Raw genomic sequence first — 67,534 nt, forward strand, 5'->3', positions numbered from 1 at the left:
TGGATTTCTCTCAACAAGTGCAACAAATCTTTATGGTCTTGGAAATTATTTATACAATTTGTTTGAGCAACGTCGTTTTCTACCTCTTGAAATTAGTGGTAACTGGAGATGAAAAGACACACGTGGCAGATTGTAACGTGCTTTGAAGATAGAGGTATTAAGTTCGAACCATGATTAAGGCATGTTTGCCCCATCACATCCATGTTATCAATTGGTCAATCATTCTCATCGCCACGAATTAACCAAGAGGCAAAAAGGCAACGTAATATATCCTAAATAGAAAAAAATACAGAAAAGGGGCAAGGAAATGCACATATCGTGCCGAGTCGAGGTTGTGTGTTGCAAGACGGAAATGTGTAACAATTATCGCAAGAGCAAGTTCAATTATATTAGGGCAGAACCATATATCACACAATACAGGTGAAATTGTTGTAGGTTGACGTGAACTGTTAATCTGCCTAAACTCTTAAAATACTCTAATATCAGGTTTTTTGTTCCACTTATTATTTCAATTTTGAGGGTCTTCATGACCGAGTGCTTTGCATACTGCTCTATGAAACCGGAGACCCTATGTTCGATTGATTGATTTGCTTTATTTTACTTTGCTTCTTGTGCCACTTTTGGCTAAGTTACAAATATGAAGGAGGCCTCCCCGATGGCGCAGTGGTAGCATCGTCGCCTTGTGAACAAGGGTTCCCGGGTTCATTACCCGGTGGAGGCACATAGTGGTTCGGATCTCACTTTAAACTGTGGGTCCAGTCCCGATTAGCCTTACTGTGCATAAAGTGGACTTCAAACACAAACTCAATCAAATATGGGGATTAGTGACGATATGATGAAATTGATGAATCGACACTCACAAATCCATGCCCAGGCCAGGCTTCGAATGCGGGACGCCTGGCGTCGTAGCGTGACGTAATAACCACTCTGCCACTGGGGCCGGAATCTATTTTCGAAGCGTGGGTAATATTTAAGAGCTTTTTGTGTTCCTTCATTTTTTCTGGTCACTCCAACATTTGTCCTTATCGTTGAAAGTAAACAAGAGGAATATAATATGGTCGTAAAAATAGCAAAGTTACCACATATGCCTGTCACGTGCCGAAAGAAATGGCCTTCCGACCTTCTTTGTTCGTTTTCTTTTTATATTTGTTTTAGAGCTAATGATAAAAGAGAGAAAAGAAACGAAAAAATGAACAACCTATTTTCATTCATGAAGGAAATAAATCGCCAGCTCAGAACCTGATTTCTTGAAAGCTCAAAATGGACAACAAATATTTCTTCCGAGGCCGAATGACCACAGAAAGAAACGCTGTGCTAATTTCTTGATGACTCATGGTTAGCATTGCTCTTCTGTGTGGTGTTCACGACTTACAACTCTGCAGCTCTTCCTTATCTTGCATAGAGTTTCGGCATTGACGCTGGAGTGTTTCAAACTCAATATCGGTTTTTGTTTGTTGCTTCCAATCTAACTGAGAGGAGGGAGATCTTTTTTTAAAGTTCGCCAGTGAACATTCAAAGAGAACTGTCCTGCATTCAATGCTATTTGCAGTTTCTGTAAGAAGAAAGGACATTTCTTGGCTGCATGTTTCGAAAGAAATAAACAATGGAAGGAACCTGCAGTCAATTTATCTAGTATTTATAAAGGAAATTGTGAAATGAGAAACAGTAATTTGGATACCAAATGTAATGGTTATGGAGAATGCAATTCTCAACTTAGCTTATTCTCTGTGCAAGAAGATAATGCATATACTTTTTTAACTACAAACACGCAACAAATGTACAATAAAAAAGCAAACGAATCTATTTCTAATTTGCAACACGCATCTGATCAGATTTCATTGAGAAATGAACGTGTACCTTTGTACATTGATATTATAATACAAGACCAATCGTTAGAAGCTATTGTCGATTCTGGTAGTTTTGCTAATTTCATTTCCAAAGATTTGTTAACTAATATTATGGGCAACTTCACACTGAGTCCGTTATTAAATTCATATACTTCGATATCAGGTGAAAGATTGTGTTTATTAGGCCAATTAAGCTTAAAACTTTACTATCATGGCAAAATGTGCATGATGCCTTTTGTTGTTGGCGATAATATCAATACAAATATATTAATTGGTAGAGTTGGAATGAACATATTATTTGGTGATTGGCGCAGCAAACTTCTAAATGAGTTTCCTGAAACTTATTATGTTCAAAAGGAAGATTCTACACATGCATGCTTAGGTCTTGAATCAAAAGATTCGCTACCAGATGCTTGTTCGAAAAATCAGCGTTCATGCATAATTGATACTCCAAAGGTACATCAGCAAAGGATTGATGATATAGGTGAATGTTCACGAACATCAAATGTGCAAGGGCAAAATAGCAAAGCCATGATTATGAACAAACGTAAAGCCGACGTACATAATTCAAGTAATGTAAAACAAATGAACATTGAAGACTGTCGTTCACAATTACTGACATCTTTTGCAGAATTGTTTAATGAGGATATTAGTACACCCATTAAAGATTTCAAGGTATCAACAATACCTTTACAGAAGAATGCTAGGCCTGTGTTCAGGAAAGCGTACAGAATAGCATATTCATTACGAGATCAAATAAAAGAAGAAATAGATAATATGTGTAAGCAGAATATTATAGCTCCTATAGAACATTCAGAATGGGCTAGTACTATTGTGCCAGTTAAGAAATCAAATAATTCTATACGTATCTGTGTAGACTACTCAAAGACGGTCAATTTTCAAACCGATGGTTTAGTGTATCCTCTACCAGATTTTCCTGATATTTTACAAAAAGTTAAAATAGGAAAGTACTACACCAGGCTTGATTTACGTTCAGCATTTTTACAAGTTAGTTTGCATCCAGACTCAGAAAACATATTATGTTTAAATTATGATTCTCACTTGTACAGAATGCAACGTTTGCCATTTGGTACAAATGTTTTGTCTCAGCTTTTCCAACAGGTAATTGATTCAATTTTAACAGGATTGGAAAGAGTTGCAGCATTTATTGATGATGTTATCATTTCCGGAGATAGTCTACAAGAAAGTTTCCTAAGAACAAAACAAGTTCTGGAACGCTTTAAAGATTATAATGTTAAAGTCAATTTAAGTAAATCTGAATTCCTAGTGCAAGAAGTGAATTACTTAGGAAGACGTTTCACGGCAAATGGAATCACACCAACTGAAAAGCATGTGCGTGCTATTTTAGAAAGTCCAGAGCCAAATGATAAGGTTCAACTACAAAGTTGTTTAGGGATGGTTGCATTTCAAAGCCGTTTTCTACACAACTTGTCATCTACAATACCACACCTATATCGACTTCTGAGGAAAGGCGAAAAATGGTTGTTGTCTAATCAATGTGTATCGGAATTTAAGGCTGTTAAAGATAAGATTGTTCAGACACCTGCTATAATTCCTTTCGATCCTTCAAAAGAAATAATCCTAGAAACGGATAGTTCTTGCTACGGTGTTGGAGGACGATTAGGGCACAAGATAAATGGCGAACATCGAACAGTGGCGTGTTTTTCAGCTACACTTTCACCTGCTCAGAGGAATTACTGTCAGGGAGAAAGAGAGGCAATAGCCATTGTTTCGTCTGTTAAGCATTTTTATTTATAGCTGGTAGGTCAAAAATTTACAATATACACTGATTCAACGACTGCGAAATCATTGCTTGATTCGAATACACCAGTGCCAATGCAACACAATGCACGTTGGCAGAGGTGGAAAATATTCATGGCATCTCTGAATTATGAAATAGTGTATTCTAAGAAGGTTCCAATAGCAGACGCTTTGTCAAGATTACCACTTCCTGAAGAATTGCAATCAGATTTGGTTTTAACAGCGTATGCAGATCTAGAACAAAAGTTACAACCGTTACGCATTTCTGAGATCAAGGAGCATACAAAAAGCGATAGTTTGTTGTCTAAAATAACAATTTACGTTAAGAATGGTTGGCCAAGAGGAATTGATCCACAAATCAATGAGGAAGCAGTAGCTTTATGGAAGAAACGTCTGGAACTGTCAACAGAAGATGGATTGTTGATGTGGGGAAATAGAATTGTATTGCCAGAGACACTGCGATGCAAGTTTCTGACTCAAATTCATGGCCTGCACAGTGGCGTAGTGAGATTAAAACAGATTTGCAGAGATTTAGTTTGGTGGCCTAAAATGACTTCTGACATTGAAAGTTTTGTTGCAAAATGTGATGCTTGTCAGACGAATGCAAGAGCTCCAGCAAAACGACAATTTACATCATGGACACCGACATCACAACCCATGGAACGTGTACATATCGATCATTTCTATTTCAATGGTTATTTATTCCTCTTGTGTGTTGATGCTCACACGAAGTTTTTGAATGTTTGGCAATGTTCTAATTTAACGGCTCAGGAAGCAATTAGACATTTAAAAAGCCAATTTTACATACTTTGTTCTCCAAAAGAGTTAGTATCAGATAATGGACAACCCTTTACAAGTGAACAATTTAAGATATTCTGCCAAAGGTTGGGCATTGAACTAAAGCATTCCTGCCCATATAAACCTTCGGGAAACGGGTTGGCTGAGAGAACAGTCAATACCGTGAAAAGGTATCTAACCCTCATAGGAGATTTTCCAAAAGGGGATGTTAGAAAATTAAATACTGAAGTAGAATCACTACTGCGTACAGTAATACACTGGCATAACAACACTTCATTGCCATCAACTGGAACATCTCCAAGTTCATTAATGTTTTCTTACAACACTGCAAGTAATATAATCATTAAAGATGACACTAAAAATGTTCATTATGAATGTGAGAAATTTTCAATTGGATGTAAAGTATATTATTACTGCCCAGAAAGAAAGATATATCGGAAAGGAGAGATTATTGAAAGATGCAGTTTTGCTGTGTATAAAGTTAGAGATGTAGAAAGTGGCAGATACAGAAATGTACACTATTCATTTTTAAAGATTCTTCATGAAACGGGAGGAGATTCAAATCAGTCAGAAATACCCAAGGAATATGACGATAGTCCATATCATGCATATTTATATCCTCCGATTAAAAATGAAATACATCGACAGGTACTAAGCGACAGTGAAGAACACAATGCTCACAGTTCGTCTCCGAAGCAAGAAAGTAGCTCATATTCGAAGCAAGCGAGCAGACTTGGCAGGAACAAGTTCGTCTTCGAAGGGAGGAAGTGATTTTGTAAGAAGGAAATCTCAAAGAGTAAGAAGGCCAAGAGCGTTTTACCCCTCTTAAGTTTGTTTTCTCTAGAAGGGGAGAAGATTGATATATATTATAAAATACATTATTGTATGTGGTGAACTAGCAGTTATGGCCAATGTATATAGTCTGTGCATAGCAACGATTATGCATATTGTTTATGTGTCTTATGGATGATTTAAGTTTTAATCATGTAATCCACCTTGTTACAAGTTTTAATATATTAATTATGAAGTTCCAATCTTGAGATAATTATTTCTGTTTATGTCATAAATATTAGGACATAACACATACCAAATTTTGTCCATCTCTACCCATGCGTAAACGATGAAAATTTTTCCCATTGTGGAAAGGATATTTTATAACTGACAGAAAATTGGGATACATTTAAAATTGGAGCGATTGTAGACGGACTATTGAAGTTTCAATGTTACATCTAAACGTGGAGGTTATTGGGTGTTTTGTTGTATACGGTTGTCAAATAAATAATTTACATCCTTTATTTCAAGTTTGGGTTTTAAATATACGTTTGATTCGAGAGAAATAATATGTCTTGGTCTTGTATTTGTATTATCTCTTATTTCACGTCGTTTTTGTGGATAATTGAAACTATGAGGATGAGTGACGATCAGTTTGAAAAAGAACACACTCGAAGAACACCCATTCCCATTCGGGATTAAAACCCAGTATAAACATATTGAAATCTTCCGTGCATCAAATGAAGAAAGTGTATTTTACAAAGTGTGCTTACAATAGATCTGCCACATCAGTAAAATAGGTCACATTTTTTATGTAAATATATAATGGTACCTTTCAATTATGAATACTCCTGCTCTGTTCACCGTGCACATAAGAATGTTAGTACTGATAATAGATGTAAATCAGAAACAAAAACTTCTAACGTTCTTTTAAAATCCATATATAACTTTCTATCGAATATAGCACAGACACATTTAAAGATTCTAGTCACAGGAAAACGGTCCTTCATTTGTAAATTAACCTAAATTATTTATATTATGACATATACAAATAGTAAGGGATTTTTAAAAATAAAGTGATAATTAAATGCTTTGCAAAATTTTAATTAATAGATAGTGTATAGTTTATTGTGTTTTGAATTAACATTACAGAATACAAAATTTCTTTCAAAATCATTTATGTACATATTCAATGAAAACTTTACACTTTCAGAACCTACCGCAAGACTTTCAATGTTCACCGTTAAAATTTTACCGGCTTTTCGTTCAGCGAAGGTTGCTTTATGTTTTCCCCTCTTCGTGCTGGAGATAGAATGAGAAGGCAACTTAGCATCGGTAACAACTTGAAATTTTAAACACAGACATATTTGCATACAGTTTATATGTATGCATAGGGCTATAGTACAGAATTGGGATAATAAAAAAAGGAATTTTAGATTTTAGTTTGAATATTTTATTTTCCATAAAGGTGGATAATTATTATAATTTCTATTTGTAGCAATTTCTGAGTATTGGCTTCTGAATATTGGGTTTGATTCTTGAGTGGAATAGAGATGTGGAAAATGGAAAACATGTGTGTGTTTCATCAATTTGATCATTCACAGTTCAATGTAAATCACAAGGTATCATATTTCTAGTTTAATACTTTTGAAGATATACTAATCTTTTTTTTTTAAAAAAAAATAGATTTCGATTATTTTATTTGCCTCAGCCTAATAGAAATAATTTATTGTTCTAATATGTGCAAGATATTCAACATCTGATTTTTTATATTCTCAATTGTTATTTTTATTTTATGTATAATACGTACGTAACTTTGTAACAGGTTAAAGTTCCTAATTGGCAAAATATATTAAAATGAATATACTATTTCATTATTTATGTAGTATAGTAGTTGCTATATTTATTCAATATTTGGAACCAAGGAGTCATTTTTAAGCATCTGCAAGTAAGAGCTACCTTTTCGAATAAAGGTAATGGTACTTCATATTACCTTTACAGTTTTTGTTTCATATTTTCACGTGGAAGGAAATTTTCTCACTCAGCCTATTGGCTTCGCGTGGCAAACATTTCTTTCAAGAATTGGAGTTTAAATTTATACCTAAAAAATTAAGTATGCAGAATATGAAAATGTAACCAAGGGGGATAATCGGGAAATGGCATAATCGAACCCAGAAGCTTGTTAAAGTGAAAAGTTTATGAATATGAATTCTGGGGAACGATGAGGACACAGAACAGAAGTTGTTGTGACATAAGACGTCATTTGGAAGTGTGCCAACCTTTGTGGTTGGAGGAAAAGATAGAAGCGTGTTATTTCAAATATGTTGGATATATACTTGATGCACATCTGGTAAAATAAGAGTAAAATTGAAATAGTGGGGAAGAATATGATAGACTGGATAGAAAACCGAAGCAGGATATTTAGTTAGAAGTGTCTGTTTTCACCCCTGATGGCCCGAAGCAGAAAAAAATGTATTACAATACTCAAAAGAAGCAAACAGCAAGATAAAACAGAAACGAAGAAGTGTTTATCATAACATTTAAATTCATGCATATGGATGAACCTTTTTGAATATACCGCTAAGAGCTACAGAGGAGAGAATACATTCATAAAGCAATACTGAGAATTGCGTATCTATTTTAAACCATACCTTGTAAATAGGCAACCTACATCACACAGTTATAGCATTTCGTGCACCGAAGGGTATCTGTTACAGTGACGAATGACAATTCCATAAGATTCTTAAGAACTCATAGGCGGTTACATGGGCCTGTGGAGAACATTTTTAAAATGATGGCCAAAATTGAAAAGTTGTATCCTTAAAAGGAATATATTACGTCATCATTACGTGTAATCAGAATAAAGAAGGGTGTTAATGAAGAAAGGAAAAGATCTGGAAAAAATTACAGAGAATGAGAGAAAGTGGAAATCGAGAGAAATAAAGTAGCTGATTCAGAGCGAATACAAATAAGAAAAAGAAAAGAAATAATGAACGGAGAGACAACGAGAGGAAAAACAAAAAAAGAAGCAAGACGAGAGAGAGAAGTCAAACTCAATAAAAAGAACGAGATTGAGAGAACTGCGAGCATGTGAGTATGACAGAGAGAGGGGGAATGATAGAAAGAGAAGGGGTAGGAGAAAGAAGGAAATAGAGAGAGAAAAGAAAAAGGAAAGGGAGAGATAGAGAGCAAAGAAGAAGAAAGGAGAGAGCAAACAAGGAGAAAAGTGAGAGCAAAGAAGAAGAAAAGTGAGAGCAAAGAAGAAGAAAAGGGAGAGCAAAGAAGAAGAAGAAAAGAGAGAGAGCAAAGAAAAGCAAAAGAGAGATATAGAGAAAATAAGAAGAAAAGAGATAGAGAGAAAAGAATAATAAAAGATAGAGAGTAAAGGAGAAGGAAAGAGGAAGAGAGCAAAGAAGAAGAAAAGAGAGAGGGAGCAAAGAAGAAGGAAAGAGAGGGAGAGAAAGAGAGAAAAAAGCAAAGAAGAAGGGGAACAAGATGAAAGCATTGAAAAAGCGATCAAGAAGTGAGGAAATATAGACCAATGAAAGAGATGGTATGATTGAGACCAGAAGCCCGAAAGCTGTAAAGAAGACACAAGGAAAATAGAAAGAAAGAGAAAGAATAAGTTACAAATTGAAGGGAGAAGGGAAGAATATGTATACAATGTATTACTTATTGTACCAGACCAGGTAATCAAGTGATGGGTGGATGAATTGAATGGTAAAGCGCATCTTCTGAAATTTATTTTCTAGCCCTCAGGAACAATTGGGTTCTTTACAATTGCTCCCTTCGAATCAATGTACACTAATATCACAATGTACTCCAAGCTGAACATAAACTATACTGTAGTCATGGCCTTTAGCATAAATTCTTATGGTTTAGACTACTTGACTTTTGTAGTGTGTTTCGGATTACATATCTGACAGGATTAGATGATGGATTGAAGTGCAACATTCACTTTTCTCTATACTCTATCCCAGGAATATTTGGAGCAAGGCTGTGCATAGCGGCAGGGTTGGCAGAGCGAAGCAGTGCACGCTACTGCGAAGGCTGGTAACTGCAGTCGCTTCCCCCTTCATGCAATCCCGTTCCCTCTCATGTGTTCATTGGTAGAGCCGCCTCTTGCACGGATACTTGCTTTCGTTCGCTTGCTCCAGAGAGCACTGAGTATAGTATTATTTTTTTATTGTAACTGTGACAGGAATAATGTTTTAAACAATTTAAAAACATAACAATTTGTGACATTAATAGTCACAAGCAGACAAAATATATAATACAGTGATTATCATTTCAGATGAATCAGTGAGGTAAAGGAGTTGACGTAGGTGATCAGCAGGGAGTATCGTCTCCATGGGAATGTTAGACAAATGCCAATATACAACTGTCATGGGTTTTAAAGGAGATGAAGGCGACTATGAGGGTGAGATCAAATACTTCACAAGACGTGGGGGAAGAAGGTTATGGTCTTCGTAGCAATCCCGGCGTGTTGCAAATTGTTTCGAACGGCCGTTGCTACAGTGAAGATGGTTCTATCGCCCAAGAATTGCTGCTGATTATTGTCGACCACTGCGTATCCAGGAAGACCTCCTCCTGAGGCGAATCCCGTCTGCTGCAGCTGGCCAGCCTGGAGGAAGGGCTGGCGGGAGACGGCCTGAGGTTGGCCCAGGTTCACTCCGTACTGAAATGCCTGTGGAAAAAAGAAAACAAATTATATTAGATATCGTCGTCAACTATTGAGGAAGTGATTGTGCATTGTCGTGTCACATCCTCGTGAAATTTCTTTGGAACTACACTTACTAACATGTTTTTATAACTGCTAGTAGTGGTTGTATTTGTAGAGTCTGTAGTAGTAACTCAGATATATTTTAACTAACTCTAGCCTCCTTAAACCAGAAGGTTCATGGCTGGATCAACACAAGCCTTCCATCTGTCCCTATCCTGAAAAAAATCAATCCAATCTTTTCCATCCTTATCGATTTCCTTCAGGTCCATCTCAACGTTATCCCTCCATCTTCATCTTGGCCTTCCTACAGGTCTCTTACAATCAGGTTTCCCAACAAGAATCATGTAAACTGTTCTTTCCTCTCCCATTCGTCCACATGTCTTGCCCACCCAAGTCTTCTTGATTTAATTATTCTGATAATATCTGGACAAATTGTGCAGTTCTACATTATGTACCATCTGCACTCACCTGTCTTCTAATCTCTTGTATTTCCTAAGGATTTTATTTTCAAATACTCCTAATATTTGTTCCTCTCTTAATGTAAGGGACCACGTTTCACATTCATATAATACTACAGGCAAAATTGGCTCAGATATACAAGGTGTCTCAAAAGTAATACCGCCAACTGACACAGGTGAAAGTACACGATGAAAGAAACAAAAAAGTCTCAGTAAACATGGGTCTGCAAACGAGCCGTTTTCAAGATAATTGCAAATGTGTGATTACAAGCCGCCACTAACTTCATTGTTTGTAAACGTCATCCTAGTTGGTAAAATGCTAATAATGTGAGCGAATGTGTGGGTACAAGCCGTCAATGACTTCAGTGTTTGTAAACGTCGTCCTAGTTGGTAAAATACCAATAATACAGTATGAAAAATCAGGAGATCTCATTGCTTTATTCAACATTCTACTTACTTTCATAAGGAATACAGCACTACTTTACTAGTACGTATGCTCTACCTTACAATTGCTGTACACTCGTACCTATTAAAGGAGGTGTTCAATGTGTCGTCCTTGCATCTGGATGCAATACTCTACGCGATTCTGCATTGAGTTTCGAATTCTTTCGAACACCCCGGATCATTTCGGAATTGGTCACAGCATGTATAATTCTCTGTACTGATTGTATCCATCCTGTTTGATTACAACGCCACCTCTCGGAAATGTTCTGTTTTGTAAACAAAGAGCAAACCTCAGAACGCGCAAAAAGTAAAGCACCCTGTGTTTACAACATGCAATCAGTGACAGCTTCTAACCACACATTCGCACACATTATTAGCATTTTATCAACTAGGACGACGTTTACAAACAATGAAGTCAGCGGCGGCTTGTAACCACACATACGCGATTATCTAGAAAACGGCTCATTTGCAGACCCATGTTTACTGAGACTTTTTTTGCTTCTATTATCGTGTACTTTCACCTGTGTCAGTTTGCGATATTACTTATGAGACACCCTGTATTTTAATAATATAATGTAATTAAAAACGCGTAGTGCAACAGCCCGCGAGGGCCAGGACCTACCTACCGACTGATGGCCTCACTCCCACCTAACGAGTGTGGCAAATCATCCAACCGGTTACGGGGTGACGTGTGGTCAGCACGACAAACCCCTAGTCTTTGTTGTATGTTTTCATGGCCGGGTTACGCTACTCATTCGTAGCTCCCCAATTTCCTCACGATGGTGGGTGGCTACCGGTCCCATACAGAGGCCAAAATCTCAGGAGAAAAGTTGTTACGCTTCCCCTAGGAACCTCGAACCTCTGCGCGTCCCGCAGCCAGAGCCCAAAGCATGACACCTTACACCGCACGGTCACTGGATTTTTTAACTTAGAAATCACTATTTTTTGCTTCGCCAGTAAAAGTCTTAAAATTAAACCAATAGGTATTACGTAAGTTCAGCTAATATTCATTGTATGAGGAACATAATGAGTTTTCTAGATATTCCAGAGTAGGGCCCGAAATCACAATCAGTATTTTTACTACATGACAGTGGAGGTTTTAGATCTTAGCCCTGTCTCACTACGGCCTCATGTGTAGGGTTCTACTCCTTGAAAGTTGCCGTCTTGTCAAGTCTCCACGTCGTGTAATATCTTTAGTGTGAGGGAAACTGAAGTTACGCCCAACACGAAAAAAAAATATCTTTCTGCCAATTTTTAAACGACATGGCAATATTCACCCAAGATCTTCGTTCCTTTGACGATGCCATATGTACAATGAGCCATGATTCACGGTTTGTAATATTTGTAGATCAGATTGAATACAAAGAGCCACATTGAATTATTACTATAATGTTGAAAATAGAATAATAACTTTGAACTAATATCGTAAAATAAACTTGCTGTTTCTTTCAATTCTGTGCTACATTTAAGATGGTATCTAAGAAAATCTGCAAAGTACACTATACTTGGTCTTGTGATCCTTCCATCGTAATATGTACTAGCATTATAAGCGCCTTTATGCTTGCTTGTTTGTTAAAATCCGTATCACGCCGAAGGCGTGACTCGAACCCGGGACCCTCGTGGTCATAACTCGATAAACTAATCTCTTCGCCAAGAGATCAGGCTGAAGCGCTGGAAGTAGCTTCTTACAAGCATATTACAACGGTAACCTTCAATGGATCTGTAAACGCCGCTGACACGGGAATCAATCGGAAATCGTACGAAAATAAGTAAACTCAGCCTTATATAGAAAACACGGTTAACGACAGGACGGAACTCGCCCAACGGCTTTAACGATCGGAAATTTGAATCCTCCTTAAATAGATCGCGAGAACATTTCTCAGCGAGCTGTAATCAGAAAGTTATCGAGTGCGCAGTTGTTGCCTCTAATTTATAGTCGGATAAAGATACGATAAAGAGTTACAGCGAGGAGTTGTGCGCTATCAAAGCTTAATTTCAGGGACCGTGCCTGCACACCAAATCAGCGGAGACTAGCTTCACATAAAGATCTATAGGTAAACGAACATCCTTTTCTACTACATCTTGACCCTACCAGACCAGTCAATCGAAGCGTTAAATATTGAATGTTAAAGTGTTCTTCTTATTTCTCTCGTATAAGCGAGTAGCTTTAGGCTGGCACAGCATAAGTTCGATCTCGTAAAACCTAAGGAGTTTTGTACGAATCTAACAGTTGCCACTATGAAATTTATACATTAATATATATATATATATATATATATATATATATATATATACACACACTCATGTAAATTGTATTGAAATTGTAATACAAAATCATTGTGTTACTTTGTTTTGTTGTAACTGTTATGTATTTTGTAAGAAGTTTTGAAGGCCGTTTCGTTAGTCAAGAGCGTTTAAGTGTACAATTTTCGATGTCACGACCGACGTTCTCGGGTACAAATTTAAACCTGGGCATGGCTGTTCTTTTCTTTGTGTGTGTTCTTTGATGAATTTCATCTCATAACCATTCATCCTGATCGCCGTGTATAGCCAAAAAAGTGTAGAAAAGCGACGCCAAATAACAAAAGTACATGCAACATCTTTGAAAGCACGGTTTTACTCTTCTACCCATGTCTTCAGTTCACCATATAGGCCAGAAACAAAGTGATAAAAATATAATGTTACACATTTGGATATATCATACACAGTACGTATGTAATATTCTGAATTTAGTAACAAATCAGTCATACATTTAAAGCAAACTATATACACATTCTTGTCTTGCTCCTTCCGTCAAAAATTCATTAAGTCCAGAATCCAGAAATCTCAGCGTAATACAGGGTTATTCAAAATGATTGTCGGAGTTTCAATATTTTCATTGGCAGGTCATGGAACGTTTAGAATGTATAACTGCCTTCAATGATGAAGACACTCTCAATGTTTTCTTACATAACAGACAATATCCTGTAGTTAAGCATTTGGCCGCTAGAAGACAGGCTTTACAAGATAGTGGGTCATGGTTCTTAATAGACATTTTTGTGCTTGAACTTCATCATACGATTGTTCAACTACAAATCCCATTCTCTGATGGTGCGGTTTCAGAACAGGGAGATCTTTCCAACGGAGACCTAGAAAGTCAGAGGGAACTTGGCATGCCACAAATCAAGGTGCATTGATTTAAATCAGGTGATTTCTTCAAAAAATCACTGATTCAAATCACTTTAAATAAATAATTTATAGAATAATGTGCATAAGGATTGTGTATATACCAGAATCAATTTTGATGAAAGTACATCAATCTTATAATCATCAAATAGTGTCTAATAGGCTCTAGAAAGGAAGCAAAATATATGTACTGAAGGGGTGAAGCTCGTACGAAAGGAAATGTAATATGTTTATTGTAAACACACTTCAATTTATCTTGATTAAAAATTCAATAATTTTTATAGGCAAAAATAACAAACATTTTGTGTAGAATAATATACAAAATACTAATCATGTTAAACCGTAATTAGTCATCATCATTAAACTGTAAATCAACATGGCAGCTGATATTTTGCAAACTATCATTTAAAAAATTACCAAAATTCAGCTACAAAAGTCTATAAAAAATATTTAAACTTACAATTACATAGTACATCCACAATGTTTTATTTTCACTGGAATAGAAATTACTGCAATTATTATAGTTTCATTAACACACCCAACAAACCTTTTCATAGTAGGTTCATATATACAATATCAGAAACAGAAAAATGTATATTTACAAATATTTTTTTATTTGCTTTAATCAAGCTATTCAACTATTTTACAAGCTCGTTTACCAGAAAAAGCCTTTCTATAAAAGACATATATCTATATGTATGGTGTCAAAAACCATACAAATAATTTTAAGTATGTTTTTTAAAAATTCAAAAATATCAATTTAAATCAAAAATATCTGACAAATAAAAAAAATCATCAATTTTTTTCTTTTAATGAAAAACGTAATTTTTATCCACCCTGCCACAAATTGACAGAAGCAACTTAGAACAAAGCCATATTCCTTAGGCTGCTTCGAGCTTTATCACCTGATTATCAGGATTAGAGAACATTAAGAATGAATTGAACCCCCAAAAATAATTATGTTTTGTGTACATGAGTATGTAGGATTTTTGTGTGCGTATATGTGTATTTATATATGAGTATATAAATGGGTATGCCTGTGTTTATGGATATGCATCTGGGTATACTTTTGCAAATATTATTCAATTTAATTTATGCACTGTATGAAATTGTACTCGTATTCTTTAAGCACAGTGTGTTTTGTTATGTCTCTTTCCATCTTTCTTCTTCTGTTGTATTATAGTGTTATAATTGGTATTTATGAATTGTACTCTATGTACCCCTATTGTAATTGAAGCTAGAGCTCTGTTATAGGTGATAAGAAAATAAATAAGATCAAAAGACGACTATCTGAGATGTATATTGAACAATGCTAACCGACTGATGAAATTAATGCACAAAAATGCCTTCTCAAATCCTTGACCCACCATCTTGTAATGCCTGCCTCCTAGCGGCCAAGTGCATAACTACATGACAGTACATATTAAGAAAGAATACTTGTGAGTGTATTCATCAATTGGATTGGTCATAAATACCATATGTTTCATGACTTGGCCAGAAAAAAAAATGTTAAAACCCCGACAATCATTTTGAATAACCCTGTATATTAAACGTGTTGTACTTAATTTACATAATCAATAATAATGTTTCCCTCAACTCCTTGGGGGTTGTACCCTAAACTCTTTGGTCCCGCTATATATGATCCTGTATGAGAAGTTATATCAAATATTTCTGAATAACTTCAAATTCATTAGCAAGTAAAAAATTGAAAAATAATTGATTAGAGTGAAAGCAGATGTCAGGCAAATGCTCTTTTATTAATGTAATTCTGATATTAAATACTTCAGTTAAGGGCTTCTTGCTTTTCAAGAATAAATTATATATTTTTTGATTAAATTGTAGTTTCTACTATTTGTACGAGAATACCACATTGCTTTGCACAAAAAGATTTAAAATTGCATTTCATGCAATAAAATCAGTAAAATATTAATATTTATTAAAAGCAGAAAATGGTGTGAGCATAGGCGAATTGGCTCATTTTTCTATTAAGCTCAGAAATTTGAGGTTTAATTGTGTACGTTGAGATGAAACCATTTTATTTTATATCGTAACTAGTACCAAATCGAACTGTTTCTTGAATAGAACCAACCACCTTCAAAGATGATTTTATCGTCAAGATGACGTTCTCGTGTTGCGCGTGGACCAATATCTATCAAGTATTAACACGGACTCTAAAACACGTAGAGAGATAAACCTTTTCATTTTATTCGTCTTATGCTCCTTCAATGATTTTTATGTACACATTTTCTTCGTATTTTCTGTTCTTTCGGAGATATTTGGAGAATTCATAAATCAGTTTTCAGGGGAAAAAGCCTTTTCTCATGGGGAGAATTTTGAAAAAAAGTTGGAAAGGTTGAAAGGTCTGCAACAAATTCTAGAGTAAATTCGTCCTATCGGTAGTACATTTTTGTCCTTTTGTGTTAATACCAGTGGCGACGCTAAGAGGGGGATCGCTGGGGGCCGCGCTCTAGAAAATTTTTGCGCCCACCCCATCCCCCACTTTTAGATTGATTTTGTTTATTTTTACTTCGCTTTTTTATGCAACTTTTGGCTAATTTGCGAAGATGGGGGATGAGTGATGACATGATGAAATTGATGAATGGGCACTCACAACCATCTATGCCGGGATTCGAACCGAGACTCATGGCGTCGTAGCGAAATGCGCTAAGCACTCCGCCAAGGTGATCGGCAACACTTTTAGAGACGAAATTATTTTAAACGTTGCCATACCCGTGCTCTGTATTAATAACTTAATATCTGTAAAATATTGCAAAAGTTACTGTCAGGAACATATACAAATGTTTGCGTCAACTTTCTCTTGCACTAGATACCGGAAAAGTTTTCAGCATTGCTTAGTCTGTGCCTTTAGAACGAACAGTAAACCGCATTTACAAGGCGATGCAAATTTCTATTTACAAGGAGAATTTACAAGGGGTAAGTGACTTTCAGGAGTAAGCCTACAATTTAATATTCACAATGGCTTTCATAAACAAGAGACTCGCCAATAAAAATGGAACAAGCGGGTTTAAGTTAAAGCAAAGCATTTGGCATTATGGTTTGTGGGAAATTCAATTTTTTTATTTATTAATTTATGGCTTTGTGGCCTGTTATGGGGCGTGTAAAACTGAACGAAGGTATAGAAATGTAGAAATTTCGAAAAATATATTGTTCGAGTGCGAATGTAGTTTAGCTTTGTCTTATGTTTGGTGCAATTTGCAAAGATGATACGCACCCACACAAATTACTAATTCAGTGATTAATATGTTAATCATAAAAATAAATACTTGTATAAAAGTATGATGTCATAATTTGTTTGACTCAAATTTGTAGTCTGTGGCAATGGTTATTGACTAACCTTAAGACACTTAAGTGTTGGTTGCTAGATGATGTGATTTATTGATTTTGACGGTGTACTAGTTAGAATTTCCCACACAACCAATTCAAAATATATATATATACAGAGTGATCACAAAGTCCCTTTACCCCCTATGTATTACATAGATGTTAGTGAGCACAAAGTCCCATTACCCCCTATGTATTACATAGATGTTAATGAATTGTTGTTTCTTATTGTTGCAGGATCTACATCTAAATCATGGCTGATGAGTCCACTTACACCATGGAGGAATGGATCGTCATGAGCACGTGGGCTCACGAACAACCCCATGCAGGAAAATCAATGAGAGATATTCAGCATGATTTCACTGTAAGGTTTCAGAAACCTTCCCCACCAAAACCAACAATTTTACAGTGGGAGAAAAAGCTCTTTGCAACTGGTTGCATAAAAGATAAGCCCCGCCCAGAACGACCATCAACACGACTGGAAACGTGTGTGGAGGCTGCAGCGTCTGTCGAACGTTCGCCAAAAAAGTCCATTCGTAAGCGGTCACAGGAATTGGGAGTTCCATTCTCGACATTACAAAAACATATGAAGAAGGATTTGAAGTTAAAGGCATTTAAACCTTCGTTTGTAAACGAATTGAGTGATAATGACATGCGAAAACCTCATCAGGCTTGTGGGCGAAAGCTCGATGTCTTTACAACTATTCCTTTAAGGGGTAAAGTGATTTTCTTGGACTAGTGTGCGATATATCGCAGTGCAAAAGCAAGAAACATTTATTTCTGGAGTAAAGAAAACCCACATTATTATGATGAACTTCAACACAACCCACCACATGTCATAATCTGGGCTGCAATGTCTGCAACCCACTTGGTGGGTCCATATTTCCTTGACGGTGCTGTGAATCAAATGTCGTATCTCACCATGTTACGTGATTGGTTTATTCCACATCTGCACGACTGCTCGGTCGTGTATGGTTCCAGCAAGATGGAGCACAAGCCCATTATGCTATTGCCGTGAGGGAATATCTCAATGAGGTATTTCCTGATACATGGATTGGACGTGGTTCAGTCCATTTGCATGCGCCTTTAGGGTGGCCACCCCGAAGTCCTGATCTGTCATCTTGCGACAATGCATTATGGGGGCTCATTAAACAGAAGGTTGCTGCCACACGTTACGAGACAGTTGACGAACTTATGGATGCTGTTTGACGTGCATTTCCTGCCATCACGCCAGCAATGTTGAGGAGAATTTCCCGTCGTACATGGCGGAGAATCATACTCTGTTATGAAAACGATGGTGTACACACAGACACTCTGGACTAAATCATAACGAGTAGTCACACTACCTCCGAGTTGTCCTCTGCCATGATCTCACATTAATACTAGGGACGTTCAATATATAAGTTTCCCTGTGCTATAAAATATTGTATAAAGCAATACCATTAAAAAGAAGCACAAGATTGCCAAGCGCCATCCTTCGCCTACAAGGAACAACAATCGATTCGTTATCAGACGTCAAGGCGCATACGCTCAAGGGCGAAAAGTAAATGCTTGTTCGGAAAACGCTGCTCGCGTCATAAGGAGTTCAGAAGCATGGATGCTAAGGGCGTTCTGCTTATGGACTTTTTGGAGCGAGGAAGAACAATTAATGCTGACCGTTATTGTCAAACATTGGATAAACTGAAAAATGCAATTCGACATAAGCGACCAGGTCTCCTGTCATCTGGTGTCATTCTTCTTGACGATAACGCTCGCCCCCACTCAGCAGTGCAAACACCACACAAAATTGAAGAATTGGGGTGGGAACGGCTGCCCCACCCTCCATACAGCCCCGAAATAGCGCCGAGTGATTTTCACCTTTTTCCGGTGTTAAAGTCTGAATTGCAAGGTTACCGTTTCGAAACAGATGAAGAAGTGAAGCGGGATGTAAGAATAGTGCTCAATAGCCAGAGCTCTGATTTTCTTGCAAAGGGTATGGACAAATTGGTGCAACGGTGGGACAAATGCCTGAATCTCCATGGGGATTATGTGGAGAAGTGAGGAAGGATCCTCCTACACATGTATGTATAGTTTTCTAATGTATCTTAAAAATAACATTTTTTACAGCATACGGAAACTTATATATTGAACAACCCACGTACAATGCGACCATCTATGACGATGTGGACACGCGATAGGGGGTAATGGAACTGTGATCACTCTGTATATATATCCCGAAATATAATAATTCAGCTGAATATAGAGAATCATGGGAAGGGTTTTATAACATATATACAGATGGGTCTAAAACTGAAAGTGGAGTCGGAGCAGCTCTTTATGATAAACAAAGATATATGTCAAAAATGTTTAGGTTACCAGTGGAACCATCCATATTTACAGCTGAAATATATGCGGTATATCAAGCTTTGATTGATATTGGTACAGTTCCTAAACAATAATTATTAATACTAGTTGATTTGCAAAGTGTTTGACAAGCAAAACAATCTAATTGTACAAATTTATTTAAAATATCACCATATGTCATCAATTAATTGCTTAATTAGCAATGGACGAACAGTTCATTATGTTTGGGTAAAATAACACATGAATATTTAAGGAAATGAACAAGCAGACAGATATGCAAAACAAACTGCTCAGATGAATGAAACACTCCAATTACCATTACATTACACGGATCTTTTGCTGAGGGTTAAGAAGAAAATTTTTGACGAATGGAAATTATGGTGTAATAATTCATTAGAAAGTATTTGTGAAAGCTATCGACCTTTATGTTAACGCACTAGGAAAATCCCTTTTGTTTTATAATTGAATAGGATGAAGAAATGCAATTGTTTTAATAAATATATTGAGAAGTGGTTGTGCGAGAACATATCATCAATTATTTAAAATACACATTTCAAAATCTTCAAATTGTGACTGTGGTGTGATGCTCATCATATTATTTTAGTGTCCAATTCACTCAGAGAAACGAAAGACTTTAGACAAAACATTATCAAAAATTAATGTTCCTTTTCCCATTAATATGATTTGAATGTTGTATGCACTAGATATTAGAATTCCATATATTATAGCCTACTTGTTTTTTTTAGAAAAGCTGATACACAATTGTAATCTATTTTCGTTAAAGAATGAGTGAATGTAGTTATATATATTTTATATATTTTATAAGAGCGTTTTTGAACTTTATGTCTCTTATGTTCTTGAAATGTATGCTGGGCATAAACAGCGACATGTAAAGTTGTAAGTCCAATAACATTTTGTTGAGTTGATTTTAACGGCTGAAGTAAGTTAATTTTAAAATGAATGTTTTAATTTGTGTACTCGAGATATAATTACAAGATCATACAGTATTATTTCTAACAAGAAGTTTATTTTCGAGTGCAAGTGTGTGATATTATTATGAGCTGAAGTTTTAAGGTATTTTGACTGTGCGAGATTTAATGTATTTTTCATAAAAATACCCGTAAGTGATTCTCACATCTGAAGAGGCCTTAATGTAGGCTGGTACGTCTTGTGTTCTCCGAAATGGAATAATAGTAAGTATATCAACTAATGTTAATCCGGGAACGTGACATATGCTACCGGAAGATAAATTTAAGCAAAATAGTTAAGAGAACTTATTCCAGAAATTGTCGCCTCAGTGATCGAACCCATTGAGTGACTGGAGATTTCTCCAATACAACTTACACTCTTAAGATGTATTGAAATTGTAATAAAAATGCATTGTGTTATTTCGTTTCGTTGTTACTCTGCTGTCTTTTGTAGCAAGTTTTGATGGCAGGCTCGGTGGCCAATCGCGTTAAGTGGATAAGTCGGCGTTTACGTCCAACGATTTGAGCACAAACATTGCTCCCATCATCAAGGAATGCTCATTCGAGACCACGTGTATGTCGCAGATTACAGTTTTCATTTCTCTATTAATGAACTACCGTATATACCGGGTGATCCGTTTGAGATGTCAGAAGAGTAAATCTTTATTCACAAGAGGTAATGTACGTATCTGTGAGCAGCTTGTTGTAATATAAGCAGAAAGGATGTAAGTTTCGAATGAGTGGAGGTTTACTGACTTCAGCTGCGTGGCGGCAGTAGCATGCATGTAATACTCGAAAATTTCGCATACCATACGACATATTTACTTTATGCGCTGTTGTGACGTGATCACCAACTTTGTTACCATGCACATTAGCGCCGCCTTGTGGCTGAAGTCAGTAAACCTCCACTCATTCGAAACTTACATCCTTTCTGCTTAGCTATATTACAACATGCTGCTCAAAGATACCTACATTAACCTCTTGTGTATAAAGGTTTACTTTTCTGACACCTCAAAAGGATCACCCGGTATATTAATAATATTCACTGGCGTATGCCGGATATTTTTCTGGAGGAGCTGAAATTGTAAAGGTGGATAGTGCGTAGTTGTTCTCTGGAGGCGGCATACGCAATAACGTATTTTGCATGTTTAAAAAAATCCACTCTCAAAACTGAGGGTCATTTCAAAGCGAGTTGGCATTTGCAGCTCTGTTATTTTACCCGAGTTCTTCACGGCTTTTGTTTGAAAATGTTCATTTCTTACAAATTTTGTAAGGGGATGGGGCATTGGAAAAATGGCGAGTTGTTTATTGTGTACGAATTGACTCTTTAACTTAATATGGGTCTAGAAACAACGTTGTTTACAAGACTGTCGACTTGAACTTAAGGGGTGTGAAATTAATTTACAGATGGTGATTTTTAAGATCGCAGACTGAGGGTCAAGTCTAGAATACATTATATAAGCATAAAATAGACTTAAAATTACTTCGGCAATCAAACATATATTTAAATTGATTGAATTTAATTTGCGTACTATTGATTCGATAATGACAGTGGAGTTCAAATATCATCAAGTAACAAAGTAACTCCTACAAAATAATTATAATTTGTATTGCATACCATTAAGTATCCATCGTAATTCATGTCAGAAGTTAATTAGATACTTGTTCTTAATTAAAACATATCAACATACGTAGCAGTTATTATAATAAAGTACATTCTTTAGGAAATACTTATTACAATATTAATTCTAGAGAAATAAACAAAGCAATTGATACTAACCCCTGAATTAGTCAACGGTAGGAATTGTTGGCCGTGTACTAAGGAGACAAGGCACACAATGCAGCAAACGTACTGAAGCACAAACTGAAATATAGATAAAATATAATTTTGTATTATTACATATGTCATTATCTATGAAATTATATATTATGTAATCATATGATATTTAATTTGAGTTTTAAACTCTTTATGTAACTTTAATTCAGTTAGACATGTCACATATTTTGATCATGCATTTGATGTGGAGGCTACAGAGATGATTTAAGTGAGAAATGATCCTTGAAAATAACTGGTATCAATATGTCTAAAGGAGATGAAAGGAAGAAATTCACTGGCGTTCATCTTTTTCCTTTTTTAAGAAATCTTCATTTATTTATACAGTGTGGACCGAGGAAAATAGTACATACAATAACAAATGGCAATCGTGTGCAAAGAAACCGGTGACGGCGCCACCTGTCATGCGCAAGCACGACACAAAGGTCTGCCATTTATTTCGCCATGTGTCATTGGCCAGTGTAGGATCGTATTCAGACTCCGGAGGCCTACATGCGTGAGAATAGTTACTTACATCCATGCAGCTTGAGCTACATCCTGATGTGACGTTACTCAATGGGCCCGGTCAAAGCAAACTATTGTAGGTGGCAGCACCCCTATTGTGTCCCCACGCTTTTGATGGGCAGTTGTTCTCCCATTTAAATACATGTGGAATTTGATGCTGAACGTGCTGCTATTACAGTAAATTGCAAGTTTAATTTCATCTTAACCTCGGAAATTATGTCGGAACATGATAGATAAATAATCAGTGCTGTGAAACTAAGAATTTAAATAAGACGATCGTCAACAACAGAAAATATACCGGAACTCAAAAAAGCCTTAAAATTTGTACAGCACTTGTTTACGTCGTTTGCAATTTTCACAATTTTAGTGCTTTATTCTTGTGAATCTGGTAAAGAATAATACATAATAATTCCACGCAACTGTACTTGTATTTTTTAAATTGTTATTAATAATTGACTCCTTTTTTTACGTAATATCATACTTCTCCTCATGGCTAGTAAATATGGTTCTCTCTTTTATACATATACATTTATCGAAAATAATAGTTATTACAAAAAAAAAAATATATTCTGTTTCATGTCTCGCAACCTCTATGGCTTTCTAATTTACAGGAATTATAATTTTAAAATTGTTGTAACCCCCCCCCCAAAAAAAAAGGACGAAAATACGGCGGAAAGTGTCTGCTTAATACAAATAAAACATACGTGTATGTTAATATTAAGTTATCGGATAGGGTATAGTGTATAATAATAAATACATTTTTGTTTTGTAAATTTGTGAGTTTCTCAGATTCCTACTCCTGCCGTTGAATTACACATACTCACAAGTCGCAACAAGAGGAAACATAAAAGCGTAGTGTAAAAATCTATTTCTTTTTGTATTATAGACCCATGGCAGCTAGGGACGACCAAACGTACGTCAAGTATAGTGCTCTTTGGGCCAGTTTTAGCTATCCTGCCCTTGCGCTTTAATATATTAATTCTTAGGTTCAGGAGAATGTAATTTTCGGAAACTTATGACTTGCTACACAGTCTTAAAGGTTTCCTAAACACATTTTTGTTGCCGATTTAGGCGAGAAATTCTTACATTCGTTGAAAATAACGTTTCAATAGCCATCCTATCGCGCTCCAATGTAAAGCTTATGGCAACCAGATGACGAACGAAATTCTTTAGGGACACAACAGGGGTGGCGCCTCTAGCGGAAAAGTTTGGCAATGACCAGCCCTATTCCAGACAGAAGAACACTATCCAGGTGTGTGAAACAATGACGTGAACGCGAAACAGGTTTATTCACTGATAGAAGCATGAGGGGTCCCAGACGACAGTACGTATCCCTTGAAAATGTCCAACGAGTCCGTGCACCTTATCCAGCACTCGATCCGTCGTGAAGCAAGACACTGCACATTAGTCGCGCTTCGCTGCGTTGCATTACGAAATGTTATTTACAGTCCCACCTATACAAATTGCAATTTATGCAACAGCTACTGCCAGGATATTAGATTACGCCGATATCTGTCATTTCCCTGATGTTATTTTCCAAGCATGGATATGGTGTCTGGTGGTGGTGTTTCTGTTGGTTTACAGACATGGTGTTTGGTGTATCCAAAATGGCAATGTTTTTGTATTGCACAACCATCAATATATCTTGTGTACATACTCTACTTCTTTTATCGGCGTATTCTTTTGTACTATTTCCCGTGACCCACGCTGTAAGCTACACAGGACAACAAAAGCAGACATTGGTCATTAGTAGAATTACACAAACGCAAGTTAAAATATATTAATTGCGTTTTCATTATGACTGAGCCGGTGTATCGGAATCGGCCGATACCAGTGATATCGGTATCAGAAAATTCGGTTGGAATACCAGCCGATACTTTTTCGGCAAGACGCGGAACATTTTCATTAAGTATAATTATCCTGGAAAGTATGCAAACTTTGAAGATTCCTTTTATTTGCACCGATTTTAGTGAAAACCTTGATTTTGTTTGTTTGAGTTGGTGTTTTAAGTTCACTTTGTGCACAATAAGGCTAATCGGGACTGGACCTACAGTTTAAAGTGGAATCCGAACCACTACGTGTTTCCACCGGGTATTGAACCCGCGACTTCTTGATTACAAGGCGACTACGCTACCACTGCGCCATCGGGGAGGCCCAATTGATTTTGTGATTACATGACATATATACAGGGTGTATCATAAGTAATGGCGCAAACTGACACAGTTGAAAGTAAACGATAATAGAAGCAAAAGAGTTTCAGGAAACATAGGTCCGCAAACGAGCCGTTTTCGAGATAATTGCGAATGTGTGGTTACAAGCAACCACTGACTTCATTGTTTGTAAACGTCGTCCTAGTTAATAAAATGCTAATAATGTGTGCGAATGTGTGGTTAGAAGCCGTCACTGATTGCATTTTGTAAACACCGAGTGCTTTACTCCTTACGCGTTCCGAGGTTTGCTCATTGTTGACAAAACAGAACATTTCCGAGAGGTGGCGTTGTAATCAAACAGGATGGATACAATCAGTACAGAGAATTGTACATGCTTGTAACCAATTCCGAAATGAACCGGGGGTGTTCGAAAGAATTCGAAACTCAATGCGGAATCGCGTACAGTATCGCATCTAGATGGAAGGACGACACTTTGAACACCTCCTTTAACAGGTACGAGTGTACAGCAATTGTAACATACTAACGTAGAATGTTCAATTGAGATCTTCAATGACCTTTCTTACTGTTTCATTAGAATTTTACCAACTAGGATGACGTTTACATACAATGAAGTCAGTGGCGGCTTGTACCCACACATTCGCAATGATCTCGAAAACGGCTCGTTTGCAGACCCATGTTTACTGAGACTTTTTTGCTTATAGTATCGTGTACTTTTAACTGTGTCAGTTTGCGCTAGTGCTTATGATACAACCTGTATATTAATATTCGGATGTAATTCTTTAATATTTTAAAGCAAAACATTTTGTAAATTGAATGGTTTGATTGTTTGATAGATTTGGTTTATTTTACTTCGTTTTTCTGTCACCTTTGACAAATCGCGAAGATTAGGATAAATGATGATATGATGCAATTGATGAAGGGAAACTTACGAAGAATAACCATGTCCGGCAGGGATTCGCACCCGGGACCCCAGACGTCGTAGCGGAGTGAGGTAATCCCATTGCCACGGAGGCCGGCTGTTAATTTGATGCTTATAATTAGCATACTTACGCACTAATATTGATGAATATTTTGAATAACTTTTAATTATTGTAATTTTCAAGTTTCTGAGAATATCGACTTTGGTATCGGTACAGTCCAATTTTTCATTAGAGTCCGAACTTCAAGTTGACATAATTAATAACTTACAAATTCTACATTGTTAGAAATGTAAGCAGGTCTACAGTTACAATGATAAATATACAAAGTGCATTTATTGAAACCAATTAAATAAATACCATTACGTTAATTTTACAATATCAAGCAATTTAGCATGCAATGTTAAATGGACATTATCCATTGTCTAGTGCTTTAAACTGTACTTATTCTAACATTACGTTACGAGAGAGCACATCTTCTATCGTTCTCAGGCAAGGTGGATTGATTTAAATCATTTTTTTAAAAAAATAACTGATTTAAATCACTTCAAATAAATATTTCATAGAATAGTGTATACTAGGGACGTTCAATATATAAGTTTTCCTGCGGTATAAAATATTGTATAAAGCAATGCTATTAAAAAAAAGCACATGGTTGACAAGCGCCATCCTTCGCCTACAAGGAACAACAATCGATTCGTTATCAGACGTGAAGCCGCATGCGCTAAAGGGCGTAAAGTAAATGCTTGTTCGGAAAACGCGGGCTCGCGTCATAAGGAGTTCAGAAGCATGGATGCTAAGGGCGTTCTGCTTATGGACTTTTTGGAGCGAGGAAGAACAATTAATGCTGACCGTTATTGTCAAACATTGGATAAACTGAAAAACGCAATTCGACATAAGCGACCAGGTATCCTGTCATCTGGTGTCATTCTTCTTGACGATAACACTCACTCAGCAGTGCAAACACAACACAAAATTGAAGAATTGGGTTGGGAACGGCTGCCCTACCCTCCATACAGCCTCGATTTAGCGCCGAGTGATTTCCATCTTTTTCCGGTGTTTAGTCTGAATTGCAAGGTTACCGTTTCGAAACAGATGAAGAAGTGAAGCGGAATGTGAGAATAGTGCTCAATAGCCAGAGCTCTGATTTTCTTGCAAAGGGTATGGACAAATTGCTGCAACGGTGGGACAAATGCCTGAATCTCTATGGGGATTATGTGGAGAAGTGAGGAAGGAACCTCCTACACATGTATGTATAGTTTTCTAATGTATCTTAAAAATACATTTTTTACAGCATACGGAACCTTATATATTGAACGACCCACGTATAAGGATTTTACAGATATCAGAATCACTTATCGTTAAAGTATATTAATCTTGTAATACTTTAATTGCATTTATTAGACTCTAAGAAAGAAAACGAAAGGAAACATAATATATGTACTGATTGTGTGAAGCTCATACGAAAGGATATGTAATATGTAAACTGTAAATACACTTATAAGGGTGTTTCATAAAGTGCGCAGGTTTTAAATCGCTTCTCATTTTTTTGTTTGAAGGTTGGCAACACTGTTCTTATCATTTTCGTTATATCTTATCATTCCAATTATTAATTGAGCAATTGTTTCTTTTTCAGATGTTCAGTTGAATTGCCATGGATCGGTTTACTATCGAGCAACGCGTCGTTATTTTGAAAGCACATTACAGAAACGGGGAGTGCTGTGCAGAGACAGTTCGTAAATTGTCGACTATGTGGTAGCTATGCATTGTTTGTAACGGATGTTTATTCCTGGCACCGCGACAACAATAGAAAAGTACGGGAAATCACATATCCACGGTATCCAGTTCATCCAGAGCATGCCACTTCCCGTTTCGGTAATGTGTTTTCAAAATAACTACGCGTTGCTAAATGGTGAACCGCTCCATGGCAACTCAACTGAAAAAAAGTTGCTCAATTAATAATCGGAATGATAACAGATAAGGAGAATGATAAGAACAGTGTTGCCAACCTTCAAACAAAAATATTACAAGCGATTTAAAACCTGCACACTTTATGAAACACCCTTTATTTCTCTTGATTTAAAATTCAATCATTTTTATGGACAAAAATAGCAAATATTTTGTGTACAAAAATATACAAAATACTAATCATTTTAAACCGTTGTGTCATTATCGTTAAACTGTAATCAAACATGGTAGCTGATATTTTGCAAACTATCATTAAAAAATTGCCAAAATTCAGCTACAAATACTACGAGAATATTTTAAGTTACAATTATATAGTACATCCAGAAGTTTTTTTCACTGGAAGAAAAGTTATTGAAATTATTACAGTTTCATTAACACACTCAACAAATATATAAAACTGGTTAAATATTTTGCAGGGCCGTTTACTAGGAAAAGCCTTTCTATAAGAAACATCTATCTATATGTATGATATGAAAAACCATACAAGCAATTTTGAGTGTTTCTTTTTTTAAAAAAATGATTTAAAAAGGAATAATGAAAAATTATTTTTAAAATAAAAATCATGATCTTTATCCACCCTGTCTTCAGGTGAACTAATTTATTTTGCCGGTGGTAGGGACGAACGTACGACACGCTTGAGATTTTTACTAGAGGTTCGTTGCTCTAACGAACTACTCCACGGCGCCTAAGGGCGTATCCAGGGGGTGGGCCCATGGGGTCCGGTCCCCTCACCAAAAAAAATACTTTTTTAAAAATACTATGGTAGATTCAGCATACTTTCCGATGGGACAGACACTTTATGTAGCAGGTATAGGACAATTTTCTCTGTGTGCACGGTTTGTGGATTTTGAAAATGACATCCACTAAAAGTTTTCAAGTTTCAAACTTGGTAGTGATATGTCAGCCGAAAATCTGACTTCAGTGAGAAACTGTTTTGCTTCAGTAAGTGAAGTTTGTGTTCTTATTTTAGAAATGATACATGCTGAGGTGAAACACTAAAAACAAATACATTGCATCATGCACCAGACAGTAAAATTGAACTATTGTCAGTTTAAAACCACAGCTGAAAAATATTGTAATAAAAAAACTGTTTCCCTGACACGGTGACAGGGTTACAACTTCAGCCAAATATTTCACACTGCTTCTGAAAAGTGTCAACAGACATTTAATTCCAAGAATAACATAACACAAAGAAACGAGATAACTATTCGCGTACTATTATAGTGGGGGGGTACCATTGTGCTTGAGGGATGGGCACCCCTGGCTGGACCCCTCAAATTTTATTTCTGGACACGTCTCTGACGGCACCCGCAGAATTCTGTACAAATATTTGCTCCATTTGGGCTACTATTTTTAATTTTTGAAGAGAGGGGGGCCATATTTGCATGAATTCTTCACTGGGATGACTTAAAGGTTTTGATCTCAAAACGTAGGGTTAGAATGTAAAGTTTAAAGCACTAGACAATTGATAAGGTTCAATTAATATTGTATGCCAGTGTGGAACCATTGTGAGTAGCGTTCAGAGAAATATAAATGAGTTTAGTTGTGAAACAAGACATCCATACAAATAGGTCTTTTCTAGATAATGAAACCCATAATCAAATTAATCCCAATTCTAAGTTAACATTCTAAATTATAAATGAGGGGAGATTGATAATTGTGGACGCTCTCTATAAGGTTGCAAACTCAAGTCTTTCAGGATTTATCGCTTTTCTTTCGCACTAGACTCCACTTCAACGCGACACCGCTTACGTCATCTTGTAGCTGTGTCCATGCTGAAGAGAAAGAGCCATGAACGATCGCTCTACCTTGATTAGTTCCGATGCCATAAATTTATTTTCCCAACCATGCACTCGACTTGGCGAATGATCATTATTAAGTAATTGTTAAATTAGGAGAGAGAGACTTCAAGTAGGAAATCGTATGAAACGTAATACAAAGAATTAGAAAAATTGACAACATGAATGGAAGACTATTAGATTAAAACTATGAAACATTTGAATTTTTTCAAGAACTGAGAAATAAAGAGAGAGATTAATGAAACAGAAATTAAAAAACAATAAGTTTTTTTCCTTTGGTAAGACATTTCGAAAGTTAATATACGTAAGAGAATAGGATAAACTAAAATTAGGAAATTATTTTAATACAATTGGTGAGCTACTTCTGGTCACGAAAGTCAGAAAAAGCAGAATGCACTGATCATGCGTCACCCAATGAAAAACCACTCTGGCAGAATCCGACCCTTAGAGGGCTGTTGTGCCATAGAGTTTAGTATTTTTCTTAGTTTTATATACATTTTAAGCTTTTATAGTAGAATAAAGCATGAAGATAGAAGCACTTCGAGAAATAAAAGGAACGCGCTTCCCTTACCTTGAATGTCACAAGGACTTGTAATACGAAGCTTAATATCAGTAAAAGTATGTCAAGAGTCGAAAATAAACCTAATTCACTACGCTATTACTTCTGTTCCATAGGGAACATGGCGTAGGAAGCAATATGCATATCTCGAGAATCAATCGAGCTGTTGAAAAGATCATGTTCATTCTTATTTTGTAAAGCAAAAATTACATATTAAACTTATTTCACATTGTGTCATTTTGTCTCCTTTTACTACAGTGAAACTTTTTAATTGAGTTTTTTCTCATGGCCATTCGCAACACTGAGAGAAAACACATTATACCGTTACACAAGGCTGTTTTCTTGAGAATGTTGATGGAGAAAGATAAAATGAATCCTGAAGTTATGCATATACAGACTCCTTATATCCTTTATATTATTTTCATAATCATTCTTGTTTGTTCAATTCCTTTAAAGTAATAGATATTCAAGAATTTCTCTCTAACATGGGTTACAACATAACATGTAACGTTATCATTTTCTATTAAGAGATAAAAGTTCGATTTCAAACGAGGGAGTATGCGTGGAAATTAGATTGATTGATTGGATTTGAAATTTTGCGTGCGTCAGCACTTAGGCTATTTTGTACCCGTCACATTACATGGGATCCAGCCCCTTACAGTAATTAAATATAACTAACATAACTGTAATGTCGTATAACTAAAATATTCCTACCTGCGTTAAAAGCTAAGGCTGTAAAGGAACACTCAGCACACGTAAGGACGACACACACACACACACACACACACAAACACACACACACACAGCCCTACGAGGATTATACTGGCCGTAGGTCCAGACGCCATAGCCTCGTTAGTCTGCAAAAGACAGGGTGCACTTCGTGGAAGTGAGGTTGACAATTGGGTGTACTACGTGGAAGTCACCCTTTACACTCCGGATATTAGAATGGCGAGAATTTGTAAACAGTCGCATACTAGGAGGAGTTCGGTGACTAACCCCAAAGCAGTGTGTTTGTTCCTATCGTTGTTAATAATAAATAATCCTTGGCCTATCTCCCGACTGCCAGTCACACTCCCACAATCCTACCTAGAGGTGTAGAGTTCTTGAACCGGTAATGAGGTGACCTGGGGTCAGCACGTCAAACCCTCAGCCGTTATAGATTTCTCAGACCGGATTATGCTACTCACTCGTAGCTCCCCAATTTTCTCACGATGGTGGGTTGCCACCGGTCCTATACACAGGCCGAGAACCCAGAGACTGAACCCGGGAGGACTCCAAAGCACAGCGCCTTAGGCTGTACGGCCACGGAGGAGGACGTTCGTATCGTTGTTAATTCAGTAAAATTACCTTCTTAGTAAAACACTCAATATGCTGACCAAGGCAAAATAAGACACAACAAACATAACGTTTTCACCCTCTAACAGTCTTCATCAGACAAAGATTCACAATAAATTCACTTATATTTTATTGTGGATCTTTGTCTCATGAAGACTCTGTTAGAGGGAGAAAACGTTATGTTTGTTGTGTCTTATTGTACAATAAATTTTGCCTTGGTCAGCATTTTAAGTGTTTTAATAAACATGGAAACATGGATTAACAGTGTTAACTTCTTTGCTAGATATCAACCAATGTTAGGAGCCAAGTACTTTTTGGTATTGGTTCCAATAGTAGAGGAGGCAATACGTATAACTACACGAACCACCAATATACATTCTTATATTAATTCAAATTATAGGACTTATTCCTTCTGAATGTGCAAAAAAGTATATTTGAAGATAATGAATCTCTGAATAATTCAAATAAGATAATCTCAGATTCCATAACGTGATAATCAGGTTGTTGTGTTTCAAATAATTCGGTTTCTATAGCTTGAATGGTGTTTTGAAACAATAGCTGGACTTGTATCCAAATAATCTCATAGAAGGAACTCCGGATAATCTGCGTGATGGATAACTGCATATCCAAGCGGAGAAGATCCGAAGACTCCAATGATGGACATTAGATTATCCAGATGATTAGTGTCGATAGATACACTTGATGAGTACGCGTATAATTTGATTGATTCCTATCCTAATATCCGAAGTGACGGATAGGTATATGTACAATTCAAACATAGAAATTGCATATTATGTACAATGGGATCCATGAGTATTACCCTGCAAATTGTCCATGACTATTTTCATTAATTTCTCTCTTATATCCTATGTGTTTTTAAGCGATAGATTTTTATGTATGCTGGCGCAGAAATTGTGAACAGCTTTTTTGGAGTTATCTTTTAATTCTTGAAGCTCTTATTGAGTCAAATAAAGTGCACGAAAATGGTGATTGACAATTTGCACGGTAATACTCATGGATCCCAGTGTACCATCACAATCCCCGCCTTTAGATTTGATTAGAATTTCTAATTATAGATATACGGATAATTTGAAAACAGTATAGAGACCGTATAATACTCATTACGGATTATCCAGATATCTTTCAAAATATTATTGATATATATCTATTAGATGTCGGTGGGGGAGGGACATTTAAAAACGAAATGGTTAAATTCGTAAGTGAATGACATAATGAATTAGCACAACGCATTTAGTGTGTGTGTGTGTGTATGTGTGTGTATGAGTGACGACACTGTTTTTCGAAAATATTCCAGAGTGTTTACCTATTAATCCTTCTGTTGGATTGAGGCGCGCTTGTTTTATAGAATGGTTGAACTTATGAAGATTTCGTAACTTACGAGTATTGTATATGATTCAAGATTCAACGTTAAGAACAGAGAGGGAGGGATATATTTGTTGTATCCTGTGAAATTAGGTACCGAAGAACAAATATGTACCTTATGTCAGGGTAAGTAGTGAAAGAGAATGTGGCATAGGTAAGTTTAGCTTTAATTCAGTTCTATTTATATGTTGATGTGTTCTTTTTCAGTTTATTGAGTGCAAATATAGGAATATCAGTGGTGAAATTGAAACTAAAGTGAGATCAGCGATGCAAAAAAGTGTTATCAAATAAACATAAAATAAGGAAATATAGTGGAAAGTGAAAATATAAGGTTCAACGTTATAACGATCACTTCTGGGATGTAACGACCATATTGACTTTCATTACAGCTCAGAAGTATCCGTGACTGTAAACATAGCTTATAAAAATTAATTGATTATTAATATTCATCCTAGCCTTCTCAGTGGCTGAGTACGTTCGACTTTCGATCTCGCCTCCGAAGCTTCTTGGTTGAAATTCAGACTGGGCACGTGTGTTATTTGTGCCTGTCATTTCGTCATATCAGGCCCGTACCAAGGGGGGGGGGAGCAAGGGGGTCATGCCCCCCTCAAGCCATGAAATATGTTAATGCAAACCTACAAAAATAACATAGAGATTTTTTAAGATTTTTCAAGAATTTAGAGATTCTTCTTGTATAAATGAATGGGCTGTCTCTGGAGAGAGGCAGGCTCCAGAAGTCTGCAGTCTACTATATTTAGTAATTTTAGTTGTATGACCATTTATGCGAAGCTACTAAATGTACTACAGTTCACTATATTTACTCCCTGTTTTAACATTTTTTGAAGTGCAGTCTTTATGTGAAAATGTTATCTTTTTGTGGTTAATTCACTTTCAGACATGTTCTTCATTACAAGGATAATTCCATAGCGTTGATGGTTACATTCAGGGTACGAATTCCCATGGGGAATGGGGAAAACGTCTTCCACCTTCCCACCAACGATCTTGTTCTATTAAAAATTTTCCAATGGTAAGAGTTTGTGTTATGACAACAAAGATAAGCAATTAGTTTGGACTTCAAAGATACTTTACTAAGAATAGCATCACAAACACATACAAAGAAGGAATAACAAAGAATGATGTCAGCCTGCGTGTAAATGTTGCATCTCTTGTTCTCTCTCTCTCAATCTCTTGGGCTGCTAACAGCATGGAGTAAATCGTACTTCTACAGTCATAGAAACGATTTTAAAATTATATCAAATTGGACAAGTAAAAAATGGAGCCGTAGCTGCGAAGGTGGTTGTCATTGTCACCCTAGGCCCCTGGATCATATACCAACCTGTAATTTCACCTCCTTTTGTCGGGATTAAAACATAGCACTTACATGTTAATTTAATAGGAAACTTATGTCTTCTTAAAGTTTCTCATCTTTTGTCCCTCCACCTAGTTATCTTTAATTCACAATCGATTTTGCAGATGTGAACAATAACACACACTGCTTTAATGAAGATGGTGTGTGATTCACAACCGACTGTCATTTTATCAGCCTCATTTCTTTAATGCTAAGTTTTCTTTTCATCGGATTCAGTAGAAAAGATAACTACATAAAATTCTATAATGTCTAAGTATGCCAGCTACATCTAGGTAGGAGGGGGGGCGGGGTGTGCGAAAACCACTCTCGTCCTGGACGCTGAAATCTCTAGCTACAACTGTGATAAGGAAATATTTTACTTCGAGAGACCATTAATAGTTTTACACCATTATAAAAATATAAAACAATAAAAGTATGAAGATTAATTATAATTTCTAATGAAAGGCAATAATTAAATAATATCTAACACTTATTGCAAACATTTCACCTATCTTCTAATTTCTTCACATTTTGAACAAGTCGAGTTTAAAAGTTTATAAATGTAGTATATTAATTTGTTTAGATACAGGGTCTCTATAAATTAGTTATTCAAGAGTAACCGTTAATTGTGAAGAAAGTGTATTTGTAACAGAAATGTTTTATACATCAATGAACACAGCATATCTTCCAGTGTTCAATATGTGAACCTATCATCACACGGCAAATGTCCCAGCGGTATTTGATTTCCTGCCAAACCCTTCCAAGCATGTCTGCATCGATGGTCGCAGCTGCCTGCGTTATCCGAACCCGCAGCTCGTCGACGTTGCTGGGAAGAGGGGTAACATACACACGTTCTTTAATGTAACCCCAGATAGAGAAATCAATGGGGTGAAATCAGGCGAACGAGGTGGCCTCGGGAATCGTTGCACCACGACCAATCAAAGTCGGTACTTCACGATTGAGGTAGGCACTTACTTCATTATGAAAATGCGGAGGAAAATGAAATCAGCACCCATATCTTCATGGAATTTTGGAATTAGATAATTCTCAAGCATGTCCAGCCTCTGACAGTCCATGATGACTGGCGCAATACTAGAGAAGATAAGCAAACGCTCACGCGTCCAGTGGCGGCGTCTGAAACTAACAACTGGAAGCAAATGACGTGCGAAAATAAACTTGAAGATATGCTGTATTCATTGATGTATAAAACATTTCTGTTACACATACACTTTCTTCACAATTAACGGTTAGTTTTGTATAACTAATTTATAGAAACCCTGTGTATATATATATTAATTAATTATTTAATAATTGACATATATTTCATGACAATTGTGTATATATATATATATATATATCCAAGGTTTCGGGCTTTTGCCCCCCCCCCCCATCAAAGAGATTTCCGTGCTGAAAAGTATGCAGGCTTGTGGATTAAAGGACACCATTCTGGAACTTACCAAACTCACCGAGCTGAGACAACACCAAGCTGTTTTCCACATAAGTTTTCATGGCATTGTGCTGATATTTTACATGTATTAAAGTTTTCACAAGAAACTTATGGGTACGTTGGATTTACGTTAAGATTGAACTTGGCAATAGAAATTTGGTCAAGTTTTCTGTGTTACTAGTTAGACAGCTATTTTTGTGTATAACTTTGGGTTTCTTTATAATGTAAATATAGTATGTACTAAGTAGAAATTTTCAGCGAAAAATGCAGGATCGACCAGGACTCGAACCCAGGTCTCTGGCATACAGAGCCATCGCTCTAACCCAGGGGTTTCCAACTGGGGGCCCGCGAAGCCACTTTGTAAAATACATTAATTTTATGTATTTTTATTAACATACGTTCTATTTTTACTGAAGGAACGGAAGCTTTGTGAAGAAAGATAATATCACACGTAGAATTGATTTTGCAGTCAATAATGATCATCAGAAGAATCTAAAGTGACGTAACGTTCTCTTCACACTATGCATTCAACCTCTTCGCTATGCGGAATTGCAGGGAAGGGACCAGCTGGTGTCAGACTTAAGGGGAAACATAAATGGGTTTCGTAATAAACTGAAGATTGTCAACGTTACTTTGGAGAGGAATAACCTGGTCCATTTTCCAAGCTGTCGGCGGCTAGCAGAAGATGAAGAAACACTGGACATTTTTTAATTCAGTGCAAATATTAAAGAAATAATGGATGAGTTTGACTGCAGATTTATAGATTTTGAAGAACTTAAAAGCAGCATCCAGCTATTTAGCAATGCTCTTGGCGTTAACATCGAAGAACAAGAAGCTTTCCTCTCCTACTTGAATTGTGTGATTTGCAAGGCGATTTCCTTCGAACTAGGCAAGAAAAGGGGTCCTAGTTTTTCAAATACAATTCAAAGGAACGCTTTCCAAACCTTCGTAGTTTTGGGCAAAGAATGACATCGATGTTAGGCAGTACATACACGCGTGAAAGTGTTTTTTCTTCAATGAAGTTCATCAAGAACCGCTACAGAAGCCGACTGGCAGATTCTGAACTCTCAATGTTTACTGTATTCTCGGTTTTACTCATTTCGGACAAACACAAACATCCGAGTCTTAGCCGGGATTCGAACCCGGAACCCCTGGCGTTGTAGCGCGCTGTGCTAACCACTCCGCCAAGGAGGTCGTCAACCACTGAGCTACCGACCCGGCCTGGACTCGCCCGATTTTTTGCTGTAGCTGTTTTACCTGTGTGGAATCGTCTCTGCCAGTGCTACAGCAACGGGATCTGTTGCCTTTGAAACACAGTAGACTTCGACGCTATCTGGTTCCTCCCAGCGTAGATGAAGATTAGGCACGCACAGGAGATGTACTACGTAGAAAGTTTCAGCGAAAAATTCTCAGTGGTTAGAGCAGCCAGAGAGCCGGGTTCGAGTCCTGATCGAGCCTGCATTTTTATCTGAAAAACTATACGTAGTACATCTCCTGTGTGTGCCTAATCTTCAATATGTACTACGTGGTTGTAAATTACGTTTAAATGACATAATACGATTTAATGATTTAGATTAGAACCACTGCTGTAAGTTACTTAGAACCACAAGGCAATAGTTTGGTTTACTGACAGGTAACATATACTTCAAATTTGTACACCCCATAAAACCAACCTCCCGAATTGAAATTACAAATGCGCCTCTGAGTGGACATCGCCCCTTGAAGCAAAAAGCTTAATTCGCACAGTGCATTTAATGTTGGGAACGACCTCAAAATAAATAACTTTACACAGCAGCTAAATGCGAGAACAACAAAACAAAATGAAACTATTTATTGGTAACAAAAGTGTTAAAAAGCAGTCGAAAAATAAACTGCAAATTACCACCTAATTCAGTGAAAGAGTGCAGACAGGAAAGGGGTTGGTAAAAAGTATTGAAATGAAAGTTTCTTCTACGATAATTCAGTCCTTAACTCGAATTTCGACAATTCTGCGCCTAGAGGAATTACACTCGCGGTATGGATTCGTGTACTCTCAAGTAAAAACAATTGAAAAGTAATATAAATATTGTTCCTTGGGGGGGCCTAGCGTGCATGATCTGGGTCAAACAGGACCATTGAAAATCCAAGCACGTTCACGAAAGGCGCGGAAGTGAAGGAGGAATAGAACACGTGCCATGCTATATCCGTTATGCAAGCGCCAAAAACCACGCATTTGACAATTTTGTCATAAAACTGAAGCGGTCGAGGAATAATTTTTACCTGAAAAAAAAAGAGAAAAAATCTTACCTCCATGTTCTTCATGTTTGGGTGTTGCCTTCCGCGACTCCTTCCACACTGCGAGCACCAACTATAATCTTTCGTTGTATCTACTTCCGCTATCACGAGAAAGTCCAGAGCACTCACTCCCCCCACCTACGAAGCTAACGGTGGGATCTGAAGTGTTCAAATTCATAAAGAATGCCTCTTTAGCGAGCGTTACGTAAGCCACGTGGAAAAGCAGGGCAGCGACAACTCAGGTGTTACCTCAAAGCTCACTCTCGACGGGAGTCGACATGAAGCTAGATATCGCTTTAAATGGTTTTAATTGTGAATAACGTGTTGAGCAGAGAACAAAACATTAGAAGTGGCATTTCACGGTTGGTCTAGAAAGCCGAGGACTCCAGCGAGCGCGAAATGAATTAAGAACAACAAAGCTCTTTGTTTTGTGTGATCTGAATGGCGCGACGTCGCCTTCTTTTGTTTTGATTTTTCTCTGGTTAATGGATCTGAAGCGAAGGTTAGAAAGCATTGACACGAGAGGCTAGCGACAGCCTTAGCAACTTACAATTACAGTAAAACCTCGTTAATCCGAACTAATGGGGAGGGGGGTAAGTTGGCCGGTTTAACGAAAGTTCGGATAAATTAAAATAACCTAAAAGAACAGTAGAAAGTGCCTTAAAACTCAGTTCATAGCAACAAAACACGTTTACTATGGTGTATTTAAAGGGCATATGCCTAAATACACTGCAGCACAGTAAAATGTAAAGCAATTCTGTACATACAATGCAGTACGTAAATACCCGATACCCATATTATGACGGACCTGGCTCTGCATTTAAAACCTTGCATTCTGCTTTTTTTTGGGGGGGGGCCTTTTGGCCTTTTGGCTGTCCGGATTAAGCAAAGTCCGGCCTATCTGGATCCGGAATAACGAGGTTTTACTGTATATGCTAACAGCACCAAACCTTACCTGCCTAACCTATCCAAGCATGCATATAATAGCAGAAATAAGCATGTAAATAGGTTAGGCAGGTGAACTTTTGTTTATTTAAGATACTTATTATATGCATAAATGGATAAGTTACACAGGTCAGGTTTTGTTCTTTTAGCATGTATTTCTAAGTTGCTAAAATGGTCCCTAGCCGCTCGTAGAATAAACAGAGTCTAGCGTAAGTCCTCTCGCTAGTCATCAGCAACTTCTATAAGTCAAGTTCCAGACCTGCTAAGTGACAACGGAAGGTTACAGCAGGTCAACAGAACGTTCATTATCTGTCATTGATTCATTTCTTTTATTTTACATATAGTGCAGTCACTCTAGACGATTTTTTTTCGATATAAAGAAACAAATTCATAAAAAGCTGAAATTTGGTATGTAGCATCTTTATAGCATTAATAACAATACACCAAAGTCCCCGGCGATCACGCGTACGCTATGGCCGCCATATTGAGAAATGGCGGACAATGAAAGTTTTCACGTAATAAGGGAACCATAATTCATATCAAGCTGAAATTTGGTACTAACATTAAACAACATACCAGTGTTTCCACCAGATGATCAACATGGCAACGATGAAAGCGACGACTTCTCTGATTCAAATATGTCTTTGTGGTGTGTTATCTACAGGTGTGCATTACGATAGTGACAATCTAATTCAGATTGTGAACAAAACGAGACACGTGAAAACAATAGCCTGATGAGACGGCAAATATTACAGAACGTTGTTATACCTCACATACCAAACACATTTGCCAAATCCCATTCTGTTACAATCTCATTGGAATATTGAAATTATCCGCCGTGCTTCCAATACGGCGCCGTTATCTACCGTGTAAATGATCTACAGAAAAAAATAACATGTTGTAATTGATGTTACTAGTGTTATAAGAAAAAAAATATATCAAACACCAAGCTATTGTCAACTAGCTCTTGATTTAGTGAAAACTTGAATTTATCCGCCATTTTTCAATATGGCTGACTTAGCGGCAGGGTGATCACCGGGAACTTTTAATATGTTATTTTATTATTAATGTTATAAAGAAGTTATACACCAAGTTTCAACTTGTTATGAATTATAGTTCCCTTATTTACGAAAACTTCCATTGTCCGCCATTTTTCAATATGGAGGCCTTAGTGTACGGGTGATCACCGGGGACTTTTGGTCTGTTGTTTTTAATGTTATTAAGGCGATACATATCAAATTTCAGCTTGTTATGAATTAGTTCCTATATTTTTTCCTATTTTGACTGCACTTATACCTTTTCTGCCACTTTTGATAAATTGCGATTTTACAGAAATGTTAAACTACTCAACAAGTCTCTTAATGGCATAGCGAGAAACTATAACTTACACAACTAAACAGTTGCATTGTGGATTACAAAAATATTATTACAATCTTTCAGGTTAACATCTATTGAATATTTTGCAATTATTTAATAACAAATTAAAAATTAATTAAATTTTTAAACATTCGGTATTTGAATAATTATTTTTTAAAAAAAGAACACAAAACTAGACTCTGAAATTTTGTGTTGTGTATCATTATTCTCGAAATATTAATTCTTAAATTTACGCTTGAACTATAACTGTAGAGTTCTTTCATATTACAATCATACCATTCATTATAATATTTTCTGCGGTTCTTGTATGTAAATAACATTATTCAAGTTCAATACTAGTCCTACAAACTAATCCAAAATTTGAACTGGGAGTGTTGTATTTGCATACTTTGAAATTAAACACAGAAACAATATTAACAATTATTTACAAATATAGAATTTTCTTACGAATCTTGAAGTTGAAGCAGTTGACTATTTCCCAAAAATGAGGACATTTCCCCATTTTCCTAAAACCCACCGGACAATTTTTAGGACCCGAATTGGAGGACATGTCCGGGTAAAATAGGACGTCTGGTAACCCTACCAAGATGAGAATGAAGGGTGATAGGATAAAATTAATGAGGAGACATTTACAAACTCACGGGCAGATAAAAAAACAAAAACAGAAGCTCCATAGAGTATATTGGCAGCAAATTCAGACGCCAGAGCAACGTTAGTGTCCAACAATGCACTCTTGCGTGAAATGTGTGGAAGTGAGGTTGACACTTTATTGTCCCTTCCCCTGAAAATACCACCATTTACCCCCGAAAACATATCCACGTTCGAAACCATATCTCAACATTAATAATTATAATGATAAAATAATAGTCTTTTTTGGCACAATTCCAATGAGCTTCAAAATGTACTCACTAGGATATTTTAAACCCCAGGCGCAACAGTTCTTAGCAAGGGTCTACCTACCGATTACCAGTCACTCCAACATGCTTCAGCAGAGGTGGGTGATCATCGAACCAGTTACGAGGGTGACGTGTGATCAGCACGACAAACCCTCGGTCGTTGATGTAGGTTTTACATAATCGGTTTAACTTCTCAATCATAGCTCCCCAATTTCGTCACGATGGTAGGAGCCAGTTGTTACGTTCCTAGTAACTTTCCTCACCGTTTACTCCTATAGCCGGGAGCATTGAGGCTCTGAGGGTCTTCACTGAAACCTATCTTCAGGCTAGGTGCAGAACAAATCCAACCAACGTCGTGAAGTTTTAATGAAATGCTTATTTACTACTTGAATACTTACAGCCAGTGGTTAGGTAATTCATAACTGGAACTTGGAGATCAATTGTTAATAGATAATTTCAAACTTACTGGAAAGGTCAAACTAGGGTGGCCCAAACCTAGGTTTTACAGAAGAGCGGCATACACCTATTCACTTCTTCCTAGACTTGGAGTTATCACCCGAGATTGCCAATTTAGGTTTTACAGAAGAGCGGCTTGCACCTATTCACTTCTTCCTAAATTGGAACTTATATCCCATTCGGCTAACCTAGGTTTTACAGAAGAGCGGTATACACCTATTCACTTCTTCCTAGATTAGACCGTTCCTATTTGGCCAGTCTAGGTTTTACAGAAGAGCGGCTTGCACCTATTCACTTCTTCCTAGACTGACACCAGAACAGACCCCCTCACAGACCAAACTGCTTCGTATTTATACCCGAAGTTCCAGCCTCGAACACCTGTCTTTAGGTAATTTCTTATTACAATACTCTAAATTACAACAGAAAGATATTTGAAAAATACATAGTTTGGCAATTAATAATTTACAAAGAAAGTTTACATATTCATTTGAGTTAACAATTATTTCTTTAACGTTGATAAAATATTACATTTTGGAAATATACAAATTTAAATGTTCCGCCATTATTTAATTACAATTAGGTTAGTTCATCAAACATGGATAATCTTTGATTGGCAAATCTATATTTACATCATAATAAATGCCCGTTGTCTTAAGCGAGCTGTCTTCATTAGATAGTTACAGAAAGGTGAATACATTAGTTCAACAACGCCTTGATTGGCGCGTTCATATTTGCGTCACAACATGTAGTATCACGGACATTAACAATGACTTGAGGTAACACTATATCAAATTTTCTTTTAACACGGAATCTCAAAGTTACAAAATAAGTAAGGTCGTAACACAGTTCTCCCGAACCCAAGGCATGGCGCCTTAGACTGACAACATAGAAAAACTCATCGTGCGAATTAACATGGGGAAGCGTGGGATTGCTCAACCCCCTCCTTCTCAAAGACACACAGCAAATTTTATCTCCGACAAAGAAAATTATATGTATCCCTCACAAGAATATTTTTATCGCCCTCAAAGAAAATGGGATTGAAAGTATAGAGTAATTATACATTTTTAACTAAGGAGCAGATACAATTGAGAAACCATTCGTGTCCATTAATGGTCCAGTTATCACAGACTTCCCTGCCAAAAAGTATGCAGCCTTGTACATTAAAGAAGGGCACCATTCTAAAACTGACCAACCTTACCGAGCAGAGACAACAGCAGCCTCTTTTCCACTTAAGTTTTCAAAGCATTGTACTGATAATTACACTCTTCTACAAAAAAAACAACTGTTTTTCTTTTTTCAGGAGGAAACAGTTCTGATTCCTATTGCAAATTTTGCGCTGATTTCAAATCTGTATTTAGATTTCCTCTGTCAGGGATAGTTTACGAGTAATCGTGATTTTATTTTTTTCTAAAATTCTTGCAATTTTAAGGTGAACTCATGGAATAATTTAATCATCCTTTCTCGAAACCTAGTATATTATGTTTAAAAGTTAAAAATGTGATATGTGACACAATATTCACACACAGAATTGTTATATAATACTTATTTTCTAAAAATATAACAAAATTTTTGCAATTTACATTGCATATAACATTATATCCATGCTCTTTTTTCTTTGTCTGTTGGACGTGCTTCAAACTCTGGATTTTCTGATGTTCTCTAATTTGAGGTCCCACAAAATACCTTCCTTTACTTTTGCTGGGGAAAGACGAAGTAATTTGTTTGAAATACACTTAAATCTTCTTCCAGTTGTGTCCATAGCCTTGTTTCGTAAGGCCTAGCTTGGTGTGAAGAGAAGGAAGAGGAACCTCACACGCCGTATAATTTTTCTCCCACTTGTCAACTTCGTTGAGACCAATTCTCTATTGTGTAGTGGTTCTTCTGTCACGGGTATACCACTTGCAGAGGAAGCAGGTGTACTTTGTGTAGCCATGTTGCATTCCCAATATCACTGCAACTATCTTGCCCATTATCTTCCACTTATGCTCATTACATTCCATGGATTTCTTCTAATATTTCTGGACCTAAAGGAAATCTGTAAGGACTGAAGATATTGGATAGATCTTGCCTAGGATGGGGACAGATGGAAGGCTTGTGTTGCTGCAGCCATAAGCCTTTGGGCTTAAGAAGCTAGAGAGTTAGTTAGTTAGCTTCTAATATCTTACAGGTTTCTTTGTGACATCAGAAGAACGTATTAAACCACTAACGTCGTTGCGAGCAGTCAATAGGTGGTCAGTTTCAAAATAGGAATGTTTGCCTAAATTTAGTAATGTTTGTGCTTAAGTTGGAGATTACATTGGTCGATTCCAAGGTAATGTTTGTAGTACTTCTTCATGATAGATCGAATCCTCTTCTTCTACCTTCCAAAGGCCAACTCTCCACAGATGTAGCAGAAGCTACCTGGTTGATTTCGACAGGCAAAGTACGTATATATCAACTTAAACAAAATCTGCAAACACAATGCTTAGTATTTTGACAATAACTTGCAGGTACATCAGGAACGTAGCTTAGTAACAGAACTGCCAACATCTGAAACAGAAGCTCAGATGTAAATGTTGCCAACTGCTCATCTGACAATTCCCTACATTTATCACGAACGGTGAATCTGAGTAATAGGAGACTCTTATTTCCTTATAACTGAAAAACTGTCCCTGATAGGGAAATTCTAATTACGGATTTGAATTTTCCATACCAAATTCCTTCAGAAACACATATTTTCACATAAGAAAAAACCTTTGTAGAACAGTGTTATTTTTACAAGTATTAGAATATTCATAAGAAACTTGTAGGTAAATTATTAGATGTACGTGAAGTTTGAACTTGGCAATATAAATTTAATCACGTTTTCGATGTTCCTGGTTGGATAGTTCTTCTTGTGCATGAGTTTGTTTTTTCTTAGATTGTAATACTGAATTTACTGACTGGTAACATATACAAATTTGTGTGTTTGTATATATATATATATATATATATATATATATATATATAAACAACCTACCTGAATTTACTGACTGGTAACATATACAAATTTGTATATCCAAAAAATAAAAAACCTACCCCCCGAAATGAAATCACAAATACGAAACTTAGTTGGCACCCTCCCCCCTTCCAAAATTAAAACGCACAGTGGGAAAGCTAACGCAACAAATATTAACAATTGAACTCTCTTTTAGTTGCTCTGTAGAAAATGATTATTTGTTCTTTATTCTATTTACAAGTGTAACTATGTATAACCACTACTTCAAAGTAACGCCTATTTTTTGTTAGAAAATTGCCACAATTGCCATCATCATCATTCACGAATAAACTGGACTCTCCAAAAACATTGCGTCAATGTTCAAGGTTCTTTAAGGATAGCTGGTTAAAGTAGAAATTAATTTCCTAAAATAAAATGTTTGAAGATTATCTTAGAAGTATATTTGGGGACTAGAAAGAGAGATAGAGAATTGGAAAGAGTTAAAGCAAGAATTGAGAAAGTAGGGAGAGATAAAAGATAATGTGAAGATTGGTGATGTAGAGAGATAGTTGAGATCAATAGGGTGAGAGTAAAGAGAAATAGAAAATAAATAGTAGGGAGAGATGACGAATGAGAGAACATGTTAAAGATAAGACAAAAAAGAGAGAAAACTACAAGACAAGGGAAAGGGGAAGAAGAGAAAAGAAGTAAAGAGTAGAAAATGAAGGAGAGATAAGATAAATAAAAAGTGGAAAAAGGTAAGAGATGAGCAGAAAAGCTAACGGAAGTGAAAGAAGGAGAATGAAAGAGACGAGAAGAGAAGGAAAGAGAAAAGACCAAGAGAAAAAATAGGCAAGAGATGGGAACGAAAAATAGGAGAAGGGAAGAAAATACGAGAGAAGGGAAGGAAATAAAAGAGAAGAGAAAGCAATAGAAGAGAAGAAAATAAAGGCGAAGATAATGGAAGGAAATAGAATAAAAAGGAAGGTAATAGAAGAGAAGGGAAGGGAATAGGAGAGAAGGCAAGTAAATAAATGAGAAGTGAAAGAATAAAAATGAAGGGAAGGAAATAGAAGGGAAGAAATGAAAAGCGAAGAAAATGGAAGGAAATAGAAGAGAAGAGAAGAAAAGGTAAAATAATGAAAGGAAATAGATGAGATGGGAAGGTAATATAAGATAAGGGAAGGAAATAGAAGAGAAGGAAAGGAAATGAAAGAGAAGGGAAAGAAATAGAAGAGAAGAAGAGGAAAGCGAAGGCAATGGAAGGAAATAGAAGATATGAAAAGAAAAGCGAAGGTAATCGAAGGAAATAGAAGAGAAGGGAAGGAAATAAAGTGGATAAGAGAGGAATGAGAAAGAGAAGGAAAAGAAATATGAAATTACTATTTGATTCAGATTGGAACCGTGTACCATCATTATACGTCACCAAGTGTTTTAAGACGAGTAATTTTCTTGTCATAAGGTCCTAGTTTTCAACAGCTGCTGCTGCAGAAAGAGAGCGCATTTCAAGGTAACCGTACCGTTAGTCCGACTTCCTCCTAGCCTCAAAGAATCAGCTTAATTTCCGTTCTTCCTCGAGCGTAACGATGCTCGCTTTCTCTTGTTGAACACATGCCAGAACTGCGTCTGACACCTGCTGCATTTTGCAGAGCTTCTTTGCTAATTGATACATAGATTTCTTTCGGGATGGCATATCCTGGCATGTCCATGCTGCGAGACTTTCCAATGACTTCCGCCGCTAATGCCGAGCCTTTCTTAACAATATCTTTCAAAATATAATCTCGTTTCCTACGAGCCAATCATTATTTATTATTTTAAAAGTATATCTATCAGTTCGTAGGTAGATACCAGGCTTGTATTTCACGGGGAAGGGGGTGGAGGCATTCCTTATTAGCAGCCATCAAAAGGCGTGAAAGTGTTATGGGTAGAAACCCTAACATTTGAACTTCTCAGTATGTTACAAATTATTAAGGAAATTTTTAATCCTGCTAATGAACTAAAATGAATTGCCACTATACACTATTTAAATTAGATATTTGTACGATTTTGGTGGGGCTTCAACACCCAGAGCCCTCCCCCTGCCTGGTAGGTACTATTGATACTAATATGCAACTATTGCTAAAAATATATCCATCTTTAAGCAACTCAAATGCAGTTAGAATTGCGTTTTTCTTATTCTTTCTTCGTTTTCCTGCAACTTTATGGCAAAATTGCTTTAAGAGAGCTATATTTGCTTAAACCTCAACAACATGTCTCAATGCTATTTTGTTTGTTAGCTATTATTATTTCCTTTATTTGATTAAAGGTTCCCGTACTGCCAGCGTCCTCTCAAGAGTCAGGAGTTCCCATTAGGATGGCAACAGCAAGTGTGTTAGGAATGGAGAATTGTTCCCAGAAATATTCTCATATTATGGTGATATCGAAAAATGGGGAAATGTTAGCGGTGCTGGTTGTGATGTCGATACTGAATCAGTTGATACTGTAAACGAGTAATATATATTCAGTTCTCTGACCTGTTAACATTTCAAGATCAAACCTTTACAACACTAAAATAACATTAAGGAAGACCAGGCCTCCTTGATGGTGCAGTGCCGTACTGCTAAAGTTGTCGCCTTATAATGAAGGGGTGGGTATCTATTTTACATAAATTGTATTACATGTCTGTAATGACTTGTTCTGAGAGAAAATCATCCATAATTCATGAAGTTTGCTATGCTATACAGCAATTCAATTTTAATTTTTGATGCAACATGGATTCAGTATGGCGGTAATAGATTGATTGATTTAGTTTATTTTACTTCGCGATTTGTGCCTTTTGGATAATTTGCGAAGATGGGGATGAAATGATGAAATTGATGAATGGACATTCACAAACAACCAAGCACTAGCGGGATTCGAACCCGGGACCCTTGCCGTCGCAGCGCGATGTGCTAACCACTCGGCCACAGGGTCCGGCATGGCGGTAATAGGTATCAAGAAACACAATGTACATTAATCATATAGAACGAAAATGATCCGAATGGCAATAGAAAGATTTAACATAACATAATAACATATTGCTAAATTTTGTCAATTTTTCAGTCCCTGTGTCCTTGTTACAGCCCCAGGCAGGAATTAACCACCACTACACTCTACGTTCATGATACTACGTAACGTTAGGAACACACATCATAATTACGAACGATGTAAATAAAAATATTTTTAATTAATTTGATATTATTGCAAATTATTAACCGCCATATTGGATTCAATATGTCTACCATTTTAACATTCTTCAATCAGAACCATAAAGCATAATATACTATATTTATATATCAAAAACTTATGGACCGAAAGGAATTCATCTTTCCTTGAAAATTTTTAGCCCAACAAAATTTATAATTTACTAAATTTTTTAAAAGTTTCACCTCCATCTCAGATGTAGTAGTTACGCCTCCATCTGAAAGTACGCAGTAAAGGAAACACCACTGAATGCGGCAGTAAGAAAACAAGTACTTGTAGTTACTTTTTAACACAACGCTTGCGGCCATCTTGAAACCAAAATGGTGACCATTAGCCATTTTTCAATTCAAACAAATAAATTCAAATTATCTTCAATATTACTAAGTGAAAATGGTTTTAGCTTATCTCCTTATCAGTCACAGTTCCAATATGGTCATAGTCGCTTTTCAATTTCAACAGAAGACGAATAAAATGACCAACTGCTATAATATTTGACAACATTTGACACCGTACTACTCAATATGTTAACTGGAAAACACACTGAAGTTGGAAGTAACATGTCAACTATGGAAGTACGTTCCTGCTGTTTCCGCAAGATGTCAGCATGTTCTTACATAGAGAACGTGGTGTCTCAGTCCAGGTTTTTATCTCTTATTTAAGCACTTAGTTCTTAAAGTACTTGTCAATTTTGGATTATGTTTCTATATTGAGAGAGTCTAACGAATTATGGAACTAACACATTATTGTTAGTGTGGATATAATACATTGCAATTGCAATATTTTTTGATTGTATCATAATTGTTGTTTAGTTATCATGTAGGTAATGGTAATGAAGTCCTATTTAAGTGTTCAAATAGGTGAGAACTGAATAGTCCGTTTGAAATTGTGTTGAAGTGCACTTTATGCATAGAATGGCTAATCAAGACTGGATTATCTGAATAAAGTGGGATCTGAACCACTGTGCAATGCGCCTCCACCGGGTATCAAGCCCGGGACCCCTTGATTGTAAGACGAAACTGAATAGTCTCTCAAGAATTGGTGCAGAATACTTAAAGGCTACAAAATGGCATTTGAACTTTCATGCAAATCTAGGTTATAATAATTGATGAGCTGTTTATGAGTTGTCTGTTAATCATTTCCAAGTGGACTAGTAGGGAACCTAGAGGCTTTAATAGATTCTAGTCCTGGCAATATATAGGAGGGAACCCCCGAAAAATACCCTCCTCCACCCGCCTACATTCGGAGGTATGCGCTATTGTCCCGGTGCCTGAAATTATACCGGATTCCCCCGTTTATCTTTGTTCTTTAGCCTTTATTTATTTTTTATTTTTTTACATATAGGTATGATATAATATCATACCAGAAAAATAACATGGACGTTCCATTCTGCTTGATTCTTTACAAATTTTTATCAATTCATCCTTATTGTCGCGATTCACATGGAGAGATAGCAATGCGACTTACAGCGCAGGAAAATAACGATGGCTCTAACGTACCGACAAAGGGGTGAATCTTGAGCATTGTGCCTGCTACAGAGACCCTTTGCAACTGTGATTTTTCCACACACCCTAACCCTTCTAGTATTCACAAGTAGCTCCTTAGTTTCTGCAAGAACAATCTATTTATACAAAAAATATTTAGCTTGAAAGTTAACGTTTACTCCATCGTTTTATAAAAAACTCCCTTACACCATCCCAATTCTAAAATGCTGATTCTCAAAACTGTTCAACAAGCACCATTTTTCATTTATACACCTGAGCTCTTACTGCCGGTTTAAACATTATGAATACTTGAGTTTAGACTCCAATAAATATTTTAGCATTCTGCCTGCATAAAAACTAGTTACATCAAAATTTAGCTTATTCAAATCTGCATTCATCTATTATGCTAATCATTTTTTTTCATCAATTTTTGATCGCTGTCAGAACAAAAGAATGAAATGATCTATATTTTTATGTGACGTCACAACTTTAAAATATGTCACTGATATATTATATTTTTATGAAAGGACACGTAAATGTTGTGTTAATACGTATATGTAATATTGCACCTTTAATTGTAATGTATAACTTTTGTTTAATGTTTCTTGTATTTTATGCTCTATTATGAGTAGTTTAATGTATCTTCATGTTTGCGAGAGTGCACTATGTGAATTTGTATTTCTAAACATGTGTAGATGTCAGTTATGTTGATAGTATCCTTTTGTAGATAGTGAGTGATTCATCTGTACTTTAATCTGTGTTCTCGAAAATAGTATAAAAGCGAGGATATCGCGTAAGAAATATCACACTTTCGCCACGGATCCACGAAGCTTTTAAATTTAAAAAGAACTCCTCCATGTTGTGCATACATCCTGGTATGGTAGTTCGGGGCGCAAGTTAGGCCTATGTGATCATAGGTATGCCGATAGCCATGCATTGATGCTATGCACAATACTGCAACCATTCTACGTTAAATAACAAAGCTAGCCTAAGGATTAATTTGGAAATAAAAGGCTAAAGAGCAAATATTGGCTCAGTTATTATTGCGTATCTCTTGGTGTGGTAGTTCGGGGCGCAAGCTAGGTCTATGTGATCATAGGCATGCCGATAGCCACGCATTGAGTTTATGCGTTTTTAGTTGAGTCAATTCATCGACAAAGCAAAATCCTCGCCTTCGTCTCTTGTATATTTGCATTATAATTGCAATAAATAAAGAATAAAACCTTTCACTTTATACATACGGCAGTAATGTGGTTTTCTTTCTCTGTGCTGTGAATATTGTCTTTGCCTAACACTATCCCTGTACCTGAGAGGAGTCTGTGTACGTCATCGAGTCTCATCGTTCACCGCTGAGTATTATTAAGTTATTATTAATAAATATAATAATACGTTTAATTGTATAATAATACAACGCGAACAAGCCAAGAACGTATGAAGAAAGTGCCTTTTCTTCCAGTTTTGCAAACTATCGCTCTTTTGAAGATCTATAAATAAAAAACGGTTTGTCCGATCGTGATAGAATTTTGGTATGATGCAGGCAGAAAAGTTTTAAACGCAATTCTTGATTTTGAGGTTTTAAAATTGGTCAGCAAACCGTTCTAATCAATTTTGTGAAACAACTTTATTTTATGATTGGGCAGTCCTACAACTGTGATCTTGGTCTTGTTTTGAAGCTCTTTGCATCTGGTTTTTTTTTTAATTCGTTCATTGTCAGTTCAAATTGCGAAACTGATTTTGAACAGATTGAACGGAGTAAAGATATGCGTGGCAACATCATACGTTTGACTCGCAATGCAGTTTCCACGGTTCAACAGACATCACTGTGCCTCGTGTTGCAACCTTGCACATTCATCTTTACTCCGCTCAATAAAAATCTTTATAAAATCGGTTTCACAATGTGAATTGACAATGAAAATGGATTTTAGAAACAGACGCAAAGAGCTTCGAAACAAGACCAATATTGTATTTGTAGGACTACGCGATACTAACAAAAAAGTTGTTTCACAAAACTGATGTAAACTGTTTTTTTACTAATTTCAAATATCTGAAAATTAAGAATTGTGTTTAAAGCATTTCTGCCTGTACCATACTAAAATGTCACCAGAAACGGACCACCCGTGTTTTATTTATAGATCTTCAAAAGAGAGCAATTGATTACAAAACTAAAAGAAAACCGGTCCATTTTTTTTCTCACGACAATAAGAGATTGAAGGCATCTCAAAGAAAATTCAATTAGCATAGATGAATGAAGAACTGAAAAAGCTAAATTTTGATGTAACTCTTTTTTATGTAAGTTTATTGGGTAATTGTTAATTGAGTCCAAACTCGAGTATATACAATTTTTAATCCGACAGTATTCGCAATTAAAATTATCACCTGAGCTCTAGTGTCGCTTTCAATATGGCCGCTCTAAGTAAGATAAATCTTTGTTTACATTCAGCAGTAGTACAAAATAGCACCGTGTTGTCATGACTGGTATGGTAGAAAACGTTTAAATTACGCATTCTTTTTAAATATTGCGAATGCGATGTGAATTCCAGGTACTCTAACAAACGTGAAGCAGTACTGAGAACGAAGCATTTAATTATGATAGTCAAAAATAACACGGAAAATGCAGACGAAACTATGTATACGCACTGGTTGTCCAAAGCAATGCTGTATCATCTGCACGTCATGTTGTAACTGGGGTTCTCGGAAATTATTTGAAAATAAAGGAATTGAAATTGACCTGTACTTGAAAGGCTGGGACAGGAGAAAATTGCGAACAAATCGTTGCAGTTCTTTCTCGAAAGAGGAAGGCTGGTTTAATAATAATATTCACGATTTCATGACCAGGCTATACTCACTGAAAAAGGACATCGTACTGAATGAAACAGTAGCATTAGCATGTCCACTTTTTTTCTGGTTACATTTGACATTAATTCATTCTCAAATTATTTTCATCTTCTCTCTTAATCGACTTGCACCTGTTCCAAATTTCACACATACGTAATGCCGGTAATACATGGACGCATTGGGTAAGACGCTTCATGATTTTTCGAAAAAAAAAGAAAAAAAGTTTTATTTATAAAGTACAATTTAATACTTTACTTTCATGTTAATATATATTTATCTCTCGAAAAATAAAGTAAGCAGACTCGTGCATTCTTCGTAATTTCCTTGCCGAATTACAGTGTTATATCCCCCATACCAATCTTCTCTCAATTACGTTTTCCCTGATTTATTAACAAATTTCATTTTGTTGATTCCACGGGGTGGAAATACATGAAAACTTTTAATTTGTTATGACCCATAAAACGATTTAGAGCAAAAAGAACCTGAACAGTAGACCTTACTCTCTCGCATATTCCCCATGCTTTAAACGACTTCAACACAACGTATAATACTTAGAGTACTTCCTGAAAATCCCACCAGATGGCATATCGGTTAATTTTAATCGCGAATTGCCTCTCCCTCAATTTCATCATATCATCACTCATCCTCACCGTCTCGATTAGCCAAAAGTGGCAGAAAAGCGACGCAGAATAACAAAATTACATCAAAGATTGCTGTCCACATAGTTTTATCTTTCTAAGGCTTGCTGTTGCAGATGGAGCTACTCGGCTCTCAGACCACGAGAACAGCTTCGCTCGGTCGTTCGTTGCCCACAAGGTCTTCGGAGGAAAGTGAAAGGGACCTTGAACGGTCCGTAACCGAAGCTTATTTTTGCCACGGTGGCGGAGCCACTCACTCACTCTCCATTTCGCAATCGGAGAACCGACTCTGGAGACAATAACCTTCCTTTCGCGGACTTGCGGGGAAGTCGAGCGATCTATTTTCCCGACGTAATTGACACGTGACGTAAGCGGTCGCTGCCTCTCGTGCGTAACTAAAGGCGGCGCTGGTGTTATCTCTGATCGTATTCAAACACAGTGGAACTTGCGGTTACCCGCAGTTCAATCCATGCGGTCGTTCGTCAAAATGTTTATATTTTCAAGCAACGTGCAAATTGACACATTTCGCAAGGGATTTTGGCAAAGAAGTTGGAGCTGTGGTTACGCTCTCTGGTTCAAAGCACAAATAAAACAGTTCCCAGCTAGTAGAACCAACCATTTGGACAGAAGTTGGGGCGGATTTTCGAGAGGCGATTCTATCATCCTATATCTCTTTTCAGTTCTTACGGCGGGCGCTCTAGAAGTTGGCAGGGGAAGTGGGGAGCGGGGAAGCGACCAATACAGCACGATAAGAAACGTAGCGGCCAGTAGAACGAGTTTCACGTAGTACTTTTTCCGGCCGCGTCGTGTCTCTCGGCGCCACTGCTGTTGTCTGGTTGGTCTGTTGCGTAATCCCCGCTCCCCACTTCCCCGGCCAGCTTCTAGAGCGCCCGCCGTAAGAACTGAAAAGAGCCATAGTGAAGGTTTACAATAAATAAATAAATTGCGATACCTCCTGAAAGAGTTCGCCTGCTCCTACATACTTTCAGAGGTCTGCGCTTTTGCCTTGGTGCCTAAAATCCATTTCTTAAATAATGGTTCCCCCATTTTTTTTGTTGCCTTCATTATTTGATTTTGGACTATAGATTTGTACCTTTTCTTTACTGATGTCCAGAATAGGCAAGTTTAACAGTTTATTAGTAAATGTTCACATGTATTTACACATTGCTACATCTTTTGGGGTTAAAATGTAATAAATACAATAGATAATGAAATTACATAATTAAATTACTTATGTTAACATATTGCGTGACCATGTTACGAATTCGAATATTACATCTATTCTGGTTTCCAGAACAGGCCAGGTTTACAAATTACTCGTAAATATTCTATCGTCTTTATTTATACATTCGTATATTCACATCATAGGCGTAGCTACGGGGTGTGTGCCTAGGCACACCCTAATGGGGCGCTTTATCAAAGAGAATTAAAGACAGATATTTCAATAAGAGAGAAAATAAGCGGCAGTTTGTAAGAAGTTGAAAATGTCATTACGTGGTACAAACGTGTGCATTATCGCTGATGAAACGGGTGTCTATAGATTTTCGATTTTTTTATGTCATTGGAGAAAGAAGATATTTACTGCATTCTACTCTGTACTGCAGCGCTTTTCTTCTATACCTGTCACAAGCTGCACGTGTGAGAGAGCTCTCGCCAAGCTTACCCAAGTTAAAACTAAATTAAGAGCAACTCAGAAGCAGGATAGATTGGAAGTCCTGCTCATGCTATTTGTGGAACAGGAAAAAGCTTAGTCTATTGATGTAAATGAAGTTATTGATGAGTTTAAGAACATTGTACCTTTTGACAGACGTCTCTTGTTATAGATGACGTGTATTTTGATTGTATTTGTTTGTAACGTTTATGAACATTTTGTGTGTGTGTAATTTCTGTGCAATTTGATTTTTGTCTACTACATATATTCAGAAATTTCCAACATTGTCATTTAGTGAATTTATATTCCTTTACAAACATCAGTGCAGTTAAAGAGCCAAGTGATTGTATTGCAAAATATGCTATTAAAAAGGTACAAGAGCTCATTTTTTTTCTTTGTGCACACCCAAATATAAAGTTCTAGCTACGCCTATGATTCACATATTTCTATAAATGCTCGTGGAGGTTGTCTCACTCACTCTACTTCAATTGCAAGAATGGCAACTTTAACCGAGGCCATAAAAGTATCCCTTCACTTCCTTTACATTGTCCCTTGAACTTTCTTGCAGTGGTTAACTTAATATTACAAATAAACAACTTTAAAACAGCCAACGAAAACCATAGAACTGTAAAATTTCATCTCATGAGATTAACATTTTTATCTCCAATAGATGGCAGATGTAAACAGATATTAATGTTATATCTATGACATTTTTTTAGCAGTCACACACAGTGTCCTCTTAGTAAATAGGAATTTCAAATATTTAATCAATTATTTCCAGTTAAAACGTCAATCTCCTTAAAGTAATATTTTCGGTACATTATTCTGAATGTTTGAATCACTTGATTATAAAAATCGTGACATTTTCCTGATTTTTCGGGGAAAAGAACTCTTCGTTATCCTTAGACAATTGGATTTCAAAGTCTTTTTCCGTTTCTTATAAAATGGTTAATATTTCATAATCGGACCGCAGTCAGCTAATCGCACCAACATTTTAGAAATTTTGACTATTTTCTTTACTGATGAAATGTAAAGAGTGCACTCTAAAGATAAGTTGCTGGGACATATAAATACAAAGGACCACTTCCATCTCATACTGCATATTTTACGTAATTGAGTGTGTTGTGCGTGTGTATGCACGCACATAGCTATTATTAATCCATATTTTGAAAAAAAATATTACAATTTCAAGCATCGGTATCTGTATCGGTATTGGTATCGGTATTGGCTTTGGTATCGATATCGGTATTGGTATCGGTATCGGTATTGGTATCGGTATGGGTATTGTTATCGGTATCGGTATCGGTGTTGGTATTGATATCTGTATCGGTATCAGTATTGGTATCGGTATCGGTATCGATATTGGTATCGGTATTGGCAACGGTATCGTTTCTAGTTGGTATCGGCTCAGCCATAGTAAAAATATCTTAATGAAATTCTGTTATGTTCTGCCTTCGTGTTTCCATGCGTAAGCTTGCATGCTTCCGTGACGAGTTCCATGCACGTTACACACATAAGCTGATAATACCGTCTCACTGAAAAAATTCAATATTTTATGCAAGAAGTTTCTTTCTGCGTTGGTACGTTTCCCTTCGAACAGGTTGTATATTCCCGTTATGCATTCTTGAACCGTGAGAATAACTTTCACTGTCTTCCGCAGAAAACAACTCCTCTTCAGTTTCCTCATTTCCACTCTGAATTTTATTCAGGTCGCTCTGAAGTCTCATGATCCAGTTCCTTTCGCTTTCATACTCCGTGGAAGTAGTAAACGAGGATACGGTAATAGTTCGTGGATGATTTTCCTCAAATTGTATGGAACTATCCATGGGCGTATATATAGTTCACGTAAAGGGGAAGGGTTCAACTTTTAGTATGTTTAAGGTTAAAAGATAAAATCGTTTGTTGAGGAAAATATCTTTACATCAAGCATGAAAAAGGCACCTGCAGATATTCAGGAATCCAAGCATTCTCTAGGTTCAAAGAAGCTTTTGGAAATCCTAAATATAAAAAAATAACACTACAGCATGCCAGAGGTTCTTAAGTGATCTCATGTACACACTTGGACAGAGAGGTTATAAAAAGATAGTGGATCACAAAGGGCAAGAGGTAAAGTATTATTATTAGTACATGACACAAGATACTGTCTTATCTTGTTCTGGCAAATATAATTACTATTTAATATTGTAAATATTAAATTATAAATCAACATTTATATCAACAATAGAATGACAAGTAGTTGTGCTGTCTAGTATGTTTGTTTTGTCTTGCGTAGTAGTTGTGGTATGTAGTTTATGTTTATATTGTGTAGTAGTTGTGATGTGTTTGTGTTTATATTGTGTTATAGTTGTGATGTGTTTGTGTGTGTCTTGTGTAGTAGTTGTGCTGTCTAATGTGTTTGTGTTTGTCTTGTGTAGTAGTTGTGGTGTGTTTGTGTTTATATTTTGTTGTAGTTGTGATGTGTTTGTGTGTGTCTTGTGTAGTAGTTGTGCTGTCTAATGTGTTTGTGTTCGTCTTGTGTAGTAGTTCCTCCATTCATATTGGGGGTTAGGCGTAGAGCTGACAATTCTGCACTGTAAAAAAAATGTCAAGAAACAGCAATATAAGGCCATGGATGTTCCCAAGGTAAAATATTCCGGAGGTAAAATAGTCCCCCGTTCGGATCTCCGGGTGGGGACTACTTTGGGAGGTCCCAGGACTAAGGATAAGATCTACGTTAGGAATAAGGATATTAAATTAGGCACCTGGAATGTTCTGAGCCTTTACCGACCTGGGGCATTTCAGTGTACAGTTAATGAGATAGTTAAGTATAAATTAGATGTAGTAGCTGTCCAGGAAATTAGGTGGCCAGGAGAAGGGAATTGTAAAACTAAAAATTATACTTTTTTCTATGGTGGTACTGAAAATCATAATTTTGGAACAGGCTTTTTCATAAATAATAGAATTATCTCTGCTCTTAAAACAGTAGAATTTATTAATGATAGGATATCATATGCAGTTTTACAGGGTAGATGGTGTAAAATTATTTTAATAAACATACATTCACCAACGGAAGATAAAGATGATAATACCAAAGATGATTTTTATACAGAGTTAGAACAGGTATTTGATAAATTTTCTCAGTATGATATGAAAATTCTGTTGGGTGACTGTAATGCACAGATTGGCAAAGAAGAGACATTTAAACCCACGATTGGTAAAGAAAGTCTTCATGAATTAAGTAATGATAATGGTATAAGATTGATTACTTTTGCAACTTCAAAGAATTTAATTGTGAAAAGTACCACTTTTAAACATAAAGATATCCATAAATATACCTAGTCTTCTCCAGATGGTAAAACTCATAATCAGATAGATCATATTCTCATTGATAAGAGAAGGCATACTAGTATAAGTGACGTTCGTACACATAGAGGTGCTGACTGTGCCAGTGACCATTATTTAGTAATTGCTAAATTAAGAGAAAGACTCTCAGTGATAAATCATAAGCAACAAAATCTAAAAGTTCTAAAATTTGATACTGGAAAGTTTACTGATGAAAGAATTAAGAAACATTACCAAATTAAACTGTCAAATAGATTTGATGTTTTGCAGGATTTAAATGATGAATAAAATATAAATGAAACAGACGTAAATAAAAATTGGGAGCACATACGTAATGCAATAGAATCAGCATCATAAATAATAGAATTATCGCGGCTCTTAAAACAGTAGAATTTATTAATGATAGGATATCATATGCAGTTTTACAGGGTAGGTGGTGTAAAATTATTTTAATAAACATACATGCACCAACGGAAGATAAAGATGATAATACTAAAGATGATTTTTATACAGAGTTAGAACAGGTCTTTGATAAATTTTCTCAGTATGATATGAAAATTCTGTTAGGTGACTGTAATGCACAGATTGGGAAAGAAGATACATTTAAACCCACGATTGGTAAAGAAAGTCTTCATGAATTAAGTAATGATAATGGTATAAGATTGATTACTTTTGCAACCTCAAAGAATTTAATTGTGAAAAGTACCACTTTTAAACATAAAGATATCCATAAATATACCTAGTCTTCTCCAGATGGTAAAACTCATAATCAGATAGATCATATTCTCATTGATAAGAGAAGGCATGCTAGTATAAGTGACGTTCGTACACATAGAGGTGCTGACTGTGCCAGTGACCATTATTTAGTAATTGCTAAATTAAGAGAAAGACTCTCAGTGATAAATCATAAGCAACAAAATGTAAAAGTGCTAAAATTTGATACAGGAAAGTTTACTGATGAAAGAATTAAGAAACATTACCAAATTAAACTGTCAAATAGATTTGATATTTTGCAGGATTTAAATGATGATGGAAATATAAATGAAACAGACGTAAATAAGAATTGGGAGCACATACGTAATGCAATAGAATCAGCAGCTAAAGAAAGTATAGGATACCATAAACCAAGAAAAAGTAAGCCATGGTTTGATAATGGATGTCATAATCTAATAGAAATAAGAAATCAGGCTAGACTTAGGTGGTTAAATAACTCTGATGATACAAATGTAAACAATTATAATAGAATAAAGCGAGAAGTTAACCGCACGTTTAGAAGTAAACAAAGAGATTACTTGAAAAACAAAATTAACGAAATTGAAACAAACAGCAAAAATAAAAATATCAGAGATTTATATAAAGGTGTAAATGAATTTAGAAAGGGGTGGCAACCTAAAGTAAACTTGATAAAAGATAAAGACGGTGATTTTCTAGCTGACACAAGCGATATTCTAAATAGATGGAAGAACTACTTTAATGACCTTTTAAATGTTCATGTAGGAGATAAATCAGAAGTAAATGAAGTCCACACAGCAGAACCTTTAGTTCCAGAACCTAACTTGACTGAAGTTAAAGATGCTATTAAAAGGCTAAAGAATAACAAAGCACCTGGCATTGATTTAATACCAGCTGAGTTAATTAAATATGGTGGAAATTCGTTAATATGTCGAATTCATAAATTAATTGTTTAATATGGAATAAAGAAGAAATCCCTCAACAGTGGAAAGAATCCATAATTGTTCCTGTGTTTAAGAAAGGTGATAAAATGAACTGCAATAATTACCGTGGAATTTCTCTACTCTCAACAACATATAAAATATTATCTAACATTCTTTTAACAAGACTAACCCCATATGCTAATGAAATTATAGGTGATTATCAATGTGGATTTAAACGTAACAGATCAACTACAGATCAAATTTTTCACATCAGACAGACACTTGAAAAAAAGTGGGAATATAATCAAAATGTCCATCAGCTATTCATTGATTTCAAAAAAGTATATGACTCTGTCAAAAGAGATAAATTATATAATATATTAGTAGAGTTTGGAATACCTAAGAAGCTTGTTAGTATGATAAAAATATGCACCAGTGAAACATAAAGTAAAATTCGTGTGGGTATTAATATGTCTGACAAATGTACAATTCATGATGGGTTAAAACAAGGAGATGCATTATCTCCATTGCTCTTTAATTTTGCCTTAGAATATGCTGTTAGGAAGGTAAAAGAAACTAAAGAAGGACTAAAATTAAATGGTGTGACTCAGTTGTTAGCATATGCAGATGATGTAGACTTCCTGGGGGATGATGTGAATACAATTAAGAATAATGCTAAAATATTTTTCAAAACTGCTAAAGAGATAGGTTTGGAAGTTAACAAAGAGAAAACTAAATATATGCTTACAGGCCGAAACCAAGTGTTAGGTAATAATCAAAATCTAATTATTGATAACAACTCGTTTGAACCAGTTTCCAAATTCAAATATTTAGGAGTAATATTAACAAATGAAAATTATATTAAAGAGGAAATAAAAAGTAGGCTTCATTCAGGAAATGCATGTTATTTCTCTCTTCATAAACTTTTGTCTTCTCGTTTAATATCTAAGAAACTAAAAGTTAAAATATACAAAACAGTAATTTTGCCTGTAGTATTATATGGATGTGAAACTTGGTCCCTTACATTGAAGGAGGAACATAAATTGAGAGTATTTGAAAATAAGATCCTTAGGAAAATATTTGGACCTAAAAGGGATGAGGAGACAAGTGAGTGGAGAAGGTTACATAAATTAGAACTACATAATTTGTATTCATGTCCAGATATTATTAGAATAATTAAATCAAGACGACTTAGGTGGGCAGGCCATGTGGCACGAATGGGAGAGGAAAGAGGAGTTTACAGGATTCTTGTTGGGAAACCTGATGGTAAGAGACCTGTAGGAAGGCCAAGACGAAGATGGAGGGACAACGTTGAGATGGACCTAAGGGAAATCGGTAGGGATGGAAAAGAGTATATAGAACTTGCTGAAGATAGGGAAAGATGGAAGACCTGTGTTGCTGCAGCCATGAATCTTCGGGTTTAAGAAGGCTAGTTAGTTAGTTAGTTAGTTAGTATGTTTAAGGTTGCTATATTTCATAAGTTAAAATCCCTGAACACTGCTGACCGGAAGCTTGTTGGGGAGCGGGCGGGGTATCTGGACCCGACAAAGTTGTGTGTATGTACTGTACATATCCATTATCACATTCATTACACTTCTTTAAAAAAAAAACAACAGAAAAACAGAAATCCACTTCTAAGTATATCATTAATCTTGCAAATGCTTTTCGGTGTCATAATGAATTAAGCTACTATCTCGCAATGTCGAAACTTTATTTGGGAACTGCGGACTGAACAGTGCCGGCACCCAAACACTGACTGTTTACAGTAAACAGCTTAGTATGCAATGGAAGAGATTTGCAACTGAAATTCAGTGCTGCTAGCAGACGTCGGCGCTATCGTGAAGTTTGACTTTGCAGCATCTTCTTGTAACTCAATAACTATTGTATTATCGAGAAGGAGCGGTTCAATGTACCGTTCGATTGTTTAATAAATTGTGCACTTAAATATATTAAATAAAGTTCAGGAAAGCATAGCCTTCGGCATTTCTTCTTTCTCACCCGATTCCAGGACATTTGTACTTCCCGAAGAAACTATTCGGGACACCTTGACAAATTATATCATTATGGAATTATCCCGGACGTACAGCATTCCTAGTTATGATCAGGCCATCAAAATCCAATCTATCAAGCAGATCATCCAACATTTTGGCACACTGTTCCAATGAATATGGTATAGCCATTTCACAATTTTGGAATACGTTGCAATTTTACAATGTGTTGACTGTGTTCAGAGAAATGTGAGTTCAATTCTAGGACAAAATGGTTATAAAATGGACAAAAATGGTTTAGTTTGTAATATTCTTTTGTGTTCTGAGCTGGTCCATTATTCCTCCTATTTGACGGCTTAGTGTTCTATGTCTCAAAAGGTATATTGCCATATTGAACAGTCCATCTTTTGAGGAGCCCAAATTAATGTTACACTGTAAAGCCATTTAGTTAGAACAACTGGTGCTATTTCAAACACCCCACAGGTTACAAATTGAAGAAACTGAAGAGCTATTGAAATGTTTCTCTTGTACTGTTACTTTTCTGTCCATCTCAGGGACGGCGCCAGAAATTTTCGACTGGGTGGGCAGAAGTGCCATATTGATAGATTAGGGTGGGCAGTATAAATGTAAGACCATATATAGTATATGTGTGTATGTAAGTCGTATGTATCACCCTCTCTCTTACACTCCCGATTTTCCTCTTACATCTTTTCCTTTTCCTTATCCTGTTTTCCTCTTTATTCTTTTCTAATCTATCCTCCCATCTTGTTCCATTTCCTTTCGCTTTGTCTTTGATGTACACAATTATTTCAAGGAAGTGTTTAGCATGTGCAGATATACATTCTAACCACATTATTTCATGCATGTTAATACAGTGAAATAAATGTGAATTAGGTTTAAGCTTGTGTTGCAAATACCCGTGCGTCCATTTCGATCTGCAGCCGAGAGATCGGGAGAAGCGTGGCGGGCGGCACTGACGGAGATGCCGACATTTGCGGCCTAAAATGCCCGCTTATTTTTATGGACATATGCAGACATTTATATAAATATTGCAAAACGAGCACTAACCTGTGTTATAAGAGTATGGTTTTAATTTTAGTAGCTTAGTGACTGTATGTGCCGATGATTTTGACACGCCCACCTCTTGTGAAACACGGCGTAGAGGTTTGTTTGGAGAACGTTCTAACGCTGCACCAATATCATCGAGTTTTGCTTCGGTTAGAATCCGTCGTTTTTGCTTAGGTGTTTTAAAATTTAACGATACAGTTTCTCGTAATTTAAGGACAAGATGTCTAACCGTATCTCTGTGTGGAGTTGAAACATATGGGAATTTCTGTACAAATTACCTACACACGTCTCGACACGAGTTTGTTTTCACGTAGGTACGTGTCATACATAAAAAAAATCTTTGTTCTAACGTGAATCTTGCGGCTGGCATTCCTATCGTCTCACTGACACGTCACACATACACACTACAATAACACAAACAAGTAACTGCAAGTAACCAAGAATAACACTCTTGCGCACAGTACGAAATTAACACGCTCTTGGTTTACATTGCTCGCCACTATATTTACAACTCTGTCTTCATCTAGTCGCGAAGAAACAAAAAACTCGAGCTCGGAGATTTCGGATTGCAAGGAAGCTCACGAACACTATTGACTTTTAACGGTTTCTTCTACAGCGTAATCTTGATACAGTGTTGCACATTCAAAACCTCCAAACGATCCCCTTCGGCACAAAACTCTTTCAAGGATATAAACTTAAGCAGGACGTTACTGGTCAAAACTATGATTAAAATGTTTTATTATCTGTGGCTCTTAACATCGTTTCTAAAGCGTATTTTTTTGTGTATATAAGAGCAGAACTTGGATGAATTACAGAAGAACTTTTGCGTGTTATAACACAGGTTAGTGATCGTTTTGCAATATTTATATAAATGTCTGCATATGTCTATAAAAATAAGCGGGCATTACAGGCCGCAAATGTCGGCATCTCCGTCAGCGCCGCCCGCCACGCTTCTCCCGATCTCTCGGCTGCAGATCGAAATGAACGCACGGTACAAGGCACATACTTGATTTTATGATATTCGGCGACAGTGATAGATTGATTTGATTGGTTGATTTATTTGCTTTATTTTACTTCGCTTTTTGTGCCACTTTTGGCTAATTTGCGAAGATGGGGATGAGTGATGACATGATGAAATTGATGAATGAAAACTCACTCACAAACATCCATGCCCAGGCCGGGATTCGAACCCAGGACCGCGTCGTAGCGCGATGTGCTAACCACTCCACCACGGGACCCGGAACGACAGTGATAGAAAGTGCGATGGTAGACAATCGTGAAGTTTCTCGTAATTGAAGACATGTTCCTGAGCATAGTATTTTCATCGTATAAGTTTTTGACTAAAAGAGTTTTCTTACTCCTTTGGGGATCACTTTTCTTAGCTTACAAGGTTTGCACAACTGACAAATCTATCTGAATGTTTTTAGTAGCGGCGATCGGATGCCAACATTTGAGGGGCAAGGACAATATACTTTTTCTTGATAGAAAAGGCTTAGCATAAAGAGGACATAGTGCGGGTGCAAAAAGTGGCAAAATGTGAGGGGGTGAACTGCATCCCCCACTTCCCGCTCCTCCTAATCGCCGCCACTGCATGTTTGGATTAAAATGAACGTCTTATTAGGAATGATTTAAAACACACACGGAAATCCAATTCTTTGTTCATTGTCCATGAAGTATTCCTAGGCTAATGAAAGGCTATTTTGACAAAATATCACTCATATGTAATAAACAAGTGAGATTGAAAAATCTGTTCAGAATTGAAGAGATTATTAGCTAAATTGATATTCGTTTTCTGAACTCTCATGTATCTAATGCGGGAGAAGCAACACAACACACGTATGGTTACATGAACTTTTTTGAGGTAACAAAATTATTTAGGAAAAAGGAATTCATCGAAGTTGATCACCGTAACAGCAATAATTCATCTATTTTTTATAGATGACTTGGGTTGTATGGCATGACCATTTCGAATACACTAGATTGTCAACCTGTGCAGCATACCCTGGAAACTTAATTCTTTCAGGGTAACGAGTCCCTGGAGCCTGGAACCACTGTCAAAGTAATAATTTATGTGGGTTTGTATTTTGAGTGTCAGAATGTATTTGTTTTCGCCCATCTAATCACAATTGAAATGACTTAAAATATAACAAATCAACAACGACTTACTCTTCCAAAAATGGAGTTTCATTAGCTCATACCTCTTAGAAAGTTGAGGTGGTAGTTTCAATTGCACAGCTTTTCATTAGTGGATCAAGCCAGCTAATTCCGTGAACAATGACGTTATTTTCCGAAAGTCTCAAATATTTGTCTCAGGCAATCACCCTCTTAAAATGGACGCATCTTCTGTGATGATAAAATGACACGTTTGGTGCGAGTTCTTTCTGTATATTTTTTCCCCAATGGATAGACGTCATGTGTTGGACTCCCCCCTCTTCTGGTGGAAGCACAATGCACACTGGTTCGGACTACACGTTAAACTGTAGGTTTAGTCCCGATTAGCCCATCTGAGCATAGAAGTGGGCTTAAAAACAAACTAACAAAATCGTCTTCTGGATACTTCGTGACATAACTTTTTTTCTTTACTTCAGCTGCATCTGCAGATTCTGTCAACATTTTCGTCTGATTCGTGTGGCAAACTTTGTGTGTCGAAAGAGGATAAATATGATAAGCCAGGCATTAGCAATTGAATAATTCTGTAGCTTTTTCCATACATAAGTGGTTTATTAAAATGTATTCACTTCGGTATTGTAGTGATTATTGTGATTCGTTCTTATTAGTAGAATGAACATAAAGTTGATATTTCGCATACCATATTGATATTTGAAGATGACAGGTATATAAAAATTGTAATGAAATAAAAAAGAAGTACACTTCTGGAATTTCAATGCAGAGTTAATTAAGACTATACTATACTCTCTAGCAACCCGAAGGTTTATGGCTGCAGAAACACAAGCCTTCCATCTGTTTCTATCCGGGGCAAGATCAATCCAATCTTTCCTATCCTTACCAATTTCTTTTATGTCTATCTCAACGTTATCCCTCCATCTTCGCCTTGGCCTTCCTACTGGTCTCTTACCATCAGGTTTCCCAACAGGAATCCTGTAAACTTTTCTTTCCTCTGTCATTCCTGTCACGTGGCCTGTCATCTAAGTCTTTTTGATTAAATTATTCTAACAATAATAACAATAATATTTGGAAATAATTTATTGTGTTGCTGGAGAATTAACGCTAAGATGATGTTTTTATTTGTTTATTTGGAAATTATTTTAACCATACCCAGGCTGGGATTTATATACGTATGTGGAGGCCCGGAGCTTACAGCACCAAGACCTCACTCCAATCCCCTCTACACAGTTTCAGTTATAACTTCTTCCCAAGTTACATGGTGTGGTTTGTTATTATATTTTTACCACATCCGAAGTACCTATTTTTTCATTATGTGGTACTTTTCAAAGCAGTCTTTCCCAGTGAAGGCCCGGAGCTGCAGTCCTCAAGTTCACCCTAAATTCTGATCTAATCTTGATCATACCCTGCAAAATTTTGAGCCTCCAAAGCCTACTAGCTGCTTTTAATCATGGAAGTTTTCATTTGATCACAGTTTTTGTTTCAATAGCTCTAGTAATTACTTTCACTTTCTAATGAGACAATTAGCTTTATATAAGATGATATGTGAAAATTTCTAGCATAGATAATATTCAAAAGTAAAATGTACATGTTATGAACACCAGAATACACTTATTTATTGAATCATTCATATATATCTAAGTATATGTACTTATTGAATTTGATAGGGTGGGCAATCGGGTTGGCACAGGAATTTTTGGGTGGGCGTTTGCCCACCCGTGCCCACCCGTGTCGCCGTCCCTGGTCCATCTTGTGTCAAAGAACTTGAGAACGTAACGGTGTTTCCCTGGTTTTCTTGCGTTGCGTTTTTAAGAAAGCATATTCAATTAAGTGGACTCAAGGGGAAAAATATAACTGATTTGACATTCCCAATGCAGTTTCTTATCGCAGAAATTCCAAAACTATCAGAAAATTACAGACATTTGGTTTTCGCCCCATCTGGTGTGTGAAATTACGTAATTTCCTTCCCATTCGTATCCTATACGTATCTAATTTAGGAGAATATAAAAGGTCCGAAAACATTTTTATGAACAAACGGATAAATAAGGTAATCTGGTAATTTTACTGAACCAAAGGGGGGGGGTTGGACCCGTTGAACCCCCCTTAAATACGCCCTTGCAGTTAATATTTATCTTGTCTAGTCTTACGGCGGGCGACAAACATGCTGCCAAGGGAAGTGGGGAGTTGTGGATACGCCACGGACCAACCAGACAACAGTAGTGGCGCTGAGACTTACGAATTGGCGGGAAGAAGTACTACGTGAACCTCGTTCTACAGGCTGCTGCGTTTCTTATCGCGCTTGATTGGTCGCTTCCCCGCCCCCACTTCCCGTGTCAACATGTAGGGCGCCCGCCGTAAGACTTGACAAGAGCTATAGATAAGTAGTAAACGTGATTCATGGATTGATTTAAAATGGCTCTTCATCATTTTCTGTCAGGACAAAGACTAACGGTTCACAGCTATGTTTATTTAAGAAAACTGGACGACATTTTGTAATGATGGAACTTGAAATCGGATAAATAATAAAAAAAGTGGTGGTGAGTATATATCTTTATTGGAAAGGAATGCATACGATTCTCACAAGAGTTGCAATTATAAAATCAGAAATGAATATGTTAATAATGTAATGCTATTATATCAGAATTTGGTGGCTGCCATGTTTGAATTCAATACGGTGTTCAATGAAAACTTTACATTTTGGGGGGGATTTTTTTGTATACTATACTCTGTGCCGGTTATCT

At 36.5% G+C, this 67,534-nt stretch overlaps 1 protein-coding gene across 1 annotated transcript; it reads right to left on the bottom strand.

Annotated features, from left to right (window-relative positions):
- Positions 1–9,365: 9,365 nt before the first annotated feature.
- Positions 9,366–38,444, bottom strand: LOC146002585 (uncharacterized). Its single transcript, XM_083140525.1, has 3 exons — positions 38,193–38,444; positions 22,422–22,505; positions 9,366–9,885 (listed from the first exon to the last, which is right to left on the bottom strand). The coding sequence occupies exons 1-3, from the start codon at positions 38,205–38,207 to the stop codon at positions 9,634–9,636; spliced, it is 351 nt and encodes a 116-aa protein (XP_082996651.1). The 5' UTR covers positions 38,208–38,444; the 3' UTR covers positions 9,366–9,633.
- Positions 38,445–67,534: the final 29,090 nt, after the last annotated feature.

This window comes from Lepisma saccharinum, chromosome 18 (assembly GCF_977018435.1).
Source record: "Lepisma saccharinum chromosome 18, izLepSacc3.1, whole genome shotgun sequence".
NCBI classification, from domain to species: domain Eukaryota; kingdom Metazoa; phylum Arthropoda; class Insecta; order Zygentoma; family Lepismatidae; genus Lepisma; species Lepisma saccharinum.

Coding starts and splice junctions, on each gene's coding strand:
- LOC146002585 (XM_083140525.1), bottom strand. Junction 9,886..22,421: donor TACCGTTGACTAATTCAGGG/GTTAGTATCAAT, acceptor TTTTTTCCACAG/GCATTTCAGTACGGAGTGAA.